General features: G+C 53.1%; 3 protein-coding genes across 5 annotated transcripts; all 3 read right to left on the bottom strand.

Annotated features, from left to right (window-relative positions):
- Positions 1-7795: 7795 nt before the first annotated feature.
- Tnnt2 (troponin T2, cardiac type) lies at positions 7796-24559 on the bottom strand. Of its 2 annotated transcripts, XM_046464330.2 has the most exons (16): positions 24381-24559; positions 20003-20053; positions 19029-19039; positions 18910-18924; positions 16549-16575; positions 14513-14581; positions 14328-14360; positions 13410-13443; positions 12233-12293; positions 11831-11947; positions 10991-11068; positions 10480-10590; positions 9263-9372; positions 8705-8795; positions 8404-8444; positions 7796-8042 (listed from the first exon to the last, which is right to left on the bottom strand). In XM_046464330.2, the coding sequence occupies exons 2-16, from the start codon at positions 20041-20043 to the stop codon at positions 7997-7999; spliced, it is 885 nt and encodes a 294-aa protein (XP_046320286.1). In that variant the 5' UTR covers positions 20044-20053; positions 24381-24559; the 3' UTR covers positions 7796-7996. The 2 variants fall into 2 exon arrangements, with proteins under 2 accessions (XP_046320286.1, XP_046320318.2); XM_046464362.2 differs by lacking the exons at positions 16549-16575; positions 19029-19039; positions 20003-20053; positions 24381-24559 and having other exon boundaries at positions 14328-14363; positions 18910-18928.
- Positions 24560-27842: 3283 nt separating this feature from the next.
- Positions 27843-43102, bottom strand: Lad1 (ladinin 1). Of its 2 annotated transcripts, none has more exons than XM_046464266.2 (10): positions 42658-43102; positions 34939-35076; positions 32943-33843; positions 32362-32469; positions 31502-31545; positions 29855-29927; positions 29623-29760; positions 29214-29300; positions 28853-28927; positions 27843-28516 (listed from the first exon to the last, which is right to left on the bottom strand). In XM_046464266.2, the coding sequence occupies exons 1-10, from the start codon at positions 42693-42695 to the stop codon at positions 28511-28513; spliced, it is 1608 nt and encodes a 535-aa protein (XP_046320222.1). In that variant the 5' UTR covers positions 42696-43102; the 3' UTR covers positions 27843-28510. The 2 variants fall into 2 exon arrangements, with proteins under 2 accessions (XP_046320222.1, XP_046320224.1); XM_046464268.2 differs by lacking the exon at positions 42658-43102 and adding an exon at positions 41363-41484.
- An 8744-nt stretch (positions 43103-51846) lies between these two features.
- Tnni1 (troponin I1, slow skeletal type) lies at positions 51847-57506 on the bottom strand. Its single transcript, XM_046465016.2, has 6 exons — positions 57362-57506; positions 56693-56824; positions 55407-55496; positions 54114-54290; positions 53158-53267; positions 51847-52199 (listed from the first exon to the last, which is right to left on the bottom strand). Exons 1-5 carry the CDS (start codon positions 57500-57502, stop codon positions 53160-53162), a joined length of 648 nt encoding a protein of 215 aa, XP_046320972.2. The 5' UTR covers positions 57503-57506; the 3' UTR covers positions 51847-52199; positions 53158-53159.
- Positions 57507-67610: the final 10104 nt, after the last annotated feature.

Below are 67610 nucleotides of genomic sequence, written 5' to 3'. Positions count from 1 at the left end.
TTTCTAGAACATTGTATATGTATAATCTGTTCAACAAGAAGCCTCAACTCCCTAGGGATAAAGTCATCCATTCATCCATCCATTCAGCAACTGATCGCAGAGTGCCACCATGTGCCCAATGAGTGGAACAGGCAAATGCCTGGTCTGTGGGAGCTGGCAGTCATGTGAAGAGATCAAAAGCAACATGAGTGATGGAAAAAGCTCTGGAGAGGGAAGGAAGGAGGGGAAGGGACAGGCTACCCTGCCAGCTTCTGTGCCCGGGGACGGCCTCCCTGTGGAGGGTGAGATGAGATCTGTCCGTAAAGTTTCCATTGTTTCTCAGTAATGTCTACCAATAGCTCTGGGGGCCCCTCCCTGCTGGACAGTGGGAGCAATTAAAGGTCCCAAAGCTGAGAAGTTACTTGATTGTTACAGGTGCCATGTTTTAGTGTTTAAGACCACCCTTAACTACTTCAAGCCCCGATCTCTACTCAATTCAGCACCCCTGCCTCCCTCCCTCTCATGCCCAGCACACTTTCAATTGGGGCCAACAGGGAGGAGGCTGGGCCCTGCCTTCCAGGCACCCATTTCCCAGGTGTCCCCTTTCCTGATGGAGGCAGGAAGGACTGAGTCCTTACTCAGTCCATGGCTGTCTTATAGTCCTCCTGGCTCCTCTGGCTCACTGTCACAGATTCAGAGGGGACAGAGAGGGCCCCATGAAGCTTCCAGGGGGGACTTTTGAGAAGGGTCCCAAACAGAAGCTTCTGGCACTAGTAGTCTCCCACCAACTCTCCAGACCCCAGCTCCATCCCACTCCTGTGATGAACCCCCATGTCACACTCAGAGGTCCACAGTCAAAGCCCACAAAAACTTCCTTCTCTTGCCCTGGGAGGGAGCATATATTTGAGCCTTCTGGAGTCCACAGTTAACACCGCACTATTCTGTCCCCTCCAGGGGTAGGGAGAAATCTCAGCCAGATCCCCCACAGCACCCTGCAGCCCAGCATGGCCTCAGCAAGTCAGGAGGATGGCAGAGAAGATTTGGCTACAGAGCCCCAGGAAGATCCACACTCCCCTAACTGGTAGCCATCCCTCCCCATTTCCTCGCACCCATAACTCCCTCTGGTGCTGCAAGGGACCGGGAGCCCCATCCCAGACCCATCCCCACAACCCACATGCAGTCACAATTCATCCCCCTTGGGGCTAGGCCTGCACACACAGGTGGCGTGGTCTGCCTGCACAGGCCCTGGCTTACAACATGAGAGCCATCTGGCAGGGAATCTGGGTCCCAAGAACCTCAGGTGCAGCATTAGTGTGAAATCTTCGTTTTCCTCCATGATATACAAGATTCTGGTGCCAGCATGTGGATTGTCAAGTCCACTGATTTCCAATTTAGTTAATCCGTTAGTTTGTTTTCCAGGTTGCAAAACTTATATTCTAGTGCAAACTCCCTTTCTCACTGTGCTCTTTCTGACTGTTCTGATATAGAATGGGCTGAGATTCGATGGCACAGCCCTTGGACTTGCAGACAGGCTCCTTGTTCCATCAGGAGGTACAGCCAGAGGAGATGAGATTGAGGCCTTGAAAGTGCAGGGCCCAAGGACAGAGCCCCATCAGCCAGGATCTAAGGGTACTACTGGAGGGAGCGGCAGTGGGTCAGATCTGGGCAAGGGAGGGGCTCAAATACACACTAAAGACTCTCCCTGTGCCCCTAACTCTGCTGGACTTGCCTCAGGTCTCTCCCTGGCCCCTTTCTCTCCACACTAGTCCCCGTCTCCGACTTGCCCTACAGTATCAGCATCCAGTCCAAACTTCCTGTTTCCCCTCTGACCCTTCTCCAACCAAGTGATCTTTAAAAATATTAATCAGTGGAAATGCTCAAATCACGTTCTATACATGTACCAAGATACCAGAATGAAACCCACTGTTCTGGATAATTAATATGCACCAATAAAAATAATCGTAAATCAGAGTATCCTCCTCTTGAATAAAACTCAATGACTTCCCACCACTCTGGAGGTAGAATCCAACTCCTTACCCACAGCCCCTGAGGCCTGGCATGACCCCACCCTCTGCACCTCCCAACTCTCTCACCTTGGCTGCCCTGGCCTCCTTTCCATCCCCTGACCATGCCAAGCTCTCTGCATCTGCCATTCCCTCCTGTCGGCATCTTCTTCTCACTCTTCCTCGGGCTGAGGCCTAGAGATCCTGAGGATTCAACTCAGAGAAGGTTTCTACAGGAAGCTCCCCAAATTCAGCCCTCAGACTAAACCATGTTCGCCCCAGGGACCCTCCCTTGGCATGCCATTCTTTTCCTCTGCATTTCCTTTCACACTGTGAAATAGGCACATGAATATATCTATATATTTACATATCTAGGATTCCATGTGCTATATGGTGTGTGTCTGTGTGTCTGTTCATTGGTTTGACTTTCTAGTTAACATCACCCTCCCCTGCTCTATGAAGGTAGGGAGCAGACCAGGCCTATCTCCAGCAGTGACTCTGATAACCAGCGAGCACCTGGCATGTGCTCAAAACTTTACAGAATGACTAAATCAATGATTCTATAGGCCCTTTAAAAGAAACATGGGCAATCAAGCAAATTCAATCCTTGTTTGATATGATGTCAGGTAAACATGACCCTTTCAAGATTAAAATTATTGTTTTTTCTAAAGAGACCATTGTTTGGATTTGTTAGTACATTAACAACTGCAAAAGACAATAATAAAACTCTAATCTGACTATTTTTTCCATATGTTCGTTCCCACTGGGAATATTTAAAGGATCAAATCCTACAAAGATACCTACTTTAGGAATGATTTTCCCACTCAAGTCAGTCAACAAGCTTGGCGGGGGACTAGGATCTATAGATGAATTGCAAGCCAGGACCCCAGGGCCCAAGAAGTTCCCAGTCCAGGTGGGGGGAAAGATGAGGAAATCAAAAGTCACAAATGAACTCGATGAGGGCTATGCTATTTCACAAGTCATTTTCTCTGAGCAAGGAAGTCATAATCCATGGCTTCCCAGGAAGTGATCAAAATTTTGCAGTAGATAGATTTTAACATTATTTCATATGAGCTGTCCTATGATAGGGATTGGCACATACATACTTGCATAGTCAGAAATTATTTAAATGTTTATTGGCTAAAATACAATTTCTTTAATATATGCTTTTTGCTTTCTATTAAAAAATATGACTTCATCTGATAAAATATACCATGCAAATAGTTTTAAAATCATGATAAAAGGTATCCAGATCCATGCCTTATTTTTCTGAACCTCAGTTTCCTTGTGTAAAAGATGGGGTTGTTGATGTAGAACCTAACTTCACATGTTACTATAATTAGAAATTACATTGCACAGTGCTTGGCACACAATTGGTGCTTAATATATGGAAGCTAATGTCATTTAATAGCATTACCCATAGCCTATAGGGTCCCAATGTGTCCCGACAGAATTCACTGCTCGTTACCTGCCCTGCACCTGAGTAGGTGAAAGATGGGGGATCCGAGGGGTCTCTGGGACAGGTTCAGAGGGGAAACTTTTTGTCCATTACCTTCTCTCCCTTCATCCTCATCGACCTGTATCCCAGTGACTGGCGTCTCCTGGGAACCTGCAGGGTAAGTGTGGGTGGGGAGAGGATGAGGTGACACAGCTCATCCTAAACAGGTCTCCCTGACCTGCCGCTCTGCTCTGCAAGCCCAGCGCAATCTCAGCAGATCTCAGCCTGGGAACCGTCCTCCTGCCCGCCCCGCCCCGCCCCGCCCTGCCTACCACTTTCCTCAAGAGCCATCCCAGCCCTGCCCGTCTCCTTTGGATTTGCACTGCCCGGGCCTGACTTTTCTGGGGAAACTGCTTTGGGATTGAGGTTCACTCAAGGTGTGGTTCTATGACGATGGCCTGTGCACATGGCAGAGCCACAGGGTAGGGTGGAGAGGGGTGGAGTGGTGTGGGATGGGGTGACCTCTCTCCTGCCCCAGGGCCTGGGTGCTTTGCACAAATGTGGAAATCTTTTCCTCCTGAGTCTTCAGTTTGAGAGCAACTTAAATTCCTGCAGCTGTTGGGGTGGGGGCTGAGAGCCTGGGGTGGGCAGGTGCGTGAGGCCAGAGCTCTTGTAACAGCGCCATGGATGGAGGGCTGGGCTGGACACTCAGATCTGGCATCTGGGAGCCACAGCTCAGAGAGAACAGGCCTTCAGTGTAGGGGTTCTCAAGATAACAGCAGAAACAGGGGCTTCAGCAAGGACCAGAGGGGTGGGGAGAAGCTGGACAGGAAGAGAGGGAAGGAAGGGTATTCCAGGGGCAGGAAAGGTATCACAGAGGCAGCAGAGAGCCCTGCAGAAACAATAGCTAGCTCCCTGTGGCTGGAAAGTAAGGGTGGAGGGAAACTGCAGAGCGCCCTGAAGCCTCACCTCTTCCAGCCCTGCTCATGTTTAGAGCCAGGGCTCAGCCCTCCCTGTGGTTTGCACACTCTTTGCAGAGTTGAGGGGTTACTGAGGCAATGACAGGGACTTCCATGACCCTCAGATCCCCCACTGCCCACTCCCCGCACAGGAATGGCCTCCCCCAAGAAAGAAGAGGCTGCCTGATCACTCTTGCGTCCTGGGCAAAGGCCCATCAACGCCGCCTCCAGGCTGGCCTCCTGGTGTTGGACACAGCACATCTCCTCTCTAGCCCTGGGTGGGCAGGGGAGCTGATCCCCAGCACTAACACTCTGGGCCACCCCCACCCTGCTCACAGAGGCTCCAACCCAGGCACTGGAGCTTGTAGAGATTGGGTTCTTCTCAATCTACAAGGTCCACAAGTCAGGAGTCCCAGAGACCTAGCTAGGTTCAAACCCCTCTTTGCCAGTTGCTAACTGGATGGCACATTGCTTAAACTGTCTGAACCTCGGTTTCCTCGTCTGCCATGTGGGAGTGACCTGTGGGCCACAGGTGCTTGTTCAGAGACAACAGTTCTAAGTGCCTGGTGCAGGGGCAAAGTGAGAACCCACGAGACACATGTTGTGCAGAAAAGAAGTTAGTTGACCTGGATCCTCTGTATTTTCCCCAACTTATACTGGGTCTTCCTCTCTACGCAATAACAGGGCAGGCTAAACCTTCAGAGGGGATCTGTACCCAGACAGGTAAGTGCCCATGCTATGCTGTGGGGACCTAGAGTTCAGCCTGGTCCCCGCTGTACCACCAACCTACCCCACCCCTAACTGAGGCCACTCAGAGAGCCTGGCCCTGGGGTCCGCCCTGAGCCCAGCCCTCCCCACTACCTGGGCGGACCCACGAAAGTGCAGGACCGGCCCCACCCTTTCCAGAAACCAGGCTGCAGAGTTAGGGGTGGAGGCTGCACAGAAGCAAGCTCCACCACCTTCATCTGGGCAGTGGCACTGTCCTGGCCAAGTACCAGGAGAGACAGCCCATGGCAGTGGCTCTCATCCCCCAGGTCCCCGCAACCAACTCCCAGGGGTCTGGTCAGGGAGTTGGCATGGCCCTGGCTCCCAGATGGAAAGAGAGGTCCCCTGAGGCTCTCTGTAAATCGCTCTGCAAGGAGGGCCCAACCTGACTGAGCACTGGTGAGCCTGGCTTCCCAGCCCCGGAGCCCCTGAGAGTGGCTAGTCGCAGTGGCTAGTCACAGGTCAGTGGCCCCACTACAGCCCCTTCCCACTCCTGAGCGGTCAGGAGGCCCAGACCAGCTCAGGGCCATCCTGTATCTTCAGTGTTTGATTCAACACCATGGCAATCAAAGAAGCAGTGGACATAATGAATTAACTACATGTAGCTATTTTTCCTACACATATTCACCTGTGATGAAGTTTGATTTATAAACTAGGCAAATAAAATAAAAATATTGTAACAATGAACTACAATAAGAGTTATATGAAAACCTCTCCCCCCCCTAAATATCTTACTGTACTACTGTGTCCCCCCTTCTTCTGATGACTATGGATGATTGAAACCCCAGAAAACCTAATGTAGCCAAAACAGCCCTTGAATACTTTCATCGCCAATAAATGGGGAATATTGAGGGGGAGGGGTTAAAGATCTTTCCTGGACCCCAGGTGACTTTAAAGAGAAAAGATATAACATGGGACTGACCTCAGGGGAGATGCAGAGGAGAGCAAAGGCTGCCTCCTGGCTCTGCCTCAGGATGTAGTTTTGGGGAGCACCCACCTCAATGGGCACAGAAGAGTGATCCTAAGGATCCGATGGGAAGGGAGGAGCCAGAGGCAGGACCAAGGCTGCTGCCATCCCCTTACTGCTCTGAGGGTGACCCCTGAGGCATAGGAGGTGGAACCCCACAGGTACTTGATGTGGTTGGAAAATTCTGTCATTCTGGTTTTGGAACTGATGCCACTGTCTCCAGGGGATGGGGTGCTGTCACATCTGTCCTACCCTGTAGACTAGGGTGAGTAGAACTGGGGTTGTGCCCAGGATCTTCTTCTTAGGCCTGAGTCCCAGGCTCTTGCCTCCTGCCTGTTTGGGGGACACTTACATGAGGTCTCCTTGTCTCCCCCATTGGAAAATGCTTGGCTTCTGCTAATAGCTGTGGATCTTCAAACACACCATGCTAACTCCTGCTTCTAGGACATTATACGAGGCCCTCAAAACCCACACACAGACCTTGTCCCCCGTGACATTCTCCCCCTCTCCCTCTGAGACTCAGGGTAGACATACTTTCCTCCAGAAAGCCCTCTGCCTGCCAAGGCCAGGGGGACCCCATCTGTGCTCCCCAGCCCCTATGCCCTCCTTGCTGCCATGCTAAGCTGGAGCCTGCGACTTGCTGTGTCCTGTGGGCCATGCCAGCTCAGATCCCAGCACGCCTGTCCAGGGCCAGGCCCAGCAGTCAGCTCAGGAGGTGGCTGTCCACAGGATGGACCGAACTAACAAGGAACAGAGCTAAGGCGGAGCCCCTCCCACTCACCCCAGGACCGTGTTCTTGTGGTGCCAATCACTGGTGTCTGTCACAGTGCTTGGCACACAGCATCCACAGGCCTATACTATATCCCAAGGGTATAAGGGGTGACGCAGTCCTGGGTGGCACTGAGCTAGTGGTCGCAGCAAGGCCCACGTGCTCAGAGTGAGAAGAGGTGGGTTTCCTATGCCTGAGAGCTGTGGACGCCTTCTAAGAGACAGGGCCCCTGGGCTCTTGTGGATGGATGGCAAATAGGTAATGGGCAGAGGCATTCCAGGAGACAGAGTGGCCGGAGCGAAGGTTTGGCAGTGCAGGAGGACAAGCCCCTTTCAAGGATGTAGCCTGGAGGCCTTTGAAACAGCTTCTCTCCCATCCTGTGGGGTTTGCATATCCTGTTAACTGAAATCCATACACTGTGGTCCCCAAGAAGTGGCTTTAAGCCGTAGAGGATATACAGGTCATCAGAAGGGGAAAACCAAGTCACCCAGACTGGGCCAGGCCTCTCAGAAGCTCCAGCCTCAACAGCTGCCCAGGAAACCAGCCTCAAGGGCTCTCTGCCCCATAGACGCTTGGCTCTGAGTGCCCTGGCCAGGAGGAGAAAGAAACAGCAGCTATCCAAAGAGGACTGCATTGTTCTCAGGGAGTGAGTCAAACAGTGGGCACCCCACACACACGACAGTGCCCTCCCCAAGGTGCTGCTCCCCATGACTCACAGTGGCTAAAGTCACAAGCCCCTTCCACTGTTGGTGATTCCCTTCTGGGCTCTGAGAAGACGTGAGCATTCCCTGCCATGGCCTCTCCCATCTGGAGAGCCTCCGAGCTTAGCCAGATACCAGGGCTCTGATGGCCACCCTGACTTCCTGAGACTAGGATCTCATCTCAGGGGAGGTGACAGAAATGCCATTCTGTGTGTGCAGTGTGCGATGGCTTTTTATTCCTGGCATGGTGTGGGCAGGGGGCAGGCAGGAGTGCTGGCTTCCAGCTAGGCCATCTCCTGGTCTCCAGACAGGACCCTCCTGGGGTTCCCAGGAGGGTCCCAGGAGGGTCCCAGGAGCTGAGGTGTGCGAGGCAGGAACACAGGCAAGGAGAGCTTTGGTAAAGAAGACGTGGGCTCTACTTCCAGCGCCCAGTGACCTTGGCCTTCCCGCGGGTCTTGGAGCTGCAGGGGAAAGCAGGACCATTACATGGAGGCACAGTAGCAGGTCTCCAGGGGGAAGGGATAAAATTGAGAGATGCTGAGGGTTAAGAGGAGCAGCCTGGAGCTACCTCCAGGGGCAGAACAGGGCAGCAGCCGCAAGCTGGAGTGAGACCTCTGGTCCTACACACCATCCCCTACTGTCAAGGAACCGCCAAGAGGGAGAGAAGGGAGAATTGTTGGAGGAGCCACAAAGGGAAGTCTACAAGCTGAAGAAGAGGAGGAAGGGGTGGGAGTCCAGAGCTCTCCAAGGAGCAGGATGGCTGGAAGAGGGGGACAGAGCGGGCAGGAGATAGGGACTGAAAGAAGGACCTCAGACACTTACACTTTCTGGTTGTCATTGATCCTGTTTCGAAGGACATTGATCTGTAAGAAAAGTGGAGAAGACAAAGAACAATTCAGCTCAGGTCCCAGGAGGCCTGGGATGAGGGAGGTGGGAGCTCAGTGCAGCCCAGGGGAGGGCGAGAGGGCACGGACGCCGTTGGAGACAGGATGTGGGGTCGAGGTGCATGAGCTGAATGGAGTGACTGGGGACATGGAAGAGGTCCTGAGGGACAGCAGTGGTGTGGACCCAGTCAAACCAGGAGAAGCATGGCCTGGGAGGGGGTGTGTAGCGTGGGGCTCACTTCGTATTTCTGCTGCTTGAACTTCTCCTGCAGGTCGAACTTCTCTGCCTCCAGGTTATAGATGCTCTGCCACAGTTCCTTGGCTTTCTCCCTGCATGCGCCACAGTGCGAGTGGAGCAAGGGTCAATAAGGACAGCCCTCACTGCCCTTCACCCTGGTCCTGACCCAGCCCCTGGGGCCCCAATGGCAGTGCAGAGTGTGTAGGAAACAACACCAGGGGCTTCCAGAGCAGAGTTCTGAGAACTGGGAGGAAGCAGGAGAAGCCCTCCTGGCACAGAGATCATTTAGCTCAATCCCCCTCCTGCCTCCAGTGAGCAGGTGAGCAAGTTTAAGTGCCAAGTGCAGACAGTTAAGGGGCCTGCTCAGTTCTCTCTACCTATCCACAAAGCTCAGGTGGGCTGGGTCTGACCTGCCCCAGCCTGAATTCCCAGCAAACCCAGTTTAGGAAATGTGAGGGTGGGGCGCCCTCTGGTGGTTCCCAATGAGAAGTGCCCTCCACCCAACCTCCAACCCCTTACTGAGACCTCAGTGCCCAAGGTATCATGGGCCTGGCCCCACCTCAGTTGATCTTCATTCAGGTGGTCGATGGCCAGCACCTTCCTCCTCTCGGCCAGAATCTTTTTCTTTTTCTCACGTTCAGTCTGCCTCTTCCCAGTCTTCCGCTCGGTCTGAATGGGGTGCGGTAAGCATGGGGACATAGCTAGAGACCACCCCTCCCTGTCCCCTTACCCTCCCAAACTGCCCCTGGGAGTAGGATGCTCCTGCAACACCCCACACCATCCTCTGCCTGAATTCCCCTGAGAAACTGAAGCAAGGGCAGTGAGGATCATCTCCACCCCTTCCTCCCATGCCTAGATGGTGTCCTCCACCTCTCTGGGCTTCCTCCTCCCCACCCAGCCAGAACTCTGCACTCCCCTCCCCAGCAAGGCACCTCCCCTCCCAGGGATATCCTTACAACTAAGGGGAGAAAGAGAATGTGAGGTTTTGGTACCCACCTGGGCTTGCTAAGCCAGGAAACCATGAGAGAAAGACCCAGAGAGAAAGATCGAGACCGTGACAGAGACATAGAGAGAGAGGCAGAAGACAGGCAGAGAGACAGGGAGGCAAAAGTGATTCAGACGCTCAGCACAGGCCTTCTGGTGGACAGGGAGGAAGCTAGGGCTTTGGGCAGGGGCTACTTTGATAGCTCTTGGCTGATAGGGTCACCATAGGGCAGAGGCATGGTGGCAGAGTTGGGGACTTTGGAAATCTAAGAAAAAGTTCTGATCTTTCCAGTTGCGTAAAGAAAATCAACACCTCCTCCTCCAGTGGGGCAGAGGAACAAAGTGAGTTCCTAGGAACAAACTGCCTCATGGAAAGTATAACAGACACTTTCCATGTTAACTCATGGGACCTTCTCAAAAGAGCAGGGCAGGCAATATCAGTCCCATATGAGGAAACAGACTGGGTCCACACAGGTGTATGCGGCACAGCTGGGTCAACCAGGCTCTGACTCCAAGCCCAGGGCTCTTCAAGCTGCACCCAACCATCTTGGAGGTACCTGGGCCCCCAGGGAGCTAGAGGTGTGTTAGCCTCTACCCACAGCAGGCCCCTCATAGCAAAGCCACAGTTGGGCTGAGAGTCCCCGGGGCTGGGCCTGAGGAGCCCTCAGACTCCTACTCTGCAAAGGGGAAATTGTTCCTGGAATTCAATACAAAGCTGCCAACTACAGCTGACTCCTCACTTCTCAAGGGTACTCCGGGACCTCCTGGCTACCCCAGCTGCCCCCCGCCTACCTTCTGGATGTAGCCTCCAAAATGCATCATGTTAGACAAAGCCTTCTTCTTCCGGGCCTCGTCCTCGGCCTTCCTCCTGTTCTCCTCCTCCTCTCGCCGGGCCCTCTCCTCCTGGTTTTCAGAGAGGAGGAAGAGGGCAAATTAAGGGTGAGAGGGGGAAAGCCTGGCTCTGGGCTGAAGCCAGGGGTCTGCATGGGTGGAATGAGCTCTCTCCCCACTGGGCAAGGAGCTGCAGAGGGTGCCCCAGTCCTGGGCAAGCATGAAGGAGGCCCTGGGCTGGCCTAGGGCTCTGGAAGGGACCTCAGCAGCTGCACAAGAGAGGACAACGGGGCCCTTGGTTCTTAGCCTGCACAAGGGAAGGGATAAGACCTAGGGAGTCTTAAAACATCAAGATTGGGAGGCCCCAGCATGTCCGTCTCGTTCACTGGTGTGACGTCAGAGCCAAGCCCGTGGCCCCTGCTGACTTGAATGGATCTATGAATAGAGAGCTGGGAGCTGTCCGGACACTCACAGCCAGGCGGGTCTGCCGTTCCTTCTCCCGCTCATTACGGATGCGCTGCTGCTCAGCCCGCTCAGCTCGGCGCTTCTCCTAAGGAGAGAGGCAGAGGCCCCAGCGTGCATCTGAGAGGTGATGTCACCAAGGGACAGGGACCCACAAGGGATGCCCTGGCTCCAAGTGCTCTCAGCCAGCTCCACAGATGCAGACGGAGTCCACCCCTTACCAGGTGGGCCCCACAGAAGAGTGTGCTGACTGTGTCAGGATGGCCACAGAGGACATGACAGGGGACCCACACCCAGCATTGCATGTCGGAGACCGTCTCCACTATGTGGCTTTTGCGGTCTCCCACAAGGGTTATGCTGCTGCCCCAGCCCTGGCCTCTGGGTTCAAAGATAGACAGCCAAGTCACGGGTTGCTGAGAGGAGCTACAGACGGGCAAGTTAGGCGGAGAGGAAGAAAGGAATCAGAATAACTCTGTCCCCAGTGCACTGAGCTAGAAGCCTGCAGGTCACTCCCAGGGTCCCTGCATTAGCTGGGTGGCTGGGCTTGGTGGGGGAAAGGCAGGGACGGAGAGACCTCGGGCGTTTGAGTAGTCATTGCACAGCCAGGGCCTGGGCTAGGTACTGCCAAGGTCCAGCTTCTGCCAATAAGGAGCACCCAGGCTGGCAGGGAGAGAAGGGAACCCAAGGAGCCACCATGCAGGGATGCAAGAGCAGCTCACTGCAGCAGGGATCCTGAGGAAGGGCCACACTCTGCAGGACCTGGAGCCCAGGCAGGCTGCTGGAGGAGGCCGGCCTCATGCGGGGAGGGACAGGGATGCTGAGGGAGGTGGGCTGGAGGCTGGACACCTACGATCCTGTCTTTGAGAGAAACCAGTTCCTCCTCCTCCTTCTTCCTGTTCTCAAAGTGAGCCTCGATCAGCGTCTGCAGCTCATTCAGGTCCTTCTCCATGCGCTTCCGGTGGATGTCCTGTGGGTGGAGCCCTGGGGCTTAGAGGCTGCCACCTTAGTCCAGTGGACGGGTGAACCAGACAACCCCTTAGTCCAGTGGACGGGTGGACCAGATAACCCCTGCCCAGGGCAAAAGGCTCTGAATCCAAGCCAGCACTCAAGGGTTGGCACCCAGCCTGGCCTCTGCTAAACACCATTCTACCCATCTGCCCCCCAGCCCACAAAGCCACAGGGTCTCCCATCTCCTTGGAGCTCTCGTGACCACTCCCAGCCCAGACCTACTCTACCCACAGCCACCACTCACATCAAAATCCACTCTCTCTCCATCAGGGATCTTGGGTGGCACCAAGTTGGGCATGAACAGCCTGTTGGGAGGGGAGTACGAAGTCAGAGGAGTAACCCCGCTCAGAACCTGAGGGGCTGCAAAGGGCAGGCAGGGCCTTCTCCTTCCTGCAGGGACTTCCACCACGGCCCCAGCCAACGCACAGTGCTGTCACACTAATGTCAACCCTAGTAGTCCCCACGCTTGCTCAGCACCTGGGAATACACAGAGCCCTCTCACACAAGCCATTGTGTTCTTATCCTCACAATATGCCCAGAGAGAAGGCAGCAGCGACCCTCTCCCTTAAGATTGAGAGGCTGAGACAAGATGGCGTATGGGGCTGAGTCCACATCCCTGTGGTTGACCCTGAGACTCTGTCCAGGAGCCCAGGGATTCCCACAATTTGGTGTTGATCCCAACACACATTTGGAGTATGTGACACCAGGCCAGGGTGGGGTCTCTGGTCCTTGGTTTCCCCATCTGCCCTCAGGTCTGTCTGATGCTGAAATGAGATTATGCAGGGTACATACAGTGGCCAGCAAAGGGGAGGGGGCTGGATGCGGGAATGGGGCTCGGCCTGGCTTGGGAGGGAGCTGGTTTCCGATGAACCCACAGAAGTGGGGCCAGGCCCGCGAGTGGACCCGCACCATCTGCTGGCAGGACAAACGTCACCAAGAGGGAAATGCTCCCTGCCTCCAACCGCCATCCAGAGCCTCCAGGGGTGGTATCGTATGCAGCCAAGCTGCCCTGTGTTTGGGGCTCTCTGAAGCCACCACACCTGGGCTGGCATGGTATGTTGCTTGGTTTCCCAAATTCTCCTCCCTTTTTCCCCAGGTCCCACCTCAGCCCTGGAGGAGGGGGTTCTGGTCATCCTGGGATAAAGGTGGGTGTGTCTGTCTGCCCAAGGCCCTGACTAGTCCATCCCCTTTCTCTAGCCCCATCCATGTCAGGGTGCATGAGGTAGCGGAATGTGGGGTAGAATTCAGCCCCATTCACTCCCTCAGGCAAAGAGCCTTGTGCAATATACAACCTGTACAACCATACGTGGTAGTCTGTGCCTATTACACCCCCAGCTCATGCCCACTGTGCCACGCTGCACTCCCATCTTGTCCTCACCGCCCTCCCTCCCAGGGCCTTACCACAGGTGCCTCCCACTCACCTGGGCTTGGGTTTGGACTCCTCCACTGGGCCATCTGGAGGAGAGAAAAACACACAGCCCCAGGGTCAGGAGGCCCAGGCCTGGTCACAACTCCACCCCTGTGGGCTGGGGGCCTGGGGGCCTCCGTTTCCCCCTCTGAACAGGGAGTCCCAATTCCAGGAGCACCAAAAGCCTGAAGGCAGCTGGGGTTGTAAACCCCCAAATTCCTGTCCCACAGCAGCTGGGGGGTGGGGGGTCTCAGGGGACAATGGGGTCGGGCACACACACTCGGCGCGGGACTAAAAAGCCTTCTCTTGTTCAGCAGTTCCACACAAGGCAGGTTTGCTTCTCTGCTTCACTGTGAGGAGGGGCCTGTGGAGAGGTCCCTGGGGGCTCTGGCCCCAGAATCCTCTCCCAAGTCAGCCATCTTGGTTGCCCCTTGGACTTCCTGGAGGCCACTAGGAGGGCCAGAGATCTGGGCCAGAAAACTAGTGGGCAGGATTCCAAGCCTCAGCCGCTGTCTTTGCTGAGGAGGTGTGACTGCAACCACCTGGCAGCCTGGTAAAGGCTGTGATGTGACAGTGGCCACGTCGATGGCCCACCACACGGCCACCTGAGCCTTGGGAGTTCATCTTACAAACACTGCACCCAACTACTATTCAGCCTCTGTGCCAGGAGCTGCCTGAGTGCCTGTGACTTCTGCGTCCCCTTGTCTGCCCAGATCAGGGGCCTGGACACTCTTCCCCTCTCCTACTGGGCACCCCCAAAGCAGCTTCTCTGAGATGAGGAGGGTCAGGGGTTAAGAGTTATTTGTCCAAAACTCTATCTTCCTTTCTCCTGCCCCAACTCCCTGGAAGGAAGCTGTGGACAGTCTCTCCCAAGCTACTGTGAGGAGTCCTGGTGTGTCCCCCAAACCTCTCTCGATGTCCACAGCCTCACCTTCAGCCTCTCTGGCTTCCTCTTCTAGTCCATCTTCTAAACAAAACATGAGGGTTAATGAAGGTCCAGTTCCAAGCTCAGACTCCCCCCAAGAGCCTTCCCCACAAGCAGGTCCTGGCTCAGCCCAGCCTGCTGGCTTCTGGGGTCGGAGTCTTTCACACACACACAGTGCCCCGGGCTCGTACCTTCGGCCTTGGTCTCATCCTCAGCCCCAGTCCCATCTTCAGCCTCCTCTTCTGCTGCCTCGTCCTGCTCTGCAGAAGTGAACCAGACCCAGTGAATAACCTGGCCCTGCAGCACCCAGAACAGAGAGTGGACAGGAAGGGGGCACCCAGAAAGGAGAGCAGAGACAGGGACCCAGGGCCAACAACTTCCGGGTCCAGATGGATTGGGGTCAACCAATGTGAATGGGAGGCTGCTCTGTTCTTGATTTAAACCAAACGTCAACAAAAATATATATATATATATATACCTAATCTGGCCCCCCAAAATGTCCTTGTACATGAAGTTGGCCTGCAGTCACCCCACTCATTCATGTCCTGTCTGTGGGTGCGTTTGGGCCCCAGTCACAGAGCTGAATAGTCGCGGTAGAGACCGTGGCCCGAAAGGCCTCCAGTATTTACTCTCTCTTCCTGTGCAGAAAGAGTTCGCCACCCAGGGTGGGGGGGTGGGGGGAACCACAACAGAAGGGCACAGTCAGGCTTGTGAAGAGTTGTTTGGTCCCAAATTTGCCTCTCTGGGAGTTTGGGAATCAGAACTGGGCCTTTCCCAATATGGAAAACTGTTCCCTACCTGGAGGTCACCAGGAGGGCCAGAGATCTGGGGTAGAAGCAGATTAGGATGTGGGGTGTCTCTGGGGCTCCATCTGCCTGACCTGACCTCAATGACCTCCCTGGGGGTCTGACTCCAGCTCATTCCCCAACTTTCGACCCCAGGAGTTCCACCCAGTGCCTGGCACCATAGGATGGGCCCTGCTTAAGGTGAGATGTCAGGGAAGCTCCTGTCTGGGTCCCAGGGACTCTCTAAGTCTGGAGACCCTTCCTCTGTGTCTAAATGAAACCAAGACAGTGAGCCTGTGTGGGTGGATGAGATGCCCACAATTAGTATTTGTACTATCCAAAAGGTTGTCAGGATTTCTCTGTTTTCATCCATTTGCTTAGCAGGATGTGAACCCTGCCCTTTCCTGCTCTTGGAGTAGACAGATTTGGGGGCAGACAGGGTGACATCACCACCACGGCTCTGCCTGTTGAAGTGCTTGGCAAGGCTCCTTGACTGATTGACAATGACAGCCTCTTGATGCAAGAGGCAGAAAAAAATGCCCCAGGACGGAAGGAAGGGCTCACATCCAGAGAGAGAGTTCAGCCTCCTTCCCTCTGCCCCATGCTCTCACCCCTCCTTTCCCAAGTCTGAATCTCTCTGAGGCCTGGAGATGCCTCTTCTTTGATCCCTGCAAGAGGCTTACCTCAGAAAAGATCCTTCCAGAAGGCATGAGTCTAGAAGGCCAGTTTTGGGGTCCCCCTTCAGGCCACCGTTTTAATGCCTCTCTGGCCCACCCCATGTGTGCCACCACTCACCCAGGGGTCATGCCACAGACCCGAAGAGGGGGTGCTCCCTGCCCCTCCTGGCTACCTACTGCATCTTGGGACATCACTGTGGGCCTAAGTTTGTTCTAAAATAAGCCCCAGTCTGCTTCCATTGCCCTCGTGCTAACCCTGGGCGCTGGGGACAAGTCCAGCCCCACCCCTCCCCTCAGCAGTGCACATCTAAAAGCTGACATCATGTCCTCTCTATTCTGGCTATTTCCAGTGCCCCCAGCTGCTCTTCAGATGACTTTACCCCAGGCCCCTTGACCCCTGGCCACCCTACCTGGGAAAGGCCAACTCATAGGGAAAGACCCAGCCTGGACCCTGGGATGTGCAGTGGGGGCGGGACAGGGGGGCTATTCACCGCAGTCAGGAGCCTCCCTCTATGGCCCCCTATGAGGAGCACAGGGAAGACCAGCCAGCCTTGGTCTTTCCCACTGCCCAGCCCAGGAGGAGCCAGTGACCCTGGAGGACACGCAGGATGAAGGTCTCAGAACTGTGGTCCTGGCCCCTCTGAGACTGGGGAGGAAAGTGACTGACCCACTCAGCACTCCCCGCCCCAAGGCCAGGGCCCCTGGACAAGCCGGTGGCACTCAGGACAGCAGGGAGCTGAAAGCAGGCAGGAAAAGCTGTACTACCGTCTTCGTCCTCTTGCCAGTCTTCCTCTTCCAGGTTCAGGGGTGGCAGCAGCGGAGGGGAGAAGCGAGACAGGTTAGTGTGGGGGGAGAGCCTGGGCAGCTTGCAGCAGCGCAGGGCGTGGCCGTGACCATGCGGGGCTTGCAGTTAGCCTAAGGCCCACTTTGAGCAGCTCGGACAACTCCCTGCTCGGTAACTCCCGGAGCCCCAGGTGCCTGGTCAGTAAATGCAAACGATGACCTCACTCCCAGCCCACGTGAGAACCGAACGCTCTGGCACACCTTGACAGAGGGAAGCATTCAGTAAGCACTAACTAGCAGCTCCCTGCTCTGCCTCTAGACCTCGCAGCCTGGGACAGAGGCACCAAAAGAGCAGAGAAGGAGAAACAATTGATAACTGTCAAACTTCTCTACATTCCTGCTCCAAGTGAGTCTCTTGGACAAATCCCGTTTCCAAGTCACACTTGGAAAGCCCTTCTGGGAGTTGGTACCTGGGGTGCTTCCCTGGCCTGGAAAAGGAAGTCAATCATCTAAGGCAGAGCACAGTTAACCCAGAGGAAACGTCTGGCAACTTCCTCGCTGTTCCAGCTGAAACCCTCCACCCCAGGAAGAGCTCACGCAGTGGAACAATTAGTCTCCCAGAGGAAGAGATGCTCAGCGCTGTCCATACTGGAGGCACTGCGGCCACTCATAGCCCTTGATCTCCCTTGGTCACCAATAGCCAGGTCCTTAGCTGGGAAGGGAGCTCACTGCACAGGGCTCAGACCCCTCTCACTGCAGAGAATTATTTTGTTAACTCAAGACTAAATCCCGCTGCGTGTAGCATGCAGATTGGTCCCAAATCCAGAGGTCCAGCTTTCAAACCCTGCCACCAAAACCTGCCTTCATGAAGTGGAAAATCCCAAAATAAAGGAAGCTCCATCATGTCAAGAGCTGGTGCAGGGAACACATCTAGAGATTGCTCCTTAAGGATTTGGTGTTCCAGGAAAACCAAACGTGATTCCAGTGTGTCTGGCTGGTTTTGCCTTTGAATCTCTCTCCAGTCTCCTCTTTGGCTAGACGCCCTTGGAGCGGCCCTAAATGTGCAGGAGATGCCCCCTTTTCCCCTAGAAGGCCTGGGGAACAAAGGAAGACCAGACCCTGAAACCCCACCAACTCTCTTCCCGGAGCTTCCTGAAGACCCTTTCCCTAACGTCTGCACACCTTGTGCTGACGTGATATTTTGAGAATCTGCTGAGCCACTAAGAGGCAGGTTCCAGCCTGCCTGTGATACTGAGGCTTGTGGCGCCCGAGGGCCATTCTGGGCCATTTGTGGACTGGGTGGGGATGGCAGTGAGGTCTCTTAATCACTTCCTGTTTCAGGATCTCAGGAAGGAGAGGCCAGGGAGATCTTCCAGTGACATCGGGGAACTAAAGCTGAGGAGGGCAGATGTTAACACCTCCAAGAACAGGGACAACAAGACGGGCCTTTGCTAGACAATACCAATAAATCTCCATGTCTGTATATAATGTCTCAGGTAACTGGGCCTCTGCATATTCGTAATTGAAAGACTATTAAATGGAATGTTCTTAGGTGGGACCATGACATCGGGGTTATGGGGCTTTTTTTATAGTGCTTATCTTTAGAGATACACGCTGAAATATTAAAGCATGAAATGATGATGTGTGGGAATGATTTGGGATGCATGTTTCAAAATAACTGGGGGCAGATGAAGAGAGATGAAAGAAGAATAGCCATGAGCTGATGATTGTTGGCTGGGTCCTGAGTCTGGAGGGTGTTTGGGGGTTTGGTTGTTTTTTTTTGTTTTTTGGGTATTTTGTTTTTTGGGGGGCGTTGCTGTTGTTTTGTTTTGAGGGGGCACAGATTCTACGTTTATATGCCTTTCAGATTTTCCTTGGTAAAGAAAACATAAAAATTATTAGGAAAAGTGGTAAAGGAAATAGTTGACAGCTGGACACGGTGACACACGACTGTAATCCCAGCAGCTTGGGAGACTGAGGCAGGAGGATCACAAGTTCAAAACCAGGCTCAGCAACTTAGCAAGGACCTAAGCAACTCAGTGAGACTCTGTCTCAAAATAAAATACAAAAAAGGGCTGGGGAGGTGGCTCAGTGGTCAAGTGCCCCTGGGTTTAATCCCCAGTACCAAAAAAGAAAAGAGAATAGTTGACAGAGGAGACAGATTTAAACTTTATATCTGTCTCAAGACCAAGCAATTAAGGTAGGCTGCCCCCCACGAAGGGACCACAGCTGTTGGGAATCTTTGCTCAGCTGGGTTCAGGGCAGAGACAGGCCCAGGGCTCCCAGGAATAGTGGACTCCGATATCCCTCCTGTCCGGCCCTCCACCTGCCCAAGGTACATACCTTCCACAGCTGTTTCTGCTCAGAAGAGAAGGCCAGGCCAGTGAGAGAAGAGAGAAGAAGTGGGTCAGTTTCCAGCCACACTGTCCTCCATCCAAATGTGCATACGTGTGTGTTCTTACCTTCCTGCTCCCTGGTTGCAAAGGAAGATACTCTCAATGCCTGCGCACATTCAAGAGTCCCCACACGCATGTACGCACACGCGCGCGCGCGCACACACACACACACACACAGACCAGCCTTTCCCAGAAGATAACCCCATGTTTCATTCCCTCTTGCTTCGTGGAGTTCACCCTTCTCTCCTGCTCTGCAAAGGCCCCCACTAACCTGGCCCACTCTTCTCACCCAAGCTATGTGTCACTGCCCCCAGCAAACTTCTGCATCAGCCTGCTTGGTCCCTTTAGTGTTCTGCCAGCTTCCTCCTCTGACCTCACCTCTGGACTTCCCTCGGGCAGTGCCCCTTTCTAGAAAGCTTTTCTCCCCCCTAAACCTCTTTGCTCTCCGAATGCTGTGTTAGTAAGACCTGTCTTCTCCACAAACCTTCTTTGGCCATCCCAACGCCCGCTACCTCCCTCTGCGCCCCACACCTGCTTGCTAATTCCTTCCTGCAGTTTGTTGCACCCCAACAGCCCTGTGAGGACAGGGGCTGTGTGTGTGGCTCTGGGAACCCCCTGGCAGCACTCCTCCACAGGAGACTGTTATTGGTTTGCCTAGTGGCGAGCCTTTTCCAGCTTCCCTCCAAGACAGGACTGCGGACCAGCACCTTCCTTCGCGCATAGGGACCCAAGGTGGAGTGTTAACGCTGGGCTCTGAGTGGGCGTGGTGGGGCATCAGAGGAATCCCAGCTTCTTGGCTCCTCAGCTAGTGGCTGGTCCCCACCCAGGTTGGACCCTGTTGACCCTGGAGCTGAGCTCCGGTGTTCCCAAAGTCCCCCAGCCTGAGATCTGCCTGGGGTCTGCTGCCCAGAGGTACAGAAGTGGAAAGAAAGAGGCCATATCCACCAGAATCTAGAGCAGGCAGCTAGGTGGCTCCTGAGGGGAGCGAGTGGCAAGGTGGAGGGGTCAACACTGGAGACAGGATGCTCCCAGATACTCACTCCTCATACTCCTCCACCACCTCTTCTTCCACGTCAGACATGGTCTCTGCTCTGCCTCCAGAAAGAGAAAGATGTGAGAGCTGGCAGAAAGGGAGCCTGCCTTCCTCTAAGAGCTCTGGCCTCAGGTGGAGCAGGATCAGGGGGCCCTGGGGTGAATCTCACCCCACCTCTTATTAGCTATGCGACCTGTAGGGACAAGCCTGTTTCCTCCTCGGTAAGAAGAGATCGCAGCACCAGCATCATAGCCAAGCAGCCAGCTAATGTCCCTTTCATCCCTTGCCCCCAGCAGGCATGCTGTCTGGGATTTTGTGTTCCCATTTATAACTCTGAAAGCAATGTTTGTCAACTCGCTCCACCTATCCAGTCTGCAGATGCCTTCTGGGCAGGGGGGTGCTGACAAGTCCACCCCTGTCCTCCTGCAAGAGCACCCCCTGGGAGGGTGACATGGAATGCCATGGAATGCCACTCAGCGATAGAAAGAAATGAATCATTGATGCACACAACTCAATGCGTCTTCGGGAAATTCTGTTGATTGGGGAAAGTTAGTTCCAAAGGTCATACATATGATTCCACTTATATAACATTCTTGAAATGGCAAGATTATAGAAATGGGGAACAGATTCGTTATCAGGGGTGTGTGGAGGGTGGAAGGGAGGTGGAAGTGGTATACAAGGGTACTTGTGGGACCCTTGTGATTTTGCAACTGTTCAGTGTCTTGACTGTGGAGATGTGTACATGAATCTACACAGGATAAAACTATAGAATTTAACACACACACACACATACACACACACACACACACACACAGAATACAAGTGAAACTGGGAAAATCTGATTAAGATCCCCAATGGACTTATCAATGTGCACATCCCGGTTGTGATATTGCACTATGGAGTATTTCAAATGTTTTCATTGAGGACATTTGGGCAAAGGATGTAAGCAATGTCTCTATTATTTCTTGCAACTTTCTTAAATTGCATATTAATCTATGCTACCTCAACAAAAATAGTTTCCCAGCCAGGTGTGGTGGTCCACACCTGTAATTACAGCTACTTGGGAGGCTGAGGAAGGAGGATCCCAGGATAGAGACCCATCTGGGCAACTTAGAGGCCCTGTCTCAAAATAAAATAAAAAGGGCAAGGTGGGGAGGGGTGTTGTATCTTAGTGGTAGAATGCTTGCCTAGCATCTATAATGGTCTGGGTTCAATCCCTGGTACTACCAAAAAAAAAAAAAAAACACAGTTTCCCTGGGAAACTTGTGTTGAGATGATCCTCTCTGGTGATAGGCTGGAATGATCTGGATGCCAGTCTTCCTCATTCATATGCTGAGGGTGACATCTGGGCAAGTGCTCTCAACATCTCTGAACCTTGCTTCTTTCTCTGTAGTATGGAGATAAAGTGTTCACATCCTGCCTCTCTGAGATCTTTAAGAGGATCAAATTGATATTCAGAGAAGTGGAAGGCTCTGGACAAGGTCAGGAGCAGCTGGACACACGTAATTAGAGGGAGAGGTCAACAAGAGGTGGAAGAGCAAGGCCTGGGGTAGGAGACTTATCTGGTCTTAAATACTGGCCCCATCATGCCTTTGTGTGTGGCCTTGGGAAGGTCATCTCACTTCCCTAACCCTCAGTTCCCTGGGATGGAGACAAGGGTGAGTGCCTGGCCCAGAGGGGCACCCAACTGATAGCAATTCTATAACTAACACCAGTAACAACTGTTACAACTAATAACAATTACAACCCAACCCTCCTGAGAGCACGCTAGTTGAAATGTGAACCACGTCCTCGTTGGCAATCTGATGATCAGGCAGCCATCCCGATTATTGGGTTGGAAGGGATTCAAGGGACAAGAAAATGTGGGGTGCGGCTGAAGTCAGGTGAACCAAGAATCAGAGTGACAGATGAGACCACGCTCTGATCTTTCTTCTGTGCCCTCTGCCCGCTCCTGCCCCACCTTAGACCTGCCAGAGCTTCACCACCCTCTGCAGCCTGACCCAAGCTGCCCAGATGGGGACAGCAGTTGGACAGTCCTGCTCACTCCTTTGCTCTCCTTGTATATGCCAATGTGGTGGCTGAGGCCAGCCCCAGGCACCCATCTGTGGACATCCAGTGGGAGCCCTGAGTTGAAGCGATGTCCACTTCAAGGCAACCCTTCTGAGACTGAGGGGTTCCCAGGGAGCTGCTATTCCCCAACTATCCATCTGGATAGAGACGTCAGACTCAGCACCTTGGAAGCTGGGATGGGCCCAGTCCTGGGGGTTAAGGACAGCTGAGCAAGAACCACCCTTGCTCCCTCTGCTGGAGCAGGATAGAAACTGCGAGAGAAGAGTCCTAAAAATTCACAAGGAGTTCTGCACAGCAGCTCTGAGACACTCCCACGTTGAGGGACGAGGGGAGAAGAGATGTCAAATGTGTAAGGTGTCACAACAGGGGATTGAGCCTCATGCTGCTTAAAAAAAAAAACAACACTCAAATCCCAGAGGGTTCAAACGGCTCTCAGGATGACAGTGGCCACCTGGGAGGGGTGGGAAGTTTGTGCTTGTAGATGAGCATCGCCTGAAGCCCACATGAGCAGTCAGAACTTGGCCTGAGAACTTGGGGAGCTGCTACCTGAGCCCCCCACCCCAGGAACTTGTTGCCTCGGGGAGGAGGGAGCAGTTTCTCAGGGGAATGGTATGTGGCTGGCCCTGAACCCATGGCTTCTGGCTTCTCTCCGGTCCTGCCCTCTCACCAGCTCAGAGCTGCAGGGTGTGGCGCTGGGGCTCAGAGGAGGAAAGAGCGGCTTGGACTCCTCTCCCTGCTCCTGGAGCATCATCCAGCTCCTAAAAATAGCTCGCAGACCCTGGAGGCTGCAGGAGGGCTTTTCAGCCAAGCCACTTGATCAGAGGCAGGACCTGATAAAGGGAAAGGGGAGGCTGAGCCTGGGGTCTCCCAAAGGGGAGAGGCTCAAGAATTTGGCCAGGCAAGGAATGGGAATGTCCCAAGGCACCTGGGGCCTCATACTCAGCCTCCCCGACTTCCTGGGCTGCTCTCTAGCCTCACTCCTTCCCAGCAGGATATATCAGGTCGCCTTTCTTGGGGAGTAGAGCATAACAACACAGGGCCTAAAGAATACTGGCCTTGGGGGTCAAAAGATCAGCCTCACACTCCTGCTGGGTGACCTTAGTGAAGCCAGTGAACTTCAGTTAACCTGTCTATCAAATGGAAGAGCTTCAAGTTCCCATCTTGTAGAGACTGTCTCGAAGTTTCTGAGGAACACAGACCCTGTCCATCAGCCTTTGCCGCAGTGTGAGCTAAAGGGTCTTCCTAAACCCACAGCTGTTGGCCCACCTGGGAAACTGAGGGACAGGCAGAGGGGAGGAGGGAGGGACAGCCTGAAACTCAATCCTCTTGGATTCCTCTTTTGCCCCAGGGGAGGACTTGCCCTGGGAGAGGAGGGTCAGAGGAGGAATTCCGGAGGTCAGGCTGCTTCCCAGCTGCTTGAAATTCCTTCACACTCCATCCCTACCCCCAAATTCCCTCCACATGCCCCGGAGAAGCTAAAATCAAGGGGAACTTCCCAGGCAAAGCAAGGTCTGTCCCTCCGGACTTAGTGGGGTGGTATGGGGTAGGACAAGCCTTACACTTGAAGCGACATGAGGGCTGCTAAACCCAGTGTTAACCCTTTCATGCTGATAAGCTTGGCTCACCCCAGGGAAAGGCCTCCCAGGGGGGTCTGCCCCATTAACTCCCTTGCTTCTCAGCTCTTACTCTTCCCTAGGGAGGGGACGATGCTGGGGCAGGAAAGTCCAGGGGAATTCACCAGTAGGCTTGGAGAAGCCCCAGAGGACCCATCTGCCTCTGGACTTTTGGCCTTTCTCAATGTTCCCAGGACAGGTCTGAGTTCCTGGGGATGAGAGTTGACCACCAGGACTCATCTAATGGTCATGGCCCAGGTCTCACCCTGATCTCTGGGCCTTAAGAAGAACCTGCCTAGAAAGCACCAAGTCATTTGAGGGGATCCCTCTTGGTTAGGTCTTCTCTGTATTGATGGCAGGCAGTGGACCAGCAAGGACCTAGGCCAGTCTACAGATGAGGAAACTGAGTCCCAGGGAGGGCAAGTGACGTATCCCCGCCTTTACGGCTGAATAGCACCTTTAGTGGCCGATCCACGACTTCAGCCCTGGCCTCTAACTGCTAAAACGTTTTCTTTTGTTCCACTGCACTAAGCTTGGGGTCCAGTCCCAGCAACATCTCCTCTGAAGGGTGGTCCCCTCTATCAATCCAGTGTCCACTCAGAATGGACACACATAGATGCTGGGGAAAGGGTCCAGGGCCAGGACCCTCATGTCCCCCCCCACCCCGCTCTCCCCTTCCCTAGAGCCTTGCTCAAATCTTACCTCTGAACAGGGGCTGCCGACAGATCCTGGAGGTCTGCTCAGCTATGGCAGGGACTGGGTGAGGGCAGGGGATGGAGAGGCTTTAACCAGGCGCGTGGGCTGGGGCCTGGGGAGCCAAGCCCTGCGGTGGGAGGAATGTGCAGCAGGAGACGGGGAGGAGGGGACACAATGGAGGAGGGTTGGCTGCTATTTTGGCAGGTGCCAGGGACAGGGCTAAAGGAACATGTACCCCACGCCATATAAGCCCATGTGGTCCTCCAGCTGCTCAGATAAGCTATTTAAAACCAGGACAGATATGCAGGGAACAGGGCTGTCACATAAACCAGCTGTCCCTCTTGAGAATCCTGATAAAGCAGATGCCAGCAACCCAGGCCTGGGAGGGCAGGCTGGGGACAGAAGGCAACCTCCAGGATACCACACAAGCCTCTGCACCAGGGTCCCAGGGGGCAGAGGGTGGGTGCTTATCTGCTCCAGTGGAAATGATGCTGTGGCTAAGGATGCTTTCCAGGTTGCTAGCTGCTTCTAACGAGCAGGTGGTGAGACCTACAGGCCTCAGTGAGGGCATCTCTAAAGGGGGCCTTCTCCATGACCCCCAAGGCCATGTGCCAAGCCCTCTGCGCAAGCTGATAGAAGACATCAGATTCAAGTCAAAATGGTCATTCTCCTCAGATGGGCAGCTGGGTTATGTGAAGGGGACAGTGAGACTGAAATTCATTCCTCAACAGCTTTAAACTCATGATGGCCATATCCTGGGCACCCCGCTAGATCCACAGTTCAGGCCCAGGGTCTTTATTGTCAGTTTGCACATGTATGTCATGACCGAGAGCAGAGCCTGGCCCCTGGTAGGGCTGGTACACAAGGAAAATGAAAAAGAGAAGAGAGGACCCAGTCTGGGGGCAGCTGGGCTGATCGCCACCTCAATATCTCCGAATCTCCATGGCTTGCAGCCCACCTGACTTCAAAGAAGGAAGGGCCCTGTTCTGAACCAGGCCCACCTCTCCCCACGTGCCCCTGAACGCTGAGCCCCTGCACTTCCGGATCTTGCCAATTAGTGATCCACACTCTTGGTTTTCCAGAGAAAAATAAATCCAGCCTCACCCTTTTCAGCCCCCTCCACCCCTCGCCTGGCCATGTGTCCAGCATTCCTGGTGCGCATGCTCCTTGGTCCTGCCAACTGGGAGTGACAGTGCTGCATCCTGCCTATGGAACATCTATTTGCTTCACACCCACGCTGCTAACAGACTCTATCAATCAGCTGACCCGGTCCCCTCCAAGGTCCCCAGTGGACTCTGAGCCCAGTGGCCTTGATCCCCCTGCTACAGGCTTATCCCAAATCACGTGGGCCTCCATCTTGCCAGATCAACAGGAGGGCAAGTTAAAGCCACAGCCTGGTGGCCAGCATCCTGGGAAAAAGGGAGGCCTGAGGGCGGTGGCACCCTTTGTGCCTGCACACCCTCCCTGGGATGCCCAGTGAGGCAGGCTTCTGAGAACTTGGGAGCAAGACTCCATGGCTCCTTTGCTCATTTGCTTGACTTGGCAGAGAGAGGCAGGTGGAGGGAGCCATTCAGAGTGGAGGTGGGGAAGGAACCAGGCTGTCCAAAGGGCAGCTCAGCCTCCCTGACCCTGTCTCTCACTCTAGCCCACCAGGACCCAGGTTGCTGTATGTCCTGGCCTGGAATCTCCTGGAACTTAGGAGTTGCTTTTCTTACCTTAAACTGAGCCACTTTCAGTGTGTTCCTATTCCTCATAAACCAAATAACCCTTCAGACACCCAAACCCTTGTTTGCACGGATGCCTGAAAGAGGAGTGTGGGCATCCAGACCCCACAGAGCCCCAGGAAAACCCCAGTGGATTCCTAGTGTCCACAGGCTACTGGAACGAACCTTCTACTAAGTGTTCTAAGGCAGGGCATCTTCGAGGCAGCTGTGAGACAGTCACTTAGCTGACGGGAAAAGCAAGTCACCATCCAGCAGTCACACCTTGATATAACAGGGTTACTCCTGACCCGATTCAGATGCGTCTGTCCTTGAAAATAGACAAGTCACCTCCCAGTGCTTTTAGATGGGAAGAGAAAACAAAGCCAGAATGGTAGGTGGGGAGAAGCCTGTGCAGAGCAGGAAGGCAGGTCAAGGGGGGGGCGAGTGCATGGGAGACCTATTCTAACTCCAGAGGGCGCTCAAGCGCTGCCTCCTCCAAGAGGCCTCCAAGCCACCTGGTCACTGCAGCCTGCACCCTAGTACCAGCTGAAGTCATCTCCCATGAACATTTGTCTCCTTGGTTATCAGCTACCTTCCCGGCAGGAATGAAGACACAGCACTCGTGTGTTGGGCTCGTGAATGCAAAGGAGCCATGGAGTCTTGCCCCCAAGTTCTCCCGAGAAGCCCGCGTCACTGGGCATCCCAGGGAGGGTGTGCAGGCACAAAGGGCACCACCACTCTGAGGTCACAGGTGCCAGAGAAGCCCTTCCCACTGCCCAGGAGCCTCTCCTAAGAAAGTCTGTGATGAGTTGTGTTGGCTGGAAAAGTTCACCTGCCAGGGGAACTTCCTGAAGGACATGAGCATGGGAAAGTCCTGTGAAGGTCATCTGCTTGAACCCTGTGGCTCAGAGAAGGGTTTGTCTAAGGTCATACCCAGAATTCCATGCAGGGCCAGAGCAGTTGGGGTCCCCTCAGCCTCTGAGTACTCAGCCCACTCCTCCACCCTATCCCATTGGCTTCAACTAACTCTGGACCGGGAGCTGGCGTACCTGCCATAGCTACAGCCCTGGTGGGAGTGTCGGGTGCTCAGGGCATGTCTCCAGGGTCTGCTACCCTACTCAGTGCACACGGGGAGCCAGCTACAGGAGGCTCACCTCTCCAATGGAGGTGGACCAGTCTGGAAACACTGGGAAGTCAGCACACACAGGGCTCAGAGGGCCTGGTGCTGTCCTTATATGCCATATTCTAGAGAAGTCCTGGGATTTTCCCAGGCATGCAAAGGGCGTTGGGCAGAGGTTTGCATCTATTCTCACCTCCAGGTGGTTCTGAGAAAAACTAGAGCAGTCAATTGGGAGTAATTATTCTGATGAATTAAAAAAAAAAAAAAAAAGATAATTTTTACACTAAAGCCTTAAAGGGTCTGGAAGGCCCCAGACTAACTTGCTTAGATTGGTTGGTCCTGGTTCTCCAGTGGGCACTTTCCAAGCCCACGTGGGCCATGGCATTGGGAAATGGAGGAACGGATTTGGGAAGGTTGGGATACAGACAGGCTTGGCACTGTGGGTGGCAGTTGTCAACTCCCAAGTCACCAAGCTAGGGGACCATGGAGTGGCAAACCTACTACCTTCCTAGGAGAAGAGGAGAGACTAGGAAAACATCCTTCCTCCCACCCCAGCCAAAATCTTCCCCCTTGTACCCTGCAGATGTTTCTTGTTATAAAACAAAGCCTCCAGGAAGGAATTCGTTTTTAAGGTATCATTCATCATTTACACCTGAGAGTGAATGCGTTTATCAAATCTTTCCTGAGAACAGATTTTTTTTTTTTTCTGAGAGAGGGCAGGACAAAAAGTTGCACAAAAAGCCACTGAGCTTCTAGCCAGGCAGCATGCCAGGGAAGGGAGGGGAGAACGGGCAGGGGGTGGGGCACATGGACGGTACATGCCATCTCCTTCACAGTCTGGCCTGATCTCAGCAGGATGGGAGAGGCCCGGGGACTATGGTGGGTAGGTCCAGACCTCAGTGTAGGAGCACCATAGGCACATGGAGGCACTCGCTGGGACCATATGAGGCAGGTGACCCTGGAGTTCTTGCAACAGCCCTCTTCTGCCCTTGGAAGTGAGCAGGGGGTAAAGGACATCTCTAGGTAGGACGGTGAGGTTCCACAGCATCAACGTGCATCTGTGTTGTGTCCTAGGCTGCTGCTGGGTCCCAGGATCTGCTGTGCCCACAGCAGAACAAGAAGGTGCTGGGGCAGCTATGCTGAGAAGGAGCTGTTGCTGATATTTCTGGCCCCCAGGAGTCCTGGCCAGACATGTCCAGAGCAGGAAGGGAGTGGAGGCAGTGAGAGACAGGGACACCGCTGCAGGAGGCAGGGGCCTGCCATGAGCGAGGGCCCCGAGACACAGACTCGCAGGCCTGTCTTGGCAGGGCTTGTCACACCTGGAAGGCAAAGATCCATTAGAACAAGGGAAGGGGATCTCCGGACAGGAAGGTATCCCTTTGCCCTAGCCCCACACCCACCCGAGTCAGAGACCTTACGTTGGCCTGTTGAAGAGGGTGTGGCTTTGCAGAGCTGTTTCAGCAAAGCCAGAGGAGGGCTCTACCAAGATGCTGGTAGTGGGTCAAGCCAGCCCGAGCATGCAGGCCAGGGAACATTCTAGGCAGCTGGACTATGAGATTGCAGGTCAGTGAGCATAGAAACGTAAGTGAGAAAGTGGGGCCTCCCACCATGAGCCCATAGCCCTCTGCCCCAAGGCCAGCCCCTCCTCCATTCACCTCAACATCCAGGGAGGAATCAGATTTCTTTCCCCACTGAGTCCTCTGGGTGGCCACCAGCTCCTTCCGTACATTCTGATTGGGGGCATCAGAGTGGAGACCAGGAACTAAGGTGAGGCTTAAGGAGGGGGCTGGGGTCCCCAAGGCCCAATCCCCTGCTTAGGATACCTCATTCCTGAAAGCAAAAAGGACCCCAGGCCACATCCTGTCTCTACTGCCTTCTGACCCGCAGGCCCATCGGCAGCCCTCCCCCACCCGTGCCCCGCCCCATCTCTACTCCTGAAACCACCCCTTGCTCTCAGGCTATCCCTCCTCTGACCCATGTCACTCCACCATGAGACATCAAGGCGGGACAGGATACCTGGGGGTTCTGATCTCCAGACTCCTGAGTCTTGCTGATCCACAAGTTGAGCTTGGATGTCACAACCCCTGGCAATCTCAAGTTGTCCTAAAAAGAAAGGCTCTAGCTTAGAGCTTGGTACCATTGGCAACTTCAGGGCATTTTCAGAGGCCCTGGACTAAGGACATGACTCTACCTCAGTCCCACATCCATCTGTGCTTGCCATGTGTACTGGGGATAGCACCCCCTGTAGGGATTCGTGTGCCCAGTTGAGGTGACTTGGCTTGAGGACATCAATGGTAGGTCAAGGTTCTTCCAACATTGATACATGAAAATACGGTTTTCTGGCACTGCTAGGGCCTACATTTGGGCTTTGGAGACCTCAGGGTGTCTAAGCCTGGAGACTCCCCAACAGGACTTCATCCCTCACCTTCCGGCTGGAGGCTGGTTCTGCGCGACTCTGGCCAGTCAGTTCCTTCTCAAAGAGGTGGCGCTTGCTGGCCACACCCACAGGAGCCACAAAGAACTCAGTGCGGGTGGAGCCTTGAGACCTGACCGATGCTGACCTCTGGAAACAGAGACACGAGCCACTGAGCTGTGCCTGTGAGGTGCATGACCACCTGGGCAGGAACCCTTGGCCCTGGGGAAGAGCCCCGCCACACCTGTATGGCTGTGTTGTATCTCTCCAGCTTCTCCCCCAGCTTGACTGAGGTGGCTGGCAGCCTCACGCTGGCACTGCAGGAGGAAGATAGGGTAAGACAAACCAGGTGAGACACCCACCTTGGGGAGGCCCTGGCCCTGGTTCCTGAGGAGCGGCCCCCTCACATCCTGCCATTTTGGCAAAGAGAACAAGGAATAGTCTGTAATGACTTGGTTAAGGGAAGACTCCTGATTCCAGGGAGTTTCCTCCCCTCTTGAAAAAGAGCCCATTCAGTGGGACATCCAAGAACAGAAATCTCTCACTCCTTCCCTCTTCCCTTCTCCTCCCTCATCATCTCCTGAACTTCCCCTTCCTGCCTTCCCTAAACCTGTGGCCACCTTCCCCTCTCCCTGCTTGCCCCGCTGAGCTCTCCTCTCCACTGCCACCAGATTGCTCCTACCTTGAACAGATTTTGTCCCTTCCAGCTTCTACCCCCTGGGGCCACAGGACAAGGACCAAATTCCTTGGCACAGCCCTGGAAGTGACCTGCCCCTACCATTCCTCTCTGTGCCGGCACCTCCCCTCTCCCTGCCACATAGCTGGTGCCAGCCAGCTAGAATCCTGTGTCTACACCATGCCTTTCACCTGCTGTCCCCTCAATTCAACATGCCATACCTCCAGTGTTCCACCTGGGAATCTCCCACTACTTCAAGTCCCATACTGAATGTCCACTGCTCTGTGACACCTTTCTAGATCCCACAGGCTCTGCTACTGCTGCAGCCACCAAGCTCTGAGCCCGTTACACCTTCCTATCCTGTACCTCCCTGCTGAAGTGACTCTGTATTTGATGGTCTCATGTGAGTTGCCTGAGGGCCGCCACTATCTTTTTTTTTTTGGGGGGGGGGGGTCGGTTTACTGGGGATTGAACCCAGGGGCATTCAACCACTGAACCATATCCCCAGCCCTTTTTTAAAAAAAATATTTTATTTAGAAATAGGGTCTTAAATGAGTTGCTTAAGGCCTCACTACATTGCTGAGGCTGGCTTTGAACTCGTGATCCTCCTGCCTCAGCCTCCCAGGCTGCTGGGATTACAGGCATGTGCCACCTCACCCTGATAGCTGCTGTATCTTATTTTTGTTCTCCTCATCCAACCCCCCCCACCCCATGGCCTGGCCTAGCAGAGGTGGCCTCAAGAAGATTAGAGAGCAGAAGAATATAGCAGAGTGGGTCAAATTCCCAGCATGGGCAGAACCGCTTTTCAGATCCATTTTCAGATTTTTTCCAAAATACAGTCATCCATGCACAGAGCCTGGGGTCCTCATTAAACACACAGAGTCCCAGGCCTCCACCCCAGGCCTGCCAATATAGAGGCTTCCCTTCCTCTCTCTGTTATGAGTCTCCCTCCTGAAAAGCCCACCTCCTCTTCCCACCCCAACCCTGAGACTCGAGCCCCCTTCCTTCAGAGCTCCTCCCCCCAGCAGCTCTCCCGGATGCCCCTTCCCTTTCCATCTCACATGGCCTCAGTCCCTCCTGTTAATCCCTCCCTCTGCCAGATCCAGAGCTCTGGCAAGATCTGCACGTTCCCCTTGTACAGCCTGGCACAGGAGGGCAGGGGCTCAGGAAATATTCCACCAGACAGCAGAGAGTTGAAGCCTCCAGGCCTCCCACCTGCGGGTTAAGGCTTTTTCTGAGCTGTCTTTCTTAGGGCTCATCTGAAATGAGAAGAGGAGGCAGTAAGTAGGAGTCCCAGGGAAGTCAGTGCCCTGCCCTCCAAGACAGAGCCCAGCTCTCGGACACTTCTTTCTCCCCGACCCCCTACCACCAAAGAAACACATGACCACACCTTCGTGAAGGCCCTCTTCTAATCTGGGAAGCACCTGCCTCCGCCCACTAGTCTGGGCCCAAAGCCATTCCTCGTCTTCTCGAGCCCTGCTCAAAGGGTTACCTACCACCCCACTGCTGCCCCACTGACCAAGAGCCCTGTGGGCACCCATCAATCTCAGGCCTCCAGCCTCCTCCCCAGGCCCTGGAATGCATTAGGGCACAAAGCACAGTCAACAGTGAATGAGTGGATGACCCAGTGAACACAAGAACTAAGAATAAATACTGGGTCACAGCCAAATGAGACTTCCCACTCCAGGTGATTTGCACTGTTGGGGTGGGAGCAGATCAGAGAGAGTGCTGTGGGAACCCTGCTGCTCTGCCCGGCTCTCCCTCCTGGGTGGGGACCAGGCTTGACACAGGCAGGTGTGGGGCCAGCAGCCCGGCCTGGTCCTGGCATCTGCCATCTTCCTGCAGCTCTGGTCTTCCCCCACTAGGTGGGGCTGCTCATGCTTATTTACACCCAGTCATTAACTTTTTCCTTTAACAGGAACTTGTGCATGTTTTTGGCCGGCCGTGGGACTCCAAAGCCCCTCTCCATCCAGTGGGTCTTCATGCTATCAAACCTAAGCCTCCTTTGCTATAATGGGTAGTTTCCTTGGCTTGCCCTCCAGAAGATTAGCGACAAGAATGTCCTGGGCTCTTACCCGAAAGGAGATGGTCCTGGGGCTGGAGCGTTTGAGGGAGCTGCTGTAGGTGATCTGAGTGGGGGAGAATGTGTCGTCTTCTTCTTCCTCCTTGCTGGGGATTTTTACCTGGGTGGAGCACAGAGTGACAAGAAGTTGAGATCTCACCGTCCTTGGCAGAGATCTAGGGCCCTCTCGGCCGAGGTAGCCCCTGAACCCAAGCTGCCGTGGGGAGCCCATGTGGCCAGGCTCATCCCAGGAGCTGCAGGAGAAAGGGGGCGGGGGAGACAGTCCTGGGCCTAACCCTCCTGCCTTTGCTGGAGGCAGCCAGGCTCCCCAGCAGGACTTTCTAGGAGATCTTCTGGAAGGATCTGAGACTTCCTAAGGACCTGCTAGGGTCCTGGAGTCCAGGTCCTAGATGAGGATGTAGTATGGGGTCCCAGATGCTCCCTGCCCCACAGCTGGTGTCCCTTTCAGTGGCTAGGAACAGCAGAGAGACTCAGCCTGAAGGTGGGAGGACCGGAAGCAGCAAGGAAACCAGAGGCCACTGGTAAGACTGGCAGGGAGGCCAGTCAGGGAGGAGGGACGGGAGTACTGCCAACCTGGAGAGAGATGGGCTTGAGGCGGGAAGCCACCTTTGGAGGGTCTGGTGAGGAAGATGGGGTCTCCTCAGGGAGGGCTTTTTCTCTCTGCTCCTTGGTGGTGGCCTGGCTTTTCCCAGAGGCCTGGGGTAGCTCTGAGGCCACTGCCCTCTTTGGGGCCGGCTTCGTCTCTGAGACCGGTGACTTTTCAAAGATGGATGCTTTCTCAGACACCAATCTCCTCTCTGGCGTCTTCTCAGAGACACTTGCTTTTTCTAGAATTGACTTTTTCTCCAAGATGGATCTTTTCTCTGATGCTGCTGTTTTCTCAGACACAGATGTTTTCTCAGGGGCTGGAGACGTATCGGAGACACTTGTGTTTTCTGGAACAGGCTTCTTCTCTGAGCTGCCTCTCTTCCTGGGCACTGCTGTCTTCTCAACTGGAGATGTCTTCTCTGGGGCTGACCCCTTCTGCGAGACACAGGTTACCTTGCCAGGCGCTGCTGTCTTCTCTGACACAGGGGATTTCTCAGTGATTGAGGTCTTCTCTGGAGCCAGGGCCTCCTCTGGAAGCCCCTTCTTCCCTGCTGCTTGCTCCTCGTCTCGGGCCCAGGGTCCCCGCTGCTCCCGGCTCAGTCTTCTGCGGGGTGGGGGTTCTGGTTCCTTCTTGGGCACTAGGGGCTGCTTCACGGCCTGCCCAGGTCCCAGGCTGTCTCTTCCCTCCTCAGCCTCTAGCCTCTCCTGGATGGGGGTCTGTGCAGCCTCCACTGCCTGCCGCCTCTGCCTCCGCTCCTGCCGAGTCCTGAGAATTGTTTGGATTTCCTCAACTTCATCTTTGGAGGATGGGGGTGGTGGCTTGGGCACCTCGGCGTCATCTTGGGGTGGTGGCTTGGGCACCTCGGCTTCCTCCACGCTAGGCAGCCTGAGCCAGAAGATGGAGATGGGGGGCAAAATAGAATCAGAAGACATCAGAGGTGAGACAATCAACAAACACTGACCATGCAACAGTTTTATATGTGCCAGGGTGTGCTGGGAGTTGTGGGGGTCAACAAGAGTAAATGGGGTCCCTGCCCCATAGAGCTTAGATCAAGGTCAGAGGTATTCAAAGGTCACACAGCTAACTGGAGAGAAAACTGGAATTAGAACTCAAGGCTTCTAAGTCACCATCCCATACTCCTGTCAGTCATGTGGGTACAGCTGGGATTAGGTGGCAGTCATAGGTTTGGCTTAGCCCAAGACACATATCCTGGTTCCCTCCTCTAAGGGGCAAAGGAACAAGAGCAACCTGAGAAGATTGCCCCAAACCTAGAGCACTTGGTCTCCAGCTAAAGGAGATTCTTTTCCTTCCACCACCTTGCTCTCCATTAATTTCAAGCCAGTCAACTCACTGATTCTCAGTTTTCAAATCTGCAAACTGAGCTTGCAGGAGGCATGATGAGCCTCCTACCCCAAGAGCACAGTCCTGGTGCTGAGGTGGCATTCAGTAAGTTCTGGGCCCTTCTCTCCCCCCCTCACTCCTCCCCTCAGAAGTGACTTGTGGGGGGTCAAGGCTGGAGGGAGGCAGCCTGCTGAATGGACAGAGTCAAGCCATGGAACTTTACAAATCCAAATGGAAATTCTGGCTGTATTACTCTTTAGGTATATGATCTTAACATGGCACCTAAATGCCCTCCCACTAGTTTCTTCCTGTAAAACTGGGTAATAATCCCTGTCTCTCAGGGATAGTATAGGATTTAATGAGCTATGTCCATAAGATGCCCAGCCACTTATGGGCCTAAGGATGGTCCCAACAAACAGCGGCACTGGTAGTTCTAATGCAGATGGAATCCAGCAGAGCTGAGGAGGGGCCTGGAGAGTGTGAGAGGAACTTGAAATTTGTCTTTGTACCCTTCAGCCTCATTCTCTGGGTCTCAAGCCTGGGGCAGGCCAAACGCAATGCACAGAATATGCCTGGGGCAGCTAAGTCCATCCCTGTCACCCAGAATGAGGAAATGAGGCCCAGCCCCCACCCGAGTACCTCTCAATGGCTGGATGGTCCCCATTCTGGGTGAGTTTGGGAGCCTCGTCATCTGTGGTGGAACTCATGTTGCGATGCCGGCGCCTGCGTTCACGTTCCTGCTCCTCCTCATCTTCTAGAGTCCGCTGCCGGGCCAGGCTGGGGGAAGGAAGTAGGGATCAGCACAGCCCTGGGGACACCCCAGCACCCTTCCCAAGACAGACTCCCAAGGGCTGAGAGAAGAGAGAACACCCTCTAGGCCTACAAGCGTGGCAGTGTGCACAGTCTGAACAGAGCCACGCTGGACTTCAGAAACCCAGGATGGATGACAATATGTAAAATCTCTCATTCAGATTTGTGTAGCGGCCAGGCACAGTGGTTCACACCTGTAATACCAGCAACCTGGGAAGCTAAGGCAGGAGGGTCACAAGATTTGTGTAGCCGAGCATGGTAGCACACGCCTAAAGTCATAGGCACTTGAAAAGCTGAGGCAGGAGGATCATGGGAGCCCAAGAGTTCTAGGCCAGCCTGGGTAACACAGCAAGACTGCTAGATTTGCTAAATTGACCTCAAATTTGCAATCCTCCTGCCTCAGCCTCCCAAGCAGCTGAAATTACAGGTTTGTCCCACTGTGTCTGGCTCCGGGATTATAGGATGTTTAGCAGCAGCAGCAACAATTCCCAGTTGTGACAACCAAGTTTCCCAACATTACCAAATACTATTAATATACCAATATTACCAAATAACCTGTAGGGGTCAAAATCACCCCATGAGGATCACTGTGCTGAAATTTTCTCAGGACCCCAGAATGGAAATGTGGGGCCTCCCTCTCTGGGGTGACTAGGAATGTGGAAAGGTGAATATAGTTCTGCCCAAAGAAAGCAAATGAACCTGACAAGTCCCTTTCTCTTTTCAGTCTGAGAATTCTTAGATAATATCCCTTAATGGACAATAAACGGGAATTTCCTCAGAGTTATCCAATTCCCCATAAAATTTCTTAGCCTTTAACGATGTGGGGCAGGGATAGACTCACACATAAGACCACTTACACCTGATTCTAATATGCCTTCATTTCCCAGGAGAACTTTGAACTTCTCCCATCTTTTAGAACTTCCCTTTGCCTGAAGAAGTAAGGGGACCTTGTACACACTAATGTGTTTCCTGCACCAAGTCACCCTTCACTCATGGGACAAACAGGCACTCTCACAACCAGACCCCACTAATCCATCCAGCCGCTCTTCATTCACACACCTCTCCAGCTACCTGCCAATCCAAATGCCCCTCTAACTAGTCACTTACTGGTTTCCCTGCCCATTTCTGTCATCTTATCCACTGGCCTACTACCCACCTACCCACCTCTCCTCCAGTCCATCTTTCCTTCCATCCACCTGTCCTTCTAATCCAACCAAATACATACTTGCTAAGCAACTGCAAGAGGCCAGCACTATGTCAGGAACCATGGCTATCACAGAACAACATGGCAGGACCTCCACCCTGGAGAAACCTATAAACCAGTGATCTAGAAGCATATCCACCAAGAATTCTTCCAACCAAAGTACAGAAATGGTTCCGCAGAGTAAATGACAACCGCAGATCAATATTATCAGAAAAGGTTCACAGAAGGGATGGAACCTACACAGGATCTCAATGGGCAATTTCCATAGGGCTGATGGACTGAGGGGAAACGGCAATCCAGACAGAAACAGGGCATCAAGCAAGCTGAGAAATTTGAAGGAACGGGGTCTGTTCCTTCACCCAGAAAGGCAAGAGGATTTAAATAGGGGAGCACGGGGCTGTAAAGATTATATGGGCAGAGCATTCTGTGGCACTTCCTTGTGAACCCCTAGTGCTCTTTGGAGCTCAGGCCAGAAGTTTCTAGAGCTTTCCCTGAGCTACAGCAATGAACAGAAAGCCTCCTCTTGCTGTTTCCAGGTGCCAAACTCTCAGGTCTCTTTAGCTCTCCTGGCCACTCTACCCCTGAAGTGTATCATCATGAAATCAAGCCTTGACTCAGGGGACTGGCTTCTGAAGGAAAAAAACAAAAATCACATGAACCCACAAATTTCATACACTGAATTGCATCTAAGACGCACCTGCAGGGCTCCTGAAGAAGAGATTCCTCGGGAGTCTTTATAAGGGAGCATCAGGGCCTGGTATCTAGACCTCCTGCCCTGGGGCAAGTAGATTCCTTTCCTTTTCCTCAGTTTTCACTCTTAAAATGATAAGGATGAGCCACATACCAGCTCTAATTTTCTTCTAGGTCCAGCCTCGAATTTATAGAGCCCACATTTGCTAAACAAATATTTTTTGAGCACCCACGTCCCAGGCATGATTCCAGGGATGGGATAGAGTGGGGAATGAGACCGGCAGTCTCCCTCCCTTCACAGAGCATCGGGAGGATGAGACAGACTGCCAACAAGGAAACAGGCCTCTGAACAAAGTGATGTGGGCCAGGTGTCACGAGGACGATGGGACAAGGTAAGTGACAGGAGAGAAGGTGCTTGGGTGGAAGGCCTCTCTGAGGGACCTGGTTCCCGAGCAGCCAGGGAGCCCATCTGGTGGCAATGTCCCAGAAAGGGAGCACAGCACACAGAGAGTCCTAGTATGATCAGAGAGGAGTTCAGGGGACAAGGGCAAGCCAGGGCCATACAGGAGCCCACAGTGAAACTGGAACTGGACAGCAAGCAAGGGCAGAGCACAGGGCCATGGAGACCCTCTAGTATCCAGGATGGTGACAGGCACCCAACAGGTGCCAACAAATGTGAGAGAACAAGTGTAAACATCAGTTCCCCCAGGAATTGCCAAATCTCTGCCACCATCTGCAAGAGCACAAAGGTGGGGAGAAAATCCTGAGCCCCTTAAAGGCAATCTGTCCATCTCTCTGGGCAGGGAGGGGAATGTCTACCAGCAAATCACCCCACAGGAAAGGAGCTGCCTTAGGAGAGAACCTTCCAGTTTCTCCCAATTCTGCTACCAGGGTAGCTCTTTGGAGGAAGTATCTCAGTGCGCCCCTCATCAGTCTCCCCTCTACTCCATTTCAGTGCACATGCAGAGGAGCTCCCCCATCAAAGTTTCCAATATGGAAACAGGAACCCAATAGATGCCAACAAATATAAAGGAACAAGTGTAAACATCCATTTTCAGGACTCTGTCCTTAATCACGACCTTAAACAAGATTCCCCTGGGCCTTCACATGAGCCCTGTGGGTGCTACATATTTGTGGGTTGATACTTCATTCATTCACTTTCTTATGAGCTGGCTTCTGCTGGCTTTCATCTGAAGTCACGTCTCCACCTTCTTCTCTGGATGCACCCCTGCCCATCCAAGTTTGGAAACAGCTCTTGCCCTCCAAAGAGGGATCCACATACTGAGGAAAGTGACCCACAAAGTCAGAAGTTCCTCACTCCTGACCACACCCAGAGCAGGACTGGGCTAGAGCCTCTGGGATTCTTTGGTCCTGAGCAACCCAGTTCCCACACACGGTTCTCAGCCCTCAGGGAAGTGGTGTATTTGTTTATCCTTCTACGGGGCCCTATATGGTATGTGATCAGTCTGAGCCTGGTCTCTTCAGAAGTGACTCACTCCCTAGGCTGGTCCAGGCCTGGGCTATAGGGGATGGGGGCCAGTTGTCCTTGAGTGTTTCCAAGCTGTAAACCAAGACCCTGCAACTCACCCACAGTGACATGGCCACCCGGGCCGCTCAGGAATCTTGGGGCTTCCTTAACCCCATTACCTAGCAAAATAAGAGTCCCTTCAGCACCACCCCACCCTGAGGGAGGAATGTTATCACCAATAAGCAGAGATTATTGGCCTCTAAAGATGAGGAAATGAACAGAAATTGAAAGGACACAAGGCAAAGGTCAGTCCCCAGGTGGTATAGCTGCTAAGAGCCCAACAATAGAGTTGAGGGCCTAGAACAGTGCTTCATGTTTGTTGAATGTAGTGACAAATAAATTCATAAATAAAAGAATAAAGGAAGAAGTGATAGCACTAATAACAAGTGCTTCCCAAAACGCCAGGGACTAACTATTTTAGGATTACTTCAGTGTACAAATACTACAAATACCAGTGATGTTATCCTTTACATCCCTGTAAGGTGAAGGTCATCACTCCCATTTTGCATAGGAGGAAATGGAGGCATTTTCTGAAGAAAATGCAACTAAAGAAAAGAAGGAACTAAGACTCCACCTAAGTCAGCCACCCAAGACCTCATGTGGTTTACCATGATACCAACTAGCAGAGAAGGTTGTCCTGGGAGGATTTGCAGGGGGGGAGGCGGGGGGAGAGAACTACTTAGCAGCCCACCCACAGCAGAACATTAAGGCAAAGGAGCAAGAGAGCCCTGGAGGTTCAGGATTCTCCGTCCCAGGACAGGGTGCAACCTGGGAGGGCAGAAGTTGGGGAAAACCCAGTGACCTTTAAGCCCCAGAACCAGGCCCTGGGTGGAATCTGCAGGCTCCAAGAGCAGGGTAGTGCCAGTAACTCTCACCAGCTAGTGCCACAGCCCTGGACACCTGGCCCACCACTCCATTCCTCTCCACAAACCTTTCCTCCACCTCCCAACCTTCATTTGGGATCAGACACCCTTCTATTTGCCTCATAGGGGCCACTAATACTTCCCCACCCCAATTTCACCAACTCCATCCTTTGGGTATGGGACTTCTCATTCTCTTTTATATAATTCTAAAGTCCTTCCTCCCTGATAAGCTCACGTAGACCACTCTCCTATCTAATTTCCATCTGTTCTGCATCAAGGGCACCAGTGGTTGTTAAGTGTTAAGTATAGCAGCAGAACCCATTTTCCCAAATTGAATCCCATGCAGAAGCCCATTCTTTAGGCAGGGCTTTAACTTTATTCTAAGGAGCCCTGGGGGCTCTCTAGCTAGAATAAAGTTCTAGTAACTTTATTCTAGTTAAAGTAGGGAGAGGATGTGAAGGCTGCCCCAGAAGCATTTTGTTGACCCTGGGGCTCAAGAAGCAGGGGCTGGGCTGGGGATATAGCTCAGTTGGTAGAGTGCCTGCCTCACATGCACAAGGCCCTGGGTTCAAGTCCTAGCACCACAAAAAATAAATAAATAAAAAATAAAAGCAGGAGCTGGGGAAGGGAAAAACAGAGGAAGAAACCCAGGCCTGGCCATGACCTTGGACCAATCTTTACCCCAGAGTAGGCAGGCATCAAACTCCCCTCCCACATACTGAGGGGTCACCGTGAGTGGTCCAAGGTCCCTTTTGGCCCAGATGATCTAGGGAGAGGTGCCAGGAGGACTCAGGAAAGCACTTGGAGGTGGGAGGGCTGCTTAAGGCCCCGGCAAGGAAATGATTAACCTGTGGCTGCTTAGTCCCAGGCACTCCCAAATCCACTCCTCACCCCCTGCAGACAGGCCTGGCCTAGCCCCACGGTCACCAGGTCAGCTCAGGGAGGAAAGGACAAGGCGGCTGACCAGGGCAACTAGCCAGACAGCTCACAATCCCAGGGCTGGAGTGCCTGAATTTCTATGTACTGCCTAGGACAGGCCGCAGGCTGGCCCTCAGCTCCTCACCCTTACTAGGGTCCCTTACTAGGACCACACTCGCCACACCCTGCCTAACCTGGGAGGCTCGGTTGACAGTGACTCACAGCCCTTTCCTGCTGGCCCGCTGAGGCTTGTTGTTCAGTCGAGGAGCACAGCGAGAGCGGGCCTCTGCTCCAGGTGCCTCATCAGGGTGACTGTTGGCAGCAGCTACATCTACCCACAGGGCTCTGTGAGGGCTGGAGCCAGGCCGGGAGGGTAGGCCAAGGGGCTTCCATGGGAGGACTGCTTCCCCAGACCTTCCGTGGACATCCACTTGGCCTAGACATCCCCTGGGAACTTGGCCCCACCCCTGCCCACCGTAGTTCATGTCCATCTGAGCAGTGGAAAAGCTAAGACCAGACCTTACTCCCGCTTTAAAAGTTCTGATGCCCCAGCTACGCCACCCCCACATACAGACACGTCCACCCTGCTCATAACCAGCTATGCTCTCAGACATGGAATCCATACAGCCCACCAGAGGATGAGCTTCTGAGGACATAGTGTCTGCAGTGTATTTTTAACCCAATATAGAGTACTGAGGTCTGCAATGAACATTTAGACTGAACATACTTGGATCTGCAAACTCTGAACTCAGTAATACAAAAACCCACTGCCCACACACACATCTCATCACTACACAGGCCATAAACATACTCGCCCACACATATGGCCACACACACACTTCTAAGCATGCATTCATAGGTACAGATAATGCCACACCTAGAAGCCAAGACACTCCCACATCAACCCCGTGAACACTGACCCACATGCAGAGTCCAAAGCCTTGACCCCCAGCCCCACCCTCAGCAAACCTTCCCTGGGGTGTGTCCAACCTCTTTAGCAGCCTGGGTTCTTTTCCAGAGCACTGGGTCCCCTCCATTCTTGGGGCTTACCTTTTCCCCTCTTTAGACCCCATGGGCTTCTCTGCACTGGGGTTACTGGGCAACTGTCCTCAGAGCAGTGTGGGGTTCGGAGAGTCTGGGGAACACTCCCTGCCCCACTCCCTCCAGCCCAGGAGAATGAGCTGCTATGGGGAAGCTCAGTCTGAAATGCTGGAAAAGCTCTGAAGCCCTTCAGGGAGGGTGAGAGGGCAAGAAGGAGATCCTAAAGTGCTGGAAAATTCCTGCAAGATGCCTTGATAAGGAAGGCCTGTGGTACCCAAACTGCTGGAGGGTGCTTGGCTGCACCTGCAGAGATGGCCCTAAACTCATGATAGGTCTGAAGATCTAAAGACTCACCTGTGAGGACCCGAGAGGCCAATTTCTACCTGCTAAAAATCAAACCAAGGGAACAAGGTTCCAGCTATTGGAACATGTGCTATTGCATGAACCTCAGTTTTGTTAAGAACAAAGAATGAGTGTATGTTTGGGGAGACAGGGTGCCCAGTGTAAAGATGAGGAGATAAAGATGCTCATTCCAGCACTTCTGGAGAGGGGAGGAAGGCAGCTCCAAGAGAAATCACTAACCACAATGAGGGGGCTGCCTCCTGGATACCTGCCTTTCCTAGGCTTCTCAATCCTGACAGGAAGTTCAGCAGGGTGGGGTAAGATACTCAATCCCCAGACTCTTTGGGAAATAAGTTCTCAAATAAAGATGGGTCAGCAACCATCTTGAAGTCCCCAGCCAAGCTGCCACTCCAATGCCATACTCACAATCTGAGTCCCCCTTGATGGAGAAGGGGGGTGGTCTGTCTCTTTCTTGTCCTATTCATAGTTCCCCATTCTGCTAAAGTAAGGTCACTCCTATTCCCTCTCCCAAGAGGGGCTGACAGACACTAGGCAGGAGCCTGACATTACAGCTCTGCACGGGAGCCAGGCGCAGTGAGGGAGGCTGACTCCTTCCCAAACCCCCAAATGTTCTTTTTACCCCTTGCAGGGGGAAGGTCACACCCTGGAGCTGTCCAGGCTGAGGATCAACCTTCCTTCGCCAAGTACTCCGTTTGGGGTCCCAGCCTCAAAGGGAGGACAGGAAGATGGAGAGGAGCGAGAATACCACCCTGTCCGTGAAGGATCGTGAGTTTGGCCCCAATTCTGTTCCTCCCGAGGAGCTGCAAGACCGGGGACCAGACTCAGTGCCAGGATCCCAGGGCAGGGAGAATACCGATGACCAGGGGCAGGAGATCCGAAGGTCTGAGGCTGGCCACAGCCTGGCATGGCCTGGCTCCCCTCCTGCCTGCAGCAGTGCTCACCTGGACAGCGCGGACCAGTCCTTTCTGGTGACAGACATGCTGCTGGAGCCCCGCGGCCGCTGCGTGCGTGGTGCTGAGTGCTGGGTGCTGGGTGCTGGGTGCTGGGCGCCGGCCGCCGCGTCTCACCTGCGCGCCCCTCCCCCGGCCCAGGTAGGATCACATGGCCGCTTATCTCACCCGCGCTCGCGCCCCGCGCCGCTGCGCTCCAATTTGCCGACCCGGGAGCGGCCTCTGGGGTGTGGGCGGCCCAGACAAAGCCGCATTGATCTCCGACCGGCCGGTCTGGCCGCGCGGGGCGAGCGCCGGGTGGACTGTCCGACCGGCCGCGGGCTCACCGACGGCGCCCGGTGTAGCGCGGGGCTGCTCGGCTGCCCCGGGCGAGGGCGGGCGACTTCCTGCTCAGAACCAGTCAGACCAGCTTGGCGCTGGGCCGCCTCTTCTCAGTGTCGCGGCCCGAGTACCAGGGAGTGGGACGGAGGGGCGGGGATCCGAAGATGGGGTCAGGCTGAGCTCTCTGCCTGGAAATCGACTTAGCCCCGAGAAACCCAGGGGCAGGAAGCCGAGCGAAAAAGTGGGAGCAGGTTACCGTAATCTAGCACCGCCTGGGCCCCCTCCTGCCCAACAGACCCCCCGGAGACAGGTTAGGTTTGGCTTCCTCTGGCTGCGTACAAAACACGCGCATAGGAAGACGACCCCGCCCTAGGTGAAACTCTGGACTCAAATCCGCAAGCACATCAGTGCCCACAGCACTGAAAACCCAAATGTGCAAAGGACCATCCTTAGGCTCTGAGACCCAACTGTGGGCGCTGGGGCAGGGTGTGTGACAGGACTGAGGAAGCTCAGCTTTGCTCCCTCAGAAGGGAAGAGGAAGCCCAGCTAACGGACTAGAGTTCTGGAGCAACCTGAGGCTGCTCAGCCCTGCACAGGTGTCCGTCTGGTCTGTGCAATGCCAGGTGCTTTCTATCAGGAACCTGCTATTTAGGTGCTGAGAGGGTCAGGTGCTGAGGTGGGGAATCTCATCTGCCCTGAGAGATCAGAATTGCAGGGTCAGCAGTAGTAGCTGCATAGATCCTGCTCTGAGAGGAAGGAGATGCAGCCCCTGCACAGGGAGGAGAAGATGGCGGGCAGGAACTGCCAGGGTTCTGCTGGCCCTTGCTGCACTGTCTCAGCCTCCAAGTGCTAACCCAGGGCTGGTGGTCTGTATGCTGCCCTCCAATTCAGACCTCACCATGAAGGGCAAGGAGCTGCCAAGTACCAGGTGCACCTGCCTCAGGTACCTCCTGCCCAAAGGGCCCCTCCTCCTCTTGCATAGGAGGTGATGTGAGAGGCTCAGGGAGTGACTTCTGGTCAGGGATCCTGGAGACATGGCTTTGAGTGCTCATTCTGCCATTTATGAGATTGCCTCAGTTTTCTCCTATGTGGAGTGGGAATAATGATACCTTGCTTTGCTTCCTTCCAGGTTGTGAGAATCAAACGAGTTCCCTGATGGTGACAGGGAAGTGAGCACCATGAAGACTAATAAGGCCATAGATGGTTATGAGCACTCTGCTCAAAGACACGACCCTGAGCTGTTTGCTCTCTCCAGGGGGAAGAGGAATTGGCAATAGTCAACATCCTTGGATATGCTGATCCAAGGCTGGGCATGTCCCAGGCAACCTGTTTCCCTGGAGACACAGTGAATATTCTCCCCATGATTGGTCCGTGATGTCATTTCAATATAGGAAGAAAAATATCCTGGTTATTTGAAGTCTGACCCTGCCAGGGATACTTAACAAAGCTAGAGTACAGTCCAGTTTCTAAAAGCCCAAAATCCAATATTATCTCTATGTGAATATAAAAACCTAAAACATGGAAGTTTTAGGTATGCAGTTGGTTTCTGGTTTGTTTTTTTTTTTCCTTTTGTTATTTATTTATTTATTTATTTCATTTTGGTATGCAGATAACCCAACAAGCAATTATACACATGTAATTGCCCAAAAAATTCCTTGAGGGAGGCACTGTGTATATACCCAGGCACTTCCTGTGTGCCAGGTACAATACGTTGTGCAGGGTTAGTAATATTAGTTTCCAAGAACTGCTGTAACCAAGGGGGTGGCTTTAAACAACACTTATTCTCTCACACTTCTAAAGCCTGGACATCTGAGATCATGGTGCTGGCAAAGCCATGCTTTCCCCAAAGCCCTAGGGAGAATCCTTTGTTTCTTAAAACTTCTGGTGTTTGCTGGCAATTCTTGAGAGTTCCTCGGTATGCAGCTGCATGACTCCAGTTTTCACCTCCGTTGTCACATGGCATTCTCTGTGAGTCTTTGTGTCTGTGTCCAAGTTTCCTTCTTCTTATAAGATTAGGACCAACCCTAATCCAGTCTGACCTCATTTTAACTTGATTATTCCTACAAATATTCAATTCCAAATAAGTCACATTCACAAGTAGCAGGAGTTATGGATTAAACACATCTTTTTAGGGCAACAACAAGTGACTTTGACATTCAGGGACAGATAATGAGGACTTGGCTCCTGATCTCAAGACATGCCCCATTCTAGAGGCAAACACACACACACACACACACACACACACACACTTTGGGGGAGGTGTATTTTTATAGCCCACAAAAGAAACAAAGGGGGCTTGAGTAACGGCAGTTAGGAGGAGGGAGGGAGAAGATGTTGGCAAGAGTTTTGAAAGACTGAATTGTCAGGACTGAATCCATTGACCATGACTGGTGGCTCCCTTCCTGGTTTGAGGGACTGGGTGAATACAGATGCCACCAATGAGACAGGGTTTGGGGAAAAGACTTAGGGAGGAGGGTGACTACAGACCATAGACCACCAAGAGTTTCTCAACCTTAGTATCATTGACATTTCAGCCTGATAATTCTGTATTGTGGGGAGGACATGGGAAGATGGTCAGCAGCATGACTGGCCTTCTATCCATTTGGATTTAAGGTCCCTGAAGATGCCAGGTGGAGCTGTCCAGTAGAGGACTGGGCATTGATGTGGAAGCTCAAGAGACAGTTTTACCTTGTGTTTTCTAGAGCACACAGGGAAAATGTCAGTAGGAAGGAGGAGGGAGTGATTCTTTGGGGCAGGGAGGTCAGTATCTGCACCCATGTGTAGGCTCCCTGAATCTCTTGTGTGTCAGAGAGAGGAAAAGAGTGTCTTATTTGCCCAGTACTCCCTCGACACTGTGCCTGGCATGGTAGGCAATCAATAAAGGTTTGGAGAATTGCACTCACTCAATTGGGGAATAACAGGAAAACCAGATAGCCTGATAACCTCTGCCAAGGGTGACATTGAGAGACTGAGTCAGGGAGAAACTGAGGTCAGGGTGGTCTAAGAATCCAAGACCATTGGTCCCCTGGGTCTGGAAAACCAGATATGGAGCCTCAGCAATTCTCAGGGTAACCACTGGAGTATAAGTGACCGTGTCAGTCTTGTCCACCAGCCGTTGCACTTGTGGTAGACGTGTCCATCTGAAGAAAGGCTCATGAATATTCAAGGATGAGTCTACCATTGGTAGTAAAGAAACCTGAAAGCATCCAAATGTCCATGAGCAAGAAAATAAATGAGGAAATAATGGTGTTTTCATCATTTCATGGCAGTGAAAATGAATGAACTATAGTTATCAACAAGAATGAATTTATGACTTTATTTTTAAAGGGGGGAAGCAAAAGGCATGCATTTATGTAAGGTTTATAAAAAGATGAAAAACTAGGTAATGCGCTGATTGGAGGTTCATAAACACATAGAAATGTTATAAAGAAAATCAGATAACCATATAGCAGCTCCCCTGACCCTCAGACCCTCAGATGATATAGATGATACATTCCCCAGGGAATGCCTAAAACCACAGATAGCACCAAACCGTATGTACACTATGTGTATGTGTATGCACACACATCTATATATGCCTATGATAAAGTTTAATTTATAAAGCACAATAAAGAGATAAGCAGTAATTGATAATAAAGGAACTGGCGGTATAGCTCAGTGGTAGAAACAAGTGCTTAGAACATGTTCAAGATCCTGGGTTCAATCCCCCAGGGCTAAAAAACAAAACAAAACCACTAACTATAAAATAGAATGATTATAACAATATACTGTGATAAAAAATGTCAGCATCACTTCTCTCCTGGGGCCATTATTAAGTAAAACAAGGGCTACTTGAACTCAAGCACTATGATGTGGCACAATGGATCCTATCATGGCAATGGCCGAGTGTGTGGCGGGCAGGAAGCTTACACAGAATGGACATGCTGGACAGCGGGATGGTTCACGTCCAGGGCAGGATGGAGCAAGACTTCATCACACCACTTAGAAGAGTGCGCAATTTAAAGTTTATGAGTTGTCCATTTCTGGGACTTTCCATTTAACATTTTTGGACCCATGTTGACATAGGTAGTTGGAACCACAGAAAGCAAAACCATGGATCAGGAGGGTTCCTCTAAACATGAAATTGAGACCCACATTTACCTTCATAGACAGGCAGCCATCGAGACTGGGGAGGGGCACACAGGGCTTCAAAAGCATTTGCAATATCCTGGTTCTCAAAGTGGGCGGTTGCTATCTGGGTGCTCATCTTATAATTCTTTAAATAACTGCAAACGTTTAAAACGTAAGCACGTGTCACTCACTTCCTCCAGGGAGAGTCCACCAATTCCGCGCTTAGCATAGCTGGGTATTCCCGGGTCAGGGGCCAGAGCTTTTCACCATTTCTCAGCCAGGGCTGGGGGAGGGATCACTTCATTTCCCCCTCCCCTGAGGTTCTGAGGGGGGGCCCCAGAACTTCCAAGTTCAGGCTTGGAATCCCCCCAGATGAAAGATTCATAGGGCAGCTTCTTTTCCAGAAGGCTAGAGTGGAAATCTGGGGGATCCCCAGCCTTGGACAGCTGACTTCCCAGTCTACCACCCCCTGCCACCAGCAGCTGCCATGCCTGTGGGACTCTTAAGGGAAGAGGAAAAGAAAAAATGTAGCATAAGACCCACACCCTGCAAAAATCCAGGACAGGTGTCCCTGGGTTTTAGTGTTTACAAACCTATAATATCATTTAAAATATGAATATTGAAATGGTATCCCTTTTACCATTTTGCTTTGTAAATAAATGAGGAAACAAGTCACCACCTCCTATCCTCTCACTCCATAAGTAAAGTCTATTTTAATATTAAATAATAAAATGGAAGCATACATGCTTTAGAACAAAGCTGGGCCCTTTGTACAGAAAAAATTAGCTTTATGAAAACCTCATAGCATCTGTGCCCCCTCCTTTGCTCATTGTAGGGCAAAGCAACTGAGACTTGGCCCACAAAGAGCCAGATAGGAAGAAGGCTTCTGGGAAGCACTAGTGTCAAGCCACACAGGTGTCTGTCCCCTGACACACCAGCTAGCCAGCTCCTTACACGTGCCCACACACACCAGCTTACCCCGTCACTAAGCAGGCACAGACAATCACATTCTCCTTCCCCAGAGGCTCCAGGTTGGAACGCCTGCCAAGGCACCCAGGGGAGGCCATTCCTCTCCTGAATCCCAAAGCCTCAGCAGAGGACCAGGCTCCCCAGCCTGGGCCGGCCAGTAAGCATGAGCGCTTGTTGGCACTGGAACCACACAGGGTGCTGAGTGGGACCAGAGTTGGGGAGCCTGCTCAGGTCCCCAGGCCTTGGTCTCTATCTGGGAGTCCAAAGTTTGCCCACATCCAGTTTTCTGGGATGGACTGGGAGTACACTGGGAGTTCTAGGGACCCTGGTCCTAGCCCTGGTTAGATCTATTGACCTTGAGCGAGTCACTTTCCCTCTCCAGGCTCCAGACAACTGCAGGCTTTGTGCCAGTGCCACAGGGATATAAAGACCCACCCTGCTTAGCCTTGGCCTTGGGAGACCCACAGGCCAGCTTACAAGTGTGTTCTGGAAGGAGAGACTCTGTCTACCCACAATGCTGGCAAGCTCTGGGGAACTTTGAGAAAAGAGAGAGTCCTATGGGGTCAGGAGAGGAAGCTGCCATCTGCACTGGTCCCAGCAACCTGTCCCAGGCTTCAGCAGCTTGGTCACCCACCTGGAACGAAATGGCCCCCCTGGCTGCCCAGCCCAGAGCCTAGTGGGGAGTGTGACTCACTTCGTGGGGGGCCATTGTGGCTAATGTTTAACCTGCCTCCCTCCTTCAACAGGGCACTTTAGCCCCAGCAACCCTGAGCACCCGGGCCCTACCCTGAGCGCCCCTGCCATTAAGTGGGCTCCAGACACACAGCTGGGCTCAGACTCTTGGTTCTATGGGGGTGAAGCACTCTAGAGGAAGGGGGTCAGCCCTGGCCTCCTGACACTCCAGGACAGGTGGGGCAACAGCAGGTGGCATCTTGCCCTGGTCATTCCTAACAGGGAAGGAGGAGCATCAGGCCAATCTCCAGCTGTGAAGGGTGCCCACCCAGCTGTCTTTTGTCAGTTCTTAAGAGACATCCACCAAGGCCTCCACTCCCAGACGTGCCCTGCTGTTGGGGGAGACCTCAACTTTGCCCACCTGGGTGTCCCTTCATCTCACTTGAATACTTCCTCCTTGGTGGGGATGTGGGAACTCCCCCAGTACATATGCAGGGCCCCTGTCCCCAGGTGTCCCTCCTGGACAGTAGCTATTTTGGCTCTGTTGGGACCTGGGTTCCAATCTGCAGTCTGCAATCATTAAACCCTATGACTTAGAGGAAGATTTGTAAACCCTCCAAGACTCCATTTTTTCTCCTGGAAATGTGAGATAATGATACCCACTTCTTAGGCTTCATGAGAATATAATGTTACTATTCCAATAAGGCATTCAGCCTAGTATCTTTATTCTTATTTGAAATAGTATTATTAATTAAGTAGGGAATAAGAGTATAGACGCCGACAGACTTCTTGGCTTAAATCCCAGCCCCACTTCTTGCTGTGTGACCACAGGAGTCATTAGCCTCCCTGTGCCTCAGTGTCCCCCTCTATAGAAAGGGCACGGTAAAAGTGTTTGCTCATGGGGCTTTTGTGAAGGATCCTGATGGCAGTGCCTGGTTGTAGGAATGTGCTGTCTGAGCTGCCAATCAGCAGGAGGCCCCGCCCCCTGCCCTGCTCCCCTGTGGCCAGGCAGCCACGTGAGGGTTCTCCCTGCAGAGAGAACCTGGATTGGGATCAGGGCTCTCCAGTGACCATGCCTCCACACTAGGCCCTGTTCATGCTTATAGCTATGGAGCCCTGAACAGAGGCCTCCCCGGAGAGCCGTGGCAGACTCCCTCCCTTCCCAGGTCTGCTCAAGCTCTTCATCTTCTCTTGCAAAAAGCAAGTGTTGATGCCCACCTTTGTGCTTATCTACCCTCAAGGAGATGGATTAGGTCTAGTCCCATCTGGAAGCAGAAGGAAGGACCTAATGATTTTCAAGAGTCCTCTAGGTTGGCCCTCAGTCCCTTTCCCAAAAGGCCATAGGCTTGGTATTAGGGGCCCTATGCCCCCCTCCCAGGTCCTCTGCTCCCCAGTATTTACTTTTTTTTAGTTCTTTCTTTCTTTCTTTCTTTCTTTCTTTCTTTCTTTCTTTCTTTCTTTCTTTCTTCTTTCTCTTTTTGGTACTGGGGATTGAACCCAGGGATCCCCCAACACTGAGCTACATCCCCAGCCCTTTTTATTTTTTATTTTGAGGCAGGATCTCCTTAAGTTGCCCAGTCTGGTCTCTAACTTACGATCCTCCTGCCTCAGCCCCAGATCTCTGGGATTGCAGACATGTGCCACCACACCTGGCCCCGTGTTTGCTTTGAGTCAGGCCCTGGGCAGTTCTTCTTCCTCTACAGGTCAGGGTGGAGACCCCAATCAGCTGGGGCCCCAGGTTAATAGTCGACTGGAAGACTGAGATTCTGCTCTAGATTGGGGGGGGGGGGTCAGGCTCTACGGAAGGGCTGGGAAGAGACAAAGCACAGAGACATGCTTTGGAGTGAGGCCAGCTGAGAGCAGCCCCGTGAGGCAGGGAAGGGTGGGTTTCTGTGGCTGCCCAGGCACGAATCCTAATCCCATGCTCTGTGCTGCGGACCAGCGCCCCATCAGGTTCTTCAGCGGCTGTGTGTGACTGGGTGTGTCTGTGCCTAAGGGCTGTGTGTGTGGTGGAAGGTGTGTTCTCCGCACACATCTGCCTCTCTGCCCGCTGACCTGTTTGTTTCAAGAGACCCCCCCCACTCAGTGCTGTCTCCCCTTTGCATCCCAAGTTGTTGGTCCCCACTGTGGCTCCCTTGGAGGGGGAGGGCAGGCTCAGCAGGCCGGGATGCCAGAGAGGGGCCCAGGGTGGATGGCCCTGCACTTTGCACCAGCCTCTAGCATTTATGGCAGTTGATATGCTGGGATCAGAGGGTACAACAGGGCAGCACCAGGGGCAGGTGAAAGGAGGGCCATCCACACAACTCAGCTTCTTCCAGGGCCAGTGCTGGGGCAGTCCAAACGCCAAAGGGCCCCAGGTCTGGGACCAGCCATTCCGTGTAGGCTTAGCCAGGCATCACCACGACACAGCCCTGAAAAGTCAAGCTGCACTCTAGCCCAGAACTTTGGTCTCGGCTCCTTAGGAGCCACTTTCCTCAGTATTTGGGGATGAGGGGGCTGCCCCAGTCCCCACACCCCTCAGAGGCTTTGCATCCAGATGTTAGAAGAAAAAACCTGACTCAGAGGACAGACCACCAGCTGCCTCCACTTTGGTGAAAGAATCAGTCCTGAGGGGGTATGATGGGTGCAGGAGTGTGAGGGGAAATCCTGAGAGTGGAGGACAAGGAGTGTCCCAGGGAGAGCAGGGAAGCAGCCACCTAGTGGCTGATCTTGGAACTGCAAGGCATTCTGCTAGCGGGACTAGAGGGCAAATCTGGCACCACAGTGACCCACCCAGGTTTGCAGATGGGGTGGGGATGTGAAATCAGGCAGGGCAGGAAACTGAATGGATATGCCCTACTTGGTGACTGGAGTCTCAGGTAGGGCCAAGTCTGTTCTCAGAGGTCAGGGTTTTGGTGGGTGGAGCATGCTAGTTAGAGAGTGTAATGTCACCAGGACTAGACAGAAGGCGACCCAGGATGACCTCAACAGGCAGGCACCAATTTTGATTCTGAGCTCCTGACTGTGGATGGTTCCTGAAGCCCAGTTCAGCCCTCTATTCACAAACTCCACATCTTCCCTTTCTTCTAAGCACCTGATAGTGGTCAGAGCTACAGAAATGACCAGGAAACTGGATTTTTTAATGGAGGGGCCACGATGCCCGTGGACACTACATGTCACAGCAGCAATGGAGGGGAGCTGCACAGAGATGCAGGAAGGTGCTCTCCCTGCAGTCCTCAGCTCGCTGCACCACAGGCTGGCCTCACTGCGGGGAGGTCTTCAGCTGGCTTTCTCTTTCCTCTCTCTCCTCTCGTACTGTGTGTGTTGCTTCCTGGTTCCGGGGAGAGCATGCAGGCTGGAGGGAAGAGCATGCAGGAGGGGTCAGGTGAGATGCTCCAGACAGAGGTGGGGCAGAGACAGGTGAGTGTGCTTGAAGGAAGGAGCCTGAAGCAGGAGCACAGAGTGCAGCATAGCAAGCCCGCCTGTGGGGACAGAGACAGAAGCCGTTAGTTACAGTGACATGTGCTCTTTAAGAATCCCTGATTTACCGGCAGCACAGGCAACCCCCAGGCTTCTCTCTAGTGCATCCTGAACTGAATCACCATCCTTAGTGTCTCCTGTGAAGCCTCAGCTTCTCAGTCCAGGACCCAAATCCTTTCTCTCTTTCTAGGCGGCTCCCTGGATCTTGTCTGGTCTTGCCATCCTCCTCTGTGACTCGTTAATTCCCACCTCTCTACTTTTGTTGCACCCCCAGATCTTCCAACATGCCCGTCCCCTTCATTCACACACTCGCCTGTTATTCATCAGAAGACTCCTCTGTCCAGAGGGCCTGCCTGCGCTGTCTGCAGCCGCCTGCCCTACTGCGCACGCGCTCAGCTATCCCGCACGGGGCTTCATGTGGCCTAAAGTGACTGCTTTGCCCAGGGTTTCCAGCTCTTTGTAGAATGGGAGGTCTTAACTTCTCCAAATGGCACCTCCCTCGGAGCAGGGACTGAGTACTGGGTACTGTACAGGGTACACGGGGTAGGGACGTCCTCAGGAGGCATTTATGAGACCTTAGAGTCTCAGAAAGTCGGAGCTGGGGGAGGGCCTCTAGGATCTTCTAACTCAGTGTTCTCAGATTCTTGCGAGCCTCAGAATCATGCAGAGGGCAGGCCCAGCCCCACTCTCTCCAGTCCAGTGGGTCTGGGGTGGGGCCTAAATCAGTTGTGATATGGATGATGCTGAGCCCAAGGCCACTGAGCTGACACAACCCCCAGTTGTATACAGCGGGGAACAAAAAGGCCCAAAGCAGAAGCAGGTCTGAGCGGCAAGGGCTGAGCCTCGCAGTGCTCTTCTTCCTGCACATACTCCACTCCACCTCCCAGCCCCAAACCTGGAGTCTCCTGCTCCCCTGAGACTCCGAGAGTCCAGAGAAGAAGGGAGCCCGTCTCTAGCTACCTCTACTGGGAGGTTGGAGACTTGGCAGCATCAAACATCTTCTTCCGGCCTTCCATGCCAGACATGGCCTCCACGTTCTTCCTCCAGTCGCCCACCTCCACAGGCCGTTCCTGTGGGCAGACCACACGCACACACATCAGGCTAGAGGGGCAGCCAGAGTCACCCGAGCTCCAGAGAAATTGGACGGCAGAAAATCAGCCTCCTCAAAATGACAGGAAATCCCAACACCCCTGCCCAGTGGACAAGGTGCAAAGATTCAGCCAGACGTGGGGACGAGGGTCAAGCAGAGTGCCACAAGAAGGAGGTTGTGTGGATGGGGCATTCCGGGTGATGGTGTGACAGAGTGACAGGGCTGGTTTCCACCCTAATGCACCACAGGCCAACCTCAGCTCTGACTCCTACACCACCCTCTGCCTGGTGCCCTCCAGCTAAGGCCACATCCTCCAAGAAGCCTGCTCTGATGAACTCAACTCATTTTCCATTCCATCGGCATACTCCCCGGCCCATCTCTCCTCTGTATGAAGCTTCCAGGGCCAGAGACTGTGGTCCTTACAGGACTCGTTGGTTCTGGGTACATACACTGTGAGATCAGCCAACTTTGAGTGACTTGTTGCTGAGTGGTTGAACCCAGTTCTCTAATTCTTATGCTCTTGCTATAGCCATGATGCTGTCTCCATTGCCTGGGGTGACAGGGGCAGTGGTCTCCCCACCACAAGTGTCCCCACATTGTCTTTATTCCCAGGGCAATTTGTTCCTCAACCTGCTTTTCTTTGTGTCCCAGTCTCCTTCTCAGATTAGAAGCAGCCTGAGAGGTGGAAGTCAGTCCTCTTTCTTTGGTTAATGGTCTCCTAGTGTGTTCTAGAATGTTCTGACTGGCTTCCCACAGGAGCTTCCGGCCCAAAAGATGAAGGCTAGTAGGGCAGGAGGTGGACAGTTCTGAGGAGAGGGGCCCTCACCTTCTCTGTGTCTTCCTTCTTCACAGACTTGAGGTTGGCCCGCAGGTCCATGGACACCTTGTGCTTCGAGCCCAGCAGAGCCCGGAGCATAGCATCAGCGGAGACGCGGACCCGTCGCAGAGGTGGGCGCTTGAACTTTCCACGGAGGTCCAGCACCTTCAACTTCAAGTCCTTAATCTGCGGGTGAGGAGGGGCCAGGCTTACCGGAGGGGTAGCTGGCCAGGGGTTCCCTTCCAAAGGACCCCAGACTGCTAGGGTTCCAGCCAGAGCCACAGCCCAAATTCCCCAGGCTCAAGGCCAGACCCTCTGGAACACTCAGACCACCCATCCCTTCGCAGATCACCAACATGCACGTTGATACATGGATGAACAGTTGCACAGAGATCCCGACCACCCCGTCCCTGTAGCCTTGGGCAGTCTGCCAAGCCAGAGCTCCTGGTGTGGAAGCCCTGTCTGGAGTATGGAGCAGCGTCCTCCTGTTCCTGAAGCCTCCTGCCTGCTAACGGGTCCCTTCATGGCAGCCCGGCCCCTTGGTCCAGAGGTAGAACCCCACCTCCCTGCCAGTCCTACACCCTGGGAGGAATTCCCAGGGTGTGGTCTCTGGAGGGAATTCTTGGGAGCAGATTATCACTATGGTGGGCAGAAGTGGGAAGAAGGATGCGGTCTGAGTTCCCACACTCCCTGCCCCGCTGCTGGGGCCAATGTGAAAAAGCAGCCCACCCGCCACAGGAGTCCTGTCCCCGCCACACACACTCTTTCCACTCCCTGGAGCAGGTCTGGATGGTCCCACACTCTTCGAGGGAGGAGCACTGAGCACCAGAGTGGGAGTCAGAACCCAGCATAGGTTCCAGGTCCACCACTGTGTGACCAAGGCCCAGTTCTCAGCCTCTCTGAACCTCAGTGTCTTCATCTGTAAGGTGTAAATAATAGCCCCCACTTCACCCCCAGGCACACAGGGAGGATCAAAGGACCTAAAGTACATGAAAGCCCTTCACAGAGGTAAGATGTCATTAGGAGGCATCTGATTACCCGTGTGGGTGAGAAAAGGGGCGGCTTCTGAAAAGCCCATCTGCAGGTGGGAGGAAGTGGGTGCTTTTTGTGTGATTATCCTCCCTGCCCATTTCTAGCTCTCCAAGGCTAGGAGGGGGTCCCCAAAGCTTGCTGCTGAGTGGCCACCTCCCTGGCCCCGCAGGAGGAAGGGGACCACACAGCTGCCCACCCCTCCTCAGCCAGACAGCTCAGTTCTCCCCGCCGCAGCCCCCCAGCCGCACTCTCCCCGTCCCTCGGACTCACCTCCCTGGTGTTGTGGAGGCACTTGGCCTCGATGTCGTATCGCTCCTCGTCCACCACCTCCACCTTGGCGTGCAGCTCCCGGCACAGGTCCTGAGGGAGGCCGATTGACGGGGCAGGCGTGAGGAGGGACAGTCTCCAGCCTCCCTTTTCGGCTTCCCTGCCCAGCACCCTTGGCCTCTCCCCAGCCCCTTTGCAAGGCCTGGGATCTCCTTTGCTCTAAGGCTAACTCTAAGCACGACAACTCAACGTGTAAACCCTTTGATCCTTTCTGTGTGTACTTGTTTTCTTTTCAAATAGTTTCCTTGCGATACGAGTAATCTGTTAATTGTAAAAATTCTGAAAACTAGGTGTGAAACAAAAATGATAAAACGAAAATAACCAGTGATTGCCACGACCTGGAGATAATCATTCGTAACCTGCTGGTGTATTTCCTTCCAGTGTCTGTTCTCTGCCATCACTGGCATTTAAACCATTACCATTGTTTTGAAAACATTAAAAGGTGGGCGTATTGGCGCATGGGATTCCAGCTACTTGAGAGGCTGAGGAAGGAGGATCACAAGTTTGAGGCTAGCCTCAGCAACTTATTGACTCAAAATAAAAAGGGCTGGGGATAGAGCTCAGTGGTAGAGCACTTGCCTAGTATGCACAAGAATCTGGATTCAATTCCCAGTATAGAAAGAAAGAAGGAATTGAACCTTTAAAAACAAAAATTTAGAGACCTATTGCTAGGGGGAGGAAGGACAAGTCTTTGGAAGAATGGACCTTCTCAAGTCCTGCCCGCCTCCCTGCTCCAGGTCATTCCACTGGCTGATGTGAAGGCAGGACTCAGCCCTGGCCCCAGCAAGCCTCTTCTCCCTTTGGGGCTCACTTCTCTCTCCTCTAAGATGGGATCTGGCCAGATGTGATGGTGCACACCTGTAATCCCAGCAGGTCAGAAGGCTGAGGCAGGAGGATCGTGAGTTCAAAGCCAGTCTCAGCAACTTAGTGAGGCCCTAAGTAACTTAGCAAGACCTTGTCTCTAAATAAAACATAAAAAGGGCTGGGGATGTGGCTCAGTGTTAAGCGCCCCTGGATTCAATCCCTGGTAAAATAAATAAATAAATAAATAGAATTTTTAATGAGATCGAACATGGCCACTCCCTGGGCAGTGGGAAGATTAAATAAGACCACATAAGGAAAGAGTGCCTTGCAAGGTACAGAGCTGTGAGCCCTTGTTTGTTCAAGCTCCTCCCACCATATCCCACCTGTGTGGGGCACCCACCCCAGCTTCAGCCTGCCTGACTCACCTGCAGGGCGCTGAGGGACAGGCCTCGGGTCTGCAGCGTGGGGATGCGCTCGGCCAGGTAGCGCACCTTCTCAGCCTCTCTCTCCTCGTGCTCCTGCTCCCAGCATTCCTTGGCCTTGGCCAGCATCAGGCTCTGGACAGGACAAACCCTGTGAGTCTAGGGCCAGGCCCTTGTATTTCCCACTGAGCAACAGGGAGTGAGAGGAAGTTGGCTCTGGGCTGGGCCAGCTCTGAGAACACAGTTCAGTGTGGCTGTGTGTGCGGTGGCTAGCAAGCAGGCCACATCTAGGACACACCAAGCAATCACACCTGGCATCCATGCCCCAGAGCTTGCTTTGCCATCAGTCTTCTTATCAGTTTTTGCCTGTTTTGGCCCACAGAGCTCCAAAGATACAAACACATACCAAAATAAAGCAAGTCTCTCTGCCTGCCCCCCCACTGAGGCTCCTCTCAGGACCCAGGTGGGTACCAGATCTGTAGTTCTAGGTTCCCACCTGCTGACCACCTGAGCCTGGCACTGGCTCCAGCCGTGGACAGGTTTCCTCTGCCTCTCATCATCTTGCTCTGGTCTCCTTCCTTTCCCCCTCTCTTGGCCCTCCTCATGACTTCAGAGTCTGCACTAGGCTCTCTGCCCCCCTCTGGGCATCCCCCAGGCCACACCCAGCCTCACCTTCAGCATGAGCTTGCGGGAAGCAGTAATCTTGGATTTTCTCTGAGGATGAGAAAAGGGAGAGACAGGTGGTAAGGTGGAGGTTGCAAAACTGGACTTCTGTCCAGGCCAGGGCAAGTGCCAGTTGATGTGCATCATCATTACCCAGAATTCTCTGCTCACATTAGGTCCCTTAAAAGTTCTGGGACTTTGGGGCTTAACACTTTGTGGGCTGGGGCTGTAGCTCAGTGGCAAAGCGCTTGCCTTGCACGTGGGAGGCACTGGGTTCTATCCTCAGCACCACATAAAAAAAATACACAAATAAAATAAATGCATGCTGTCCATCTACAACTACAAATAAAATTTTTTAAAGTTCATCTTTGTAATTTAACTCCTCAAATTCAGAGAATGTCACCATCAACTACCTTGATCTAGGGACTGAGGCCCCACTTCCCATCCTGGTTCTGCCTTTGATGGAATGTCATAGGAGACTGTGTAGGGCACCTTCTCATCCATAAATGAGGATGCTGAGATCCACCTTACCTAGGTTCACAGTTATTACCCAACAAAATGAGAACACAGATGTGCAAATCCTTTGAAAAACTTAAAAGTTGCCCATTTTAGCAACCTGGGTAGTAATGCCAGAAATACAAGCTGTGTTGCACAAATAAATGAAGCCGATGTGTGTGGACATTTAAAATTTTAATTTTATTTATTTTTATTTATTTAATACTGAGAATTGCCCAGGTGCATTTTGCCACTGGACTACATCTCCAGCCCTTTTTCTATGTTTTATTTTGAGACAGGGTCTCGCTCATTTGCTGAGGGCCTTGCTAAGCTCCCTGAAGCTGGCCTCCAACTTACCATCCTCCTGCCTCAAATTCCCAAATTGCTGGGATTACAGGTGTGCACCATCATGCCTGGATAGATTTTTTTTTAAATATTAACACTATCATATAAGTTTCTAAGACATAAATACACCGTTTTCTCTTCTTATCAAAAATATTAGTCTTGCCGACTAAATATATTCTACTAGAGCTTAATAAATCCCAGCTCTGTGGCAATGGTCCCTTGGGGGTGGTGAAGGTGAGAGGGCTGCCCCACCCTAGTTAAAGGGACTGTGCAACCTTCAAGCAGGCCCCTCAGGAGGGCCACTGTGGGCATGCCACCTTCTTCTAACGCTGTGTGCTGGGAGGGCAAAGCTCTGGCTCCTTATAATAGTTCAGAAAGAGAAGGGTCAGGCTCTTAGTCAGCAGTTCTGGGGTGAAATGAGTGAGCTTCAGCACATGGAATGTGCAATTTCCACTCAGACTATTCAGAGTGGTTTCTCTTTGTCTCTCCAAAAGCCTAATTTTTGCTACACTTCAGATAAGTGACTTTAAGAAGCATGGCCATCACTTTAACCATTACTGCCCGTGGCTCACACACTGTGATGGACCCATGGCAAATGCTCTACGGCCATCTTGTTTCTCCACCACTTGGTGAGCTTATGGGCACATCGTGTGACCATCAATCACTGGCATTAACTTTAATAGGAACCTGAGCAAAACTTGGAAATTCAAATGATTATTGAAACATAACGGATTTGATTCTCATTGAGAACCTCTGTGCCAAGTGTCCCTTCCATCAGTGCTGCTGATTCCTACCCCTGCTGTCACTGAATCCACAGCCCTGTCCCTGAAGTCCCATCCCAGGACTGAATATAGGCTGTGTCCTCAGCAGCCTAAATAAATCTGGATTGTAGAAAATGTTCAGAATCAGGGTGATCAAAGACCTAAGAAGGAATCCAAAGACACATCTTTGTTCCTTTCTCAGTGTTTGGACACTGGGAAAGGGTGAAATGACCCCTACCTTTCAAACGTGGCTTTGCAGAGAATAAGCTCTGGCAAGAGACAGTGTGGACCCCCTCCCCAGAGATAGACAAGCTTTCAAAGTGGGTAGGAGAAAACTTGCACTCAGAGAGGGTACAAAGTCACACCCAGGCCTGCTGCATGCTATCCCAGCTGCAGGGTACACACCAGTGACATTATATCCTGGATCACAGGAAGCCCCACATCCAGAATCTTCACCCAAGGTTTTTATTCTCCTGGGAATTTCCTCAGCCACTGGGCACCCCTCACCCCCACCTCAGCCTTGACCCAAGCTCTCTCCTCCCCTCCGATGCCACTGCCCCTTCACCAGTCTGAAGAATTCACTAGCAGAGAGACACTTACCTCACTTCAGGCATCCATCACAGGAAGGATGGGGGAAGAGCAGAAAACAGAGAACATGAACAAAGTATTTTATATTTGCAGCAGCAGAACATGCAGAACAGTTGGGGCAAGAGAGGGTGGTGACAACAGTACACTGGGAAGAAATCAGGCCTCAGGTAGGAGGACTAGGTTGAGGGTTCCAGCAGAATAGAATAAAACCCATCAGCCTGTGGGCTCCCAGATGTTCTTTCTGGGGGTACTGTTCATTGGAATTTGGGGAGGATTCATGGGAGGTCAGGGAAGCCTTGACAGAGGTCCGCCATGATATGAAAAGTGCCATCCTGAGCTCGTGGGTTTTTTTCCAAAGCTTTGTTCAACTGTTGGACCGATGTTAGGTCATGGCCTGGTGCATGCACTTCATTTTGTCAGCGCAGACAGGCAATTCTGGAACACAGGCCAAAGGTCTCTCCAGGGGAACTTGGAAATACAAGTTCCATTCCAGGGCTGGGAGGACATTTGGCCACCTGGGAACCATGGGGTGCTGACCCAGGCACTCAGGACTGTCTCTGTTTTAGGATCTGGTCGTGGGGGAGGAGCCTGGGGATTGAACAAAGAGTCCTCAGCTTTGGGGCTATAGTCTGTGGCAAGAGACTTGTCTCCCTGGAGCCCTGGATGGGGGAGATGACTTACACTTCCGGCATGGTGACAGCAGGGCAGCACCTAGAGGGCACAGAGAAATCATCAGGGGGGTGGGAACTTGTAACTCCTGTCCCCACCCTTCCAGCCAGCTGGGTCTTGGGGGTCAGCCCAGCCTGGGAGACTTGGACCCAGAAGAAGTCAGAGTGATTCCAGCCCAGTGGGGATCCCAAGCTACAGCCCCCCTGGCCAAATCAGCTCTCCCTGCACACCTTTTTTGCTTTAAAAGTGGTGAAACAAAGAATATATGGACAAAACCTTTACAACACCTAAAATATTTACCTATGGCCTCTTCTAGAAAAAAAAAAGAAACTGCCAACCCCTATGGGGAACATAATCCATAGAAAACAGGTTAGAAAGTGAGGTGGGGCTTGCACAAGAAGGCTTGAAAGACAAGCTCTGTTTAGATTTTGCCCTGTGGGCGAGGACTCAGCCAAGGGAGGAGCAGGGTGGTGAATGAAGCAGAGTGGAAAGGGGCATGCCGGCAGCTGCCACGTGGCACAACTCCAGGGGGCAGCATTCAATAGACAGCGAGGTGTCTGGCAGCCCTAAATAGGGCAGGGGGGCCCTGAACCAAGGAGGTTATGCCAGGAGGCAGGGCAAACCCTGTGCTCAACTCTAGTCTGGGCCAGTTTTTCTCTCTGCAAAATTCAGGGTTAGGTAAGCGGCTTCCCACTTAACACCTAGCTCTCAAACACGTCATTCAAACCAGATCTTCCTTGAAAGCAAAAGAAGTTCAATCCAAAAGACAAAACCTGTTGGACCCTGGAGACTGGTCAGAAGCCCCCTGACCAGGTGGTTCCTGGGGCCCAGGATGAGGAGGGCTCCTTGAGGCTGCACAGTGAGATGTTCAGAGTCAAACCAGATTAGCCATCTTGCCTGGGCTTGGACATAGAAGCCGGAGGAGGTAGAGGAAGGGATTACGCTGAAGCTCAGAGAAAGGAAGAGGACTGCTGGGGTGGGGTCAGGTGTGCAAAATAGGAGAGGAAGCCTGGCCTGGACTGGGAGTACAGGGTAGATGGTTCAGTATGTCTGGAGGCAAGCAGGCATGGAGCCCAGCCCAGGGTCCAGAGTTTGGACTGGCTCAAGAATCTGGTTTGGAGCAGGGGAGAGCAGAATCTAAAGGACGCTTGCAAAATGCTACCAATAATTTCATTCCAGAGCCACCCTTCATCTGCCCTGATTCTCTCCTGTCCCTTTGTGCCCAAGAAACATCCCCCTGACCTCAATGACCAGGTCTGGGTCACTTTTCTGAGTTTCCCACCCTGCCAGGAAGCCTCCTGGGCCTGCCTCTGCCTCTGCCTCTACCTCTGCCTCAGGGGACAGTGAGGCTGGGGTAGAGGGGTGGGGAGGGCAGCCCCAGAGTCTCAGCTGTCTCCCTGGGGCACAAAGGGAGAGGTGAGGAGACGATCCATACATTCCCGAGATGCCTGGCTGAAATTAGATTTTATAGGCAGCTGCTTACTTTGAGCGCCCCACTCCTCTCAAGAGCTGAGGAAGTCCAAAAGGAAACACCAGCTGACAAAGACCCACCCTCTCGTTGGTGTGCACTCTGGCAATGCCAGCCTCCAGTGGGCATGGGGTCTCCGCTGAGTAGGTCGTGAGTCTGTCTGCCTGGGATGTGTCTCGCTCTTGGTGGCATTTGGTCACAGTCACCCTCCCTCTCCCCAGAGAGCACACTATCACCAATGCAGGGCCTACCTGCTGAGGCCAGCCTAGGTCTCCTGCCAAGCCCCAGGGCCTGCCCCCAGCCTGCCCCACTGACAAATGCCAGGCCAAGGGTCCCATGTCAGGCATGAAGCCTTAGTCTGTGCTCTAACACCACCAGATGGGACTGCTTGACAGGCCCTGCAGAAGATAAGTAGGGACCTGATAAGAAGTCAGGATGTAGATAGCAAATTCGAGGCTTGGAAAAATGGGATTCCATCCCTATAAGTGGAAAGCCAGGAGATAATCACAAATGCTACAAGAGGAGGGAGGAACCAAAGACCCTCTGGTACGTGACTTAGGGTTTGCTATGCCTGTCCCTGAGGCCCATAGAGTTGAAGGACCCGTCAACAACACTATGATATGAAAGCTGTATGTATAAATGTGAGTGTATAAGTGATTGTGTGTGTGTGTGTGTGTGTGTGCGCGCAAGCGCGTGGGCATGTATGCCCGTGCACCCAAGACTGAGAAAGAGAAAGAGATCAAGAAAATGAGTAGAGAACAGAATTCACCTCTCTGCACCAAATAGGTATGGATGCAAATATCGAGTTAGGCTCCTGCTCTGCCCCTCATTCCCAACCCTAACCTTGGACCCTACTCCAAGAACATCCCCTTCCTCCTTGACTGGCTGTTAACTAGGCCAGAATCCCAAGCCTGCAGCTGAGTGTTGTCTGCCGTGCACCCACCTCCACCTGAGCTCCCAGCAAGAAAGCCTGCCCTCAAACAGCTTTGGGACCGGGACTCCCAAACCCAAGGCAGGAGCACCCCAGCGACCACCAGCAGCCCCACTCCCGTGCCCAACCAGGGATCATCACTGCAGATATTGCCCTAGCTTCTGTGGTCACAGCCCCACCCACCATCTGCCCCACCCTAAGAGGACCCCCAACAACTCTTCTACTCCTCAGAGCTGGGAGTCATGAAGAGGGGCTGCCAATCATCTTCACCTGCTGGTGTCCTGAATAGAAGGATGGGCAAATGGAGCCGAGACTGTTCCTCCACGACAAAGAACAAAGAAGCAAGATGGTTTCCTTTGGGGTGGGAGGTGGGTATGGTTCTGGTTCTTCTTCTAAGCTCCCAGAAAGACTGCAAGCCAGAGCGCCCCTCTCCCAGCCATTACTGCTCAGCAGGTTCTTCCTCAACTTCCAAGTGCAGCCTCTCTGAGGCTCCAGAGGGCCCCTTCCCCTAGGCACCCTCTCCCTGCTGTGACCTGCAGGGTCAGACCTTATGAGAACTCGGTCCACCCAGCTCTGCCTTGGGGACCCTGAAGAAGCTGCTGGAAAAGTCTGGCTCTGGCTTCCAGCCTCCAGGGAAAAATTTTGCTTCCCACAAAGACAGTTCCCTCAAGACAGAGGCCATTCTAAGGGACAAAAGGCTGGGAGCCTTTAGGGAATGTTTGTCCAACACACCCACTTACACAGGCAAGAAATATCTGCTCCCCTCTCCAAGACCTCGCCTCCTCCTTAGACAAAAGCCCCTGCTTCTCTGCCTCGTTGTGACCTGGTCTGCAACCCCAGGCAACAGACACTTACCTTGATCAATCTCCGAAGAATGGGCTGCTCCGAGCCTCACTAGACAGCAGACTGTGGGGGTGCAGAGCCCAGGGCAAACTATGAAAGCTGTGGCCTGCGGCAACTGGCCAGTAAAAATAGAACAGACCCACTGCCCCTCCTGCCGCCCCTCCCCGCCCCTCTCCCCACACCCCCCTCAGCAGGCAGATGCACCCTGCAATGCACACCGCAGACACACAGGCTTGAAGATGAGTATGTGCCCAAATCCTGTGCCCACAGAGGCCACCAGCTGAGGAAAATCCACACTGTCCTGGGGGAAAGGAAGACAGTGAAGAGCCAGGCCAGAGGGGGGACTGGGAAGGGGAGTAAAGGAGAGCAAGGGGTGTTTAGACACCCCCAGGAGCCAACAGGACTTGTCGCAAAGGAGCCACCAGGCGGACCCCATCACTCTTATAAGGAAATGTGCAGATCAAGCCCCAGGACACACTGCAAAATTTCAAAGGGCCAAAGACTTGACTTTGGAGACTATTTAGTGGCTCTGGTGCCATTGGGTAGGAGGCTGCCTGGGGCGTCAGACAGCTCCTGTGAGTGTTCCTGGGGCTGAGCTGAGGGACCATGGCGACAAGGCCACTTTACCCTCAGGGGAGCAAGACCATCTGTAGCCACTCTGCAACCCCCTCCAGGTGAGTTTCTGGAATCTGGGTTTCCAAAAGGCACCCGGCATCCGATGCCTGAGACTTGGTGACGCTGGCTCACCCCTCCCCTCCACACCTCCAGTCTCCATCTCCAGCCAGAGACCCAGCGACTCCACAAGGCTGGGGCCACAGGGGCTGCACCTGTTCGCTGGGTATTTTTAGGACTGTTGATGAACACATAATACCCACCCTATAGTCAGAGAAAGACAATGCCTGCTATGTTAATCCTGTGGCTATTATAGTCGGGCATGTCATGGGCCAGGATCCCATGCTGGGGCAGGGCAGGCAGGACACTGACCTTGCTTGGAGGCCAGGGAGAGGCCTCACCATGCTGCAGGAGGTTAGGGAGCTCTCGCTGAGCTCCCCATGTGGTGAGGGAGAGAGCTGGTGAACAGGAGTAACCTAAGGAGATGTGCCCCCAGTGCCCACAGAGAGGTTAAGGCCCTGCCCTGGGGACACTGACAGTCTGCTCCTTAATGCAAGAGGCTCCAACCCTGTTCTGGTCAAGTCAGCTCTGAGAAGCTCTGTGTTGGAAACTGCCAGGGCCAAAGACAGGGTCTGGGAAGGTATGGGGGTGGAGCATAGTGTCCACATGGAGGGTCTGTAATGAGAAATAGATAGAGACCCACCACAGGAAGCAGCTAGGAATCAGAGGAGGACCTGGGGGTTTAGGGGATGCACGTACTAAATTCATTGCCTTGGCTTTTTATGTTTATCATTTAAGCAGTAACCTTCTTAGAAGACTTTCATACACACAGTCTTCCTTGGCATGTGGAGTGAGTACATGGGCCTCCAGAGCCCATGAAAAATGAGTTGTCTGCATCAATTATCCTGCTTTCTGAAAAGGATTGACAGAAGCACAAAAGAGAATCAAGAGAAACCTGAAAAGTAGGTGACCAGATGTTCATAGCATAATGTGGTGGACGCAATGCAGACAGCAGGGCCTCCTCTCTGCAGGAATCACAAGATTGTGGACTCTGAGAGTTTTGAGGTGTTATTCATCCTCAGACTCTGTTAGGAAGTGGGGTCCCTGGATCTCTCACGCTAGGTCCCAATGTCCTAACTCCATTCCTACCATCCCTCCTCCACACCACGTGGTATCCAGCATCCAGTTTCCACACTCAGGTCAGGTAGGAGAGAAGGAAGAGCTTTGCCCTCAGGTACACACTCTCCAGGGTCTCTCTCCTGCTCTCAGCTCAGAGGTGGCCTTCTCCTCAGAGGACTCAGAGGTTGTCCTTGCACCTGCCTCAGTCTTCCTTGGCATGTGGAGTGGGTACATGGGCCTCCAGAACCCATCCACAGGCCTGGGGGGACTTTGGCAGGAGACTGCCCCACCCGGCTTAGGGTGCGCAGCTGGTCGTCTCTGCCCTGCTGCCCCAATCTCTTCCCCTGCCAAATGTGCTTCTGCAGCCTTTCTCCTGCCCTCCTTGGGTACAGAAAAGGTCATCCCTTCTCCATGTACATCTGTCCAGGTAGACTTTACATTCTACCTGCTCAGCAGGGACAGTTGTCCTGGAGCTATAAGAACATGTCAGATACAGAAGCCAGGACCCTCTAGACATGGAGCCAGAAAGGGCACCTATGGCCTGTCAAGGCCCCAGGCAGAGTGTCCTGTAGGCTGCTGAATAATGGCCCCCCAAGGATGCCCATGTTCTGATGAAGGCAAAGGAATGTTGTGGATTCAATTAAAGTAAATTAAATTGTTGAGATTAAATTAAGGAATTTGAGATGGAAGACCTCTGGATTATCTGGACAGGGCCCCATCTAATTAAAAGGGTCTTTATAAGACTGAGGCACCAGGATCAAGTTGCCCTCAGGTATACACTCTCCAGGGTCTCTCTCCTGCTCTCAGCTCAGAGGTGGCCTCAGAGAGATGGTGAAGGAAGCAAAGATCAAAGAAGAAATTACATAGATACTACGCTGTTGGCATTCAAGATGGAGGAAGTGACCACAAGCCAAGGAACATGGAGGTGGGTGAGACACATAGGAGCTGGAAAAAGCAAGGAAATGACTCCTCCCTGGGCCTCAAAAGGGAAGCAGGCCTTATCTTTCAGCCCCATGACACCAATTCTGGACATAGACCCTCCAAAACTATAAAATAATGAACTTGCATGCTTTTGAATTACTGCGTTTGTAGTAATTTGTTATAGCAGCAACAGGAAACTAATACACTCTCCAGAACCTTGCTGGACCCTGGACTTCATGGTTCAGGCTGTGCTTGAGGCTTGCCAGGAAACTGGTGGGCTTGGAAGCCCAGGTGGCATCTCCCCAAGCCAGGGCAACCCAAAGGCAGAGCCTCACATTTCCTTGATCACAATCCAGCCCCACTAGGAAAGCTCTGATCCTGATCTTGCTGAGAGAATCACAGGATGTCAGAGGAGAAAGACCCTCCAGCCCAATCAGTGTGCCTATGAGGAAACCTAGGTGAGTGAAGAGAAGCCACCAGGTGAATGGGTCAGGTCTTCTAACCTGTACCCTAGTGCTTCTGACACGCTGTTAACCTAACTCTAATACTAGCACTCTTTCTCTCTCTCTCTCTTTTAATCCTAATATAACCCTGTCCTGACTTTAGCTCCAACAGAGTCCAAGGTGCCTTGGTGCAAATGGGGAAACTGCGCCCCCTCCTGGTCAAGCAGATGAGCAGGCAGAGGGCTTCTCCAGTAAGGGTGGGCTGCATTTTAGCCCCCTCTTCCTCCATGATCAGTGGTCTCTGGAGAGGAACAATGTACACAGCTGCACCAGGCACCCTAGCCCTGACCTCCTAGAACCTTCACCTTCACTATTCTCTCATTTGGTTTCCTGAGAGGCCACTTGTCTTCTTTTAATCCACTTCGCACACAGTATGCAAAATGTTAAACCGGGTCTGGCTCTGAGGTCTAGTCCAGCTCTATCTCCAGGCCCTGCTCTGCACTGAGTCATGAGCCCAGCCTTAGTTCCTCCCCACTCTGCCCTCCACCCCAGCATTCTCCTTAACCTTCATGCAGGCCTGCTAGAATCTAGCCTAAATTCAGGTTCACTGCAAAATTGACACAGCTTCACGGTGTCCTCTGAATCTTGACTTCCTCATTTATAAACTTGGCTAAGGCTGTGTAGTGACCCGAGATGAGCCTGGTTTCCACGGGGCTCCCTCTCCCCTCCTGGGGAGGTGTGTGCCACCGTACCTGACTCCCTTAGCCTCTTTTTAAAGTCCAGGGAGAGTCTGAGGCAGCCCTGACCAGAAACTGGGCCTCAAGAGGTTGGCCTCTGGCTTCAGTCCCTCAGAGCTTCCGCATCCTCCCGTCCAGCTCAGAGGGAAACCAATAGCACAATTCGAGAAGAAGTTAGGAGAACCAGGGCCTGCCAGGTCTCAGGAGCACGAGGCTCATCCAAGAGAGAGAAAGGGACTCAAGAAGGGTGCTGGTGAGGGAGGTGGCCTGGACCCCTTCCAGCCTCTGGTCCCCCTGGCTTCTAGCTTACCCTTGTCCCTCCCAGA

The sequence above is a fragment of the Marmota monax genome, unplaced genomic scaffold (genome assembly GCF_021218885.2).
Source record: "Marmota monax isolate L192 unplaced genomic scaffold, Marmota_monax_Labrador192_F-V1.1 WCK01_AAM20220418_F8-fsc00099, whole genome shotgun sequence".
NCBI lineage: Eukaryota > Metazoa > Chordata > Mammalia > Rodentia > Sciuridae > Marmota > Marmota monax.
This window is presented reverse-complemented; position numbering and strand designations above follow the sequence as displayed.

Coding starts and splice junctions, on each gene's coding strand:
- Lad1 (XM_046464266.2), bottom strand. CDS start 42,695: ATGTCTGTCACCAGAAAGGACTGGTCCGCGCTGTCCAG. Junction 29,761..29,854: donor GATACAACACAGCCATACAG/GTGTGGCGGGGC, acceptor CTCTGTTTCCAG/AGGTCAGCATCGGTCAGGTC. Junction 29,301..29,622: donor AACCAGCCTCCAGCCGGAAG/GTGAGGGATGAA, acceptor CTTTCTTTTTAG/GACAACTTGAGATTGCCAGG.
- Tnni1 (XM_046465016.2), bottom strand. CDS start 57,502: ATGATGATGCACATCAACTGGCACTTGCCCTGGCCTGGACAGAAGTCC. Junction 56,825..57,361: donor CCCGCAAGCTCATGCTGAAG/GTGAGGCTGGGT, acceptor TGTCCTGTCCAG/AGCCTGATGCTGGCCAAGGC. Junction 53,268..54,113: donor AGAAGGAAGACACAGAGAAG/GTGAGGGCCCCT, acceptor GTCTGCCCACAG/GAACGGCCTGTGGAGGTGGG.
- Tnnt2 (XM_046464330.2), bottom strand. CDS start 20,043: ATGTCTGACGTGGAAGAAGAGGTGGTGGAGGAGTATGAGGA. Junction 12,294..13,409: donor GAGTCCAAACCCAAGCCCAG/GTGAGTGGGAGG, acceptor CCCTCCCAACAG/GCTGTTCATGCCCAACTTGG. Junction 11,948..12,232: donor GAGAGAGAGTGGATTTTGAT/GTGAGTGGTGGC, acceptor CTCCACCCACAG/GACATCCACCGGAAGCGCAT.